The sequence below is a fragment of the Osmia bicornis genome, chromosome 1, assembly GCF_907164935.1.
Source record: "Osmia bicornis bicornis chromosome 1, iOsmBic2.1, whole genome shotgun sequence".
NCBI classification, from domain to species: Eukaryota; Metazoa; Arthropoda; class Insecta; order Hymenoptera; family Megachilidae; genus Osmia; species Osmia bicornis.
The window spans coordinates 769,204-841,292 of NC_060216.1; the positions used below are offsets into that span (position 1 = coordinate 769,204).

The 72,089-nt window shown below is 43.2% G+C and overlaps 4 protein-coding genes across 4 annotated transcripts; 1 reads left to right on the forward strand and 3 right to left on the reverse strand.

The window, feature by feature from the left end:
* The first annotated feature begins 23,563 nt into the window (after positions 1-23,563).
* On the forward strand, positions 23,564-23,980 carry LOC123988168. The gene has a single exon (XM_046287248.1). The coding sequence runs from the start codon at positions 23,564-23,566 to the stop codon at positions 23,978-23,980; it is 417 nt and encodes a 138-aa protein (XP_046143204.1).
* Positions 23,981-28,874: 4,894 nt separating this feature from the next.
* Positions 28,875-31,046, reverse strand: LOC114881327. Its single transcript, XM_029198073.1, has 4 exons — positions 30,965-31,046; positions 30,453-30,853; positions 29,411-30,386; positions 28,875-29,221 (listed from the first exon to the last, which is right to left on the reverse strand). Exons 1-4 carry the CDS (start codon positions 31,044-31,046, stop codon positions 28,875-28,877), a joined length of 1,806 nt encoding a protein of 601 aa, XP_029053906.1.
* Positions 31,047-31,218: 172 nt separating this feature from the next.
* Positions 31,219-33,041, reverse strand: LOC123988171. Its single transcript, XM_046287257.1, has 2 exons — positions 33,036-33,041; positions 31,219-32,919 (listed from the first exon to the last, which is right to left on the reverse strand). The coding sequence occupies exons 1-2, from the start codon at positions 33,039-33,041 to the stop codon at positions 31,219-31,221; spliced, it is 1,707 nt and encodes a 568-aa protein (XP_046143213.1).
* A 37,256-nt stretch (positions 33,042-70,297) lies between these two features.
* Positions 70,298-71,182, reverse strand: LOC114882438. The gene has a single exon (XM_029199328.2). The coding sequence runs from the start codon at positions 71,180-71,182 to the stop codon at positions 70,298-70,300; it is 885 nt and encodes a 294-aa protein (XP_029055161.2).
* Between the last annotated feature and the right edge of the window lie 907 nt (positions 71,183-72,089).

Below are 72,089 nucleotides of genomic sequence, written 5' to 3' on the forward strand. Positions count from 1 at the left end.
ACCCCTCCAAATGGAAGGATTACGTACGCAACAGGGTAATCCAAATCCAGGAGATCACGCAGAACTTTCACTGGAGGCATGTACCAGGATCATCGAATCCGGCTGACTGCGCGTCAAGAGGCATGACGACAGATCAGCTGCAGCAGCACTCGCTTTGGTGGACGGGACCACCGTGGCTCACGCAAACGCAGAACGCGTGGCCCAAGCAGACCAGTGTCGATGCAGACGAGTTGGGCGCCCCAGAAGCTCGTGCTGTCGTCGCACTCCACACGGCAAACGCAGTAAAAGAATATTCATGGGAGTTAATCTATAAATATTCTTCCTTTAACAGATTACGCAGAATCACCGCTCTCTGCCTCAAATTCGTGGACAAGCTGTTCAAACGACAAGATGCTTCGCCCACGCTTCTCATCACCGCAGCTGATATGGAAAGGGCCAGAATTTACTGGATTCAGGCCACGCAGTCTACGTTCTTCAAAGACGAACTCGCTGCACTCGCAAAGGGAACAACGCTTCCGTCTACGCATCCTTTCACGAGGCTCACGGCTTACCTCGACCATCAGGGAATCGCCAGGGTAGGCGGGCGCCTCCAACATTCAGAACTTTCGCACGAGGGCAAACACCCGGTAATTTTGCCTCGTGATTCGAGACTGTCAACGCTTCTCATCGACCACGCTCATCATCAGACCATGCACGGAGGTACGCAATCCACTCTCGCCTTTCTCAGACAACTCTACTGGATCATCGGTGGACGAGCTCCAGTAAAAACGCATATCCTGCGGTGTGTGAAGTGTGCTCGGCAGAGGGGGATCCGTGCCCATCAACTGATGGGCCAACTACCTCTTTGTCGAGGCACTCCATCACGCCCGTTCACCCACACAGGGGTGGACTACGCAGGACTGCTCACGCTGAAAACTTGGAAGGGAAGAGGAGCCAAGACGCAGAAGGGGTGGATTTGCGTATTTGTGTGCTTCGCAACATTCGCCGTGCACTTGGAAGTTGTTTCTGACTACTCGACAGACGCCTTCATCGCAGCATACCGCAGATTTACCTCAAGACGAGGCATCGCAGCCGCTCTCTATTCAGACTGCGGCACCACCTTCCAAGAAGCAGACACGCAATTAAAGAAGCAGTTCACGCAGAGCACGCAGGAAAATCAGGACATCGCAGCACTGCTCGCTGAAGACGGAACTCAGTGGCATTTCAACCCTCCTGCCGCCCCTCACATGGGTGGAAAGTGGGAAGCGGTTGTGAAATCTCTCAAGTTTCACCTCAAGAGGACGATTGGGGACGCTCTACTGACGTACGAGGAATCAGTAACATTGCTCACGCAGATAGAAGCGATCCTCAACTCGCGGCCACTGGAACCACTCAGCGACGATCCAGATGACATCGCAGCCCTCTCACCAGGACATTTCCTGATTGGAACGCAGATCAACGCAGTGCCAGAGCCCACGCTTCTAGAAGTTGCAGTCAATCGCTTGTCAAGATGGCAATTTCTGCAACAGCGCCTCCAACAATTTTGGAGACTCTGGTCCACGCAGTACCTTCAACGACTCCAGGCAATCTCGAAGTGGCACCATCCATCAAATGAGATCAAGGTAGGCACTCTTGTTCTTATCACTGATGAACGCTTGCCCCCAGGGAAATGGCCCATGGCACGGGTTCTCAAACTCCTACCAGGCAAGGACGGATTGACCAGAGTCGTCGAACTCAAGACGGCCACCACGACGCTCACGCGGCCCATCGCCAAGCTGGCCATTCTTCATCAGCCCTCGCAGAATAGCTCGGACACGCAGACCACATCATCGACCAGTCGCTGATGGCCGGGGGGAAATGTTGGCGAAATTCCCCACGTCTACGCCGAACGGCGAAGTTGGCAACGAAAATACTTCGTTGGTGCGTCGTTACCGATAGCGGCAGCACCTCTCGGGCCCACTTTGTCCACGCGGTCCCCTCTCCACGCGGAAGCGGCACGATCGACGCCATAATTGATTTCCTTCTTCTTGATCGAACGCTTCGAGTAGACGCACGTGTTACGCCGCACAGTGGGACAAAACGGCTTTTGGCGATCAAAATTCTGTAACTTCGCTTCTATTGGAAATATTTTAATGAAATTTTGGGAAGTTTTTGCCTACATTATGATGCTTAAGTTGTATTAATATAAATAATATTGAACTACAGGGTGTCAAGATATTCACGTATAAACTGAAGCGCGTTCAATATCCTTCACTTGTTAGACATATTTTATGTTATTTAACAAAAATTTGGCTTAAAAATGTTAATAACTGTAAGAGAAATGGATATAATAATTAAAAAATGACAAGACATGTGTTTTTATAATATATTTATTTATATTTCTTATGATCTATACCACAGCGATGTATCAAGTTCCATCCACGTCCAATGTAGGTAGACCAGTGAAAAGTTTGGAGGATTGTTCAGAAGTGACCAGAAGACGGAAATTAAGAGAACATAATCAAAATATGTCTACTGATTTGATTAACCAGGGGCTGTGCCAACGATACAAATCAGATCGACAATACGAAAAGGCATCCATTGTTGAAGCTGTCGACGAAGTTGGTCCCGATCTTCTTAATGAAATGAAGAACACGATTCGGACTGCAAACCACGCACCACGAAAATTTACAGCGGAAGAAGCATTATCTTTGTTTTTGGATCTAGGACTTTCCAAAGATAAGTATACTGTGCTTCGAAACGAGTTGAAGAAGAGGAATCACAACGCATTACCGAGTTATAACGAAATTATTCAAGCCAGAAGCAAATGCTTGCCCGAAATTGACGAAGTTACTAGCGTTTCTGCTAAAGTATCGCTTCAAAAGTTACTCGATTCTACAGTCAATGGAATTATACAATTAAAAACTGAGAGTGAAATTGAAGCCTTAAATGACACCAACCTACTTTTAACGAGCAAATGGGGATGTGATGGTTCATCAGGTCAAAGCGAATATAAGCAAAAGTTAGGTGATAATGTCAATTCAATCGTGACGGACAGTAATATGTTTATGGTATCTATGGTACCCCTTCGATTGCAATGTACCGATACTGATAGTCTGCTGTGGAAAAATCCTCGGCCCTCATCTGCACACTTTTGCAGACCCGTTAAATTTCAGTATTTGAAAGAAACGAAGGAATTGATTAAGACAGAAGTTGAATGTATGAGAAATGAAATTAATTCATTATCGCCTACGAAATGCGTAGTTCACGGAAGAGAAGTGTTAGTGTTTCATAAACTGCATTTGACAATGCTAGACGGAAAAGTTGCGCAATATTTAACAGACACGATATCAAGTTCCACGTGTATTATCTGCCAAAAGAACCCGAAAGATTTTGGTACCGCGAGCGGGGAAGATGTGCAAGAAAACTATGAATATGGCCTTTCACCGTTACATGCAAGAATTCGATTCATGGAATTTGTTTTGCACCTAAGTTACGACTTGAGCTTCAAGGGCGAAGGAATTAGGAATAATCCCGAAAACAAACAGAAGAGGCAAGAGGCAAAATTACAAGTTCAAATGAAATTCAGAAATGAACTGGGATTAATTATCGATACACCCAAGCAAGGATTTGGAAGCAGTAACGATGGAAATACCGCACGGAGATTTTTTGAATATCCATGCATGACGTCAGCAATCACTGGAATATATGTTGGAATTTTAGAAAGATTTAAAACAATATTGAATGTTCTATCGTGTGATGCGTCTGTGGACGCTAACAAATTTGGGGTATATGCTGCAGAAACAGAGCAGCTAATGACTGAGAAGTACCCATGGAGAAGATTAACAGCAACGGTACATAAAGTGTTAAGACACGGGAAAAATATTATATTACACCATATAATGCCAATCGGAGAGCTGTCAGAGGAGGCACAGGAAGCTAAAAATAAGGACTACAAGTATTATAGGTAAAACCAATATTTTCATTTTGTTCGAATATGTATATAATATATTTATTATTTAACTGTAACTGCATATATATATATGAATATGTATATATATTCTTAATATTACAGGTATCACAACACCCGAAAAATTTCCCGGAAAGAACAAAATCAGGATCTGATGACGATGTTACTTGTATCTTCGGACCCGTACATCTCATCGTTCCGAAGGGTTAGAGGGAAAAAAGATGCAGCGAAAATCTACCCCGCAGAAATGATCGATTTACTACATACAGACGACTGTATATAAATTGATCTATTACTTCTCTTCCGTGAACTACGCATTTCGTAGGCGATAATGAATTAATTTCATTTCTCATACATTCAACTTCTGTCTTAATCAATTCCTTCGTTTCGGTACATTGCAATCGAAGGGGTACCATAGATACCATAAACATATTACTGTCCGTCACGATTGAATTGACATTATCACCTAACTTTTGCTTATATTCGCTTTGACCTGATGAACCATCACATCCCCATTTGCTCGTTAAAAGTAGGTTGGTGTCATTTAAGGCTTCAATTTCACTCTCAGTTTTTAATTGTATAATTCCATTGACTGTAGAATCGAGTAACTTTTGAAGCGATACTTTAGCAGAAACGCTAGTAACTTCGTCAATTTCGGGCAAGCATTTGCTTCTGGCTTGAATAATTTCGTTATAACTCGGTAATGCGTTGTGATTCCTCTTCTTCAACTCGTTTCGAAGCACAGTATACTTATCTTTGGAAAGTCCTAGATCCAAAAACAAAGATAATGCTTCTTCCGCTGTAAATTTTCGTGGTGCGTGGTTTGCAGTCCGAATCGTGTTCTTCATTTCATTAAGAAGATCTGGACCAACTTCGTCGACAGCTTCAACAATGGATGCCTTTTCGTATTGTCGTTCTGATTTGTATCGTTGACACAGCCCTTGGTTAATCAAATCAGTAGACATATTTTGATTATGTTCTCTTAATTTCTGTCTTCTGGTCACTTCTGAACAATCCTCCAAACTTTTCACTGGTCTACCTACATTGGACGTGGATGGAACTTGATACATCGCTGTGGTATAGATCATAAGAAATATAAATAAATATATTATAAAAACACATGTCTTGTCATTTTTTAATTATTATATCCATTTCTCTTACAGTTATTAACATTTTTAAGCCAAATTTTTGTTAAATAACATAAAATATGTCTAACAAGTGAAGGATATTGAACGCGCTTCAGTTTATACGTGAATATCTTGACACCCTGTAGTTCAATATTATTTATATTAATACAACTTAAGCATCATAATGTAGGCAAAAACTTCCCAAAATTTCATTAAAATATTTCCAATAGAAGCGAAGTTACAGAATTTTGATCGCCAAAAGCCGTTTTGTCCCACTGTGCGCCGGTCCACGCTTGTATTCGATCAAGTTCGGTACGCGATTGTTAATACAACAATTTCCGACCACGCCGTGTCCACGCTACGATTGTATCGTTGATTATATTCATATTCAGTCCACGCGTGTGATTCATTGTAATTGAAACTAATTTAAATAGCATAAGTGTAAATAGTGTACAGACTCAGACCACGCATTACTTTTGTAAATATCATTTCTTATTTCTGTGTTAAAATACAACTACTTGTGATCGTTACGCAGGCGTGTTATTTTCTGACCTCGCTGACCACGCAACTCGCAAACAGAAATGAAACGATATCAATTGTTAAATTTGACGAAATCATCCTCGTCCTATAGCGATCATATACACACATGAAACTAAAGGAACTGGTAGCCTTCTCGAATTTAATGTCTACGATTTCTTTAATTTTTACATCAATTTTTGTATTAACGAATATTAATTTCCAAGCAATAAATTACTTCCTAATAATACCACCCTGCAATGCATACTAATGTAATTAAGATTACTGTTGTAAATTCTAGATGATCTTGTATCTCTTAAAATAATGTAATAATAAATTTTTTTGTTATAAACAAAGCACTTTTTACAAAATTTGTGACCACTTTTTGTTTTACCTCAAGAAACTATGAAACTTTCCCATAAAAAGTTTTCTTATATCTGTGATAGTTTTCGAGATACCATTTTTCTGCTGAAACTTCAAGGGGTGGTTTTACCCCCTAAACTTGCGATTGGGCCGCTATAAAAAAATACGTATCTCTTACTTTCACCTGCTTAATATATCCACCAAGTTTCATTGAAATCGGAGACGGACAGTTCGGTATGGTTCCTTGTGAGTGTAGCCCCAAATACACTTATGCTCCATTTATATTTCTGCGATTCTGTGGTTCGCCTGCCTGATCAAACTAACTGTCATCACGCATGTTTTCGAACCTTTTGCCACCTCTCTCCTGTCGGACGTGTGTATTGGATGCGGAGGAATTTAATTCAGGATTTTTCACACACATGTGGACCTACACACAGAGTTCTGCATCCACTCTCAGTCTTCCTCCAAGCACTCTCTCTCCACACGCAACCCACCTTCTACCTTCTATTCGGTGCTCCCGCTTATCTAAACACCACTATTACTATTTACTTTTCCCACCGCTCTTAAACTTTAATCATAGCGCCTAAATTAGCACCTCATTCTCCCTAATCAATCCGATTTCTCTGGCCTTGCATAACCACTCCTGTGTATCTTCGTTTCTTTATTTTACCACGTCTCTGCTTGAATGGTATGCCGGACGAGACCATTCGGGCGCAGTGCGCTCCCTTGGGCGCATGTGCGTTTGCGCACGGGTCGCCCTCTCCTCCCTGTGCCTTGGATTATGCCGACGCGGACGTAAGGGGCAGGAAGGAGGTATAATCTCTGCAACATTTGCATTACACTCCACCACTGTGCTTACTTACTTGCCACGTGGCCATCCATTAAAGTTCGTGACTCCGCAGGGAGCTCTTTAACCCTTTAAACGCACCTGCTCATCGACACATATTCTGCTTGCTCTCTCATGCACCCGCCTGGGCCGTGGCTCGCCCGTTCGCATTGTTGCTCTGTTCTACTGTTCTCCTTTTCTCTCCCCCCTACCCTTCCCCATTTCGTTTGTCGGCTCCCGGCCACGTCTCCACGCTCTCCCCTTTACTTCGCTATACTTTTGCCTTCTGTTCCCCCTATCGCCCCCTTCGTTCCGTCACTCACGCTTTTGTCTTTGTTTCTGCTCTTGCACTTGCGACTCTCGCGATTCACAGCATCCCGCTCGCTTCTCTCCCCATGTTTTTTGCCCTCTTGCACTCTCACCCACCCCTTTCAGTTTACTGTCTCTGCAAGCATCTTTGTATCTGTCAGCGAACTCACTCCTTTTCTTTCCCCTCTTTTCCTTTCTTTTCCTCTCCTCTCTCTCCTCGCTGCTACTGTCCTCGCATGCGCCCCTTCCTTTTTCTTGCCTTTCCTTCACATTTGCATGCACGCCCCCCTACAACCCACGTTTCTCCTTCCATTCATTCCCCTACAACGCCTTTCTGCCTTCCTCCCCTACACTCACTCCCCACCTTCTCTCCTATCTCTCTCGCCCTCTTACTCCACCTCTGTCCTGGCCGCGCCTGGGTCGGCGGCCGGCCTTGATCGGCGCACTGCTCGCAGTCTTCGACACTATGCAGTCGATCGTCGTGCTCGGCCATTCACTCGCTCCACCTGCTCTCACCTTCACTGATCGCTGTATTTCGCGGGCTGTGCGGGCTCCTCTGCCTATTCTCCATACCCCTCTTTTGTCTTTGCGCTTCCTAATCATCGCGGCATTAAGCTAAACTGACCGGAATCAGGGATAATCGCGGATAAACGTCAGCTGTATGCAACGACGGACAACTTTTCGTGAGCACTAGAACCAGTGGTGCCCCGGACAAACCTGAATTGTGATAAGCTGTGTTTAGTGAAACCTGCCTTCTTATCAAGTGAATCAAGTGAATAAATTCGCATTACATACTAATAAAGTGCAATGGCGCAGCATAAGCGTACCTCCCTCATACCGAACGGGCGATTCAGTCAACTCTCCGCGAACAGGGCAAACAACATCGTCGAACGTGGAAGAACTCGACGAAGCAAACCGCAGAATATTAAGGCTGTCACCGACTCGCGTACCCACAAGCACATTCTGGGCAGGCTGTGGAGAATCTGCGACACGGACTCGGACCCTGAACATGTGACGGATAACTGCGTCAATAACAGCAACTCAGATGACGATGTCATTATACTAAGTCTGGAAACCTGCCGGAACTTTGAAGCGAGCTTCAAAACTCAGTCCAGCAAGGCAAGCAGGGCTCGTTCAAGTGTCGCGCATCGGCAAAAAACGCTAACGTCCAGCCGCACGAGCCAACCCGTCGCCTATAACACTACACTCAGCAAGCACCAAACCACTCCACGTAGGAATTCCGGTCGTGAGTGGGAAGGCAGCAGGGCAACGGCGCGATCTCCAACAAGGCGGTCCACTTTCCTCGCAGTCGCGCAGGTGCACGCGTCTAATGACCGGCCCCCGAACACAGCAGCAAATAACTGTGTTTTTCCACCTCACCAGACGCCTCAGCACAAAGGACCCAACAACATACGAGTTAACGAGTCCTTGAGCAAACAAGCAAACAACGACAACGACTGTTCTCCCGCCCCTCCTCGCAGCTCTCGTAGCTTTTCAACGACAGGAAGCGCCACGACTTTCCAGAAACGGCAGAACAGTACGAGCCTACAATGGGAACGCTTCGATGCTGAGCAGGTCTGCCTGGACCTAGGCAAGCTGCTTGGCGACGAGGTTTCGCTCACACCCGTCGCAAGCTCCCCGCCGGCACCTGTTGCCGCACCCGCAACCCCGGCAAGCGGACGCAACGACTTGCGACACGCCGCGCTCCCGCTTTCGCCTCGGATGGTGCTTACCAGGCTTGATTGCAAACTCTGGAGCGTCGTCTTCCCCTGCTTGCGTCAGGAAATCAGCTCAGCTGGTAAGCACTGCACGTACACCCTCGCGTCTCCCTCCTCTTCATTCATTGACTTCTGACTGTGCCTCGCCGCCCGTGTCACCATCGCTACTTTCACCCTATTCGCTGGCTGCCCTGCATCGGCGCTTGGGCACGCAATCCGCGGATTCATCTGCTGCAGCGGCCTCGCCTTCACCATCTCCCTCCTCATCATACGCATCGTCGCCGATATCAGCAGGGCTGTTCCTCAGTAATGCTGGCAGCACCCTATCGAGCCTCTCGTACAGCTCGGATGATGGTAAACGGAGCAGAAGACCCTCAGGCACGGACAGTAGCAACAACAACGGCGATGTCGTCCCCGGCAGCTCCAATCGATCCGGTAGCATGCCCTGTCGAGAAGGTGTCCAGGGCACAATTCCCACCTTCAAGCTACTTGACTTTCCGCCTCTCTCCTCCTCCTTCTTGTCTTGCATTTTTGCCTCGTCGGTAAATTCGGCTGCTGCATCCTCCCCTGCACGACCCGAACTGCTGAAACCAGATGCAAGTCCAGTAGAAATAGGCATCTCCGACGCACGCGTTTGCAATAAAACCCTCTCAACCCCCCAAACCTCGGAAACTCCCAGCTTAACGAATCCAGCTAAGCAGGACAGCATAGCTAGGAAGCAAAAGTGCCGTCTGGGACCCGGCAAACCTGGAAAAAACGCTCATGCACCTGCATCCACCTCTACCTCCTCGACGTCCCCTACAGCCTCTGTACAGCAGATCTGGCTGTCTCCGCAGCCGTCAAAGAAGACCACCAACGCAGCAACCGCATCTCTTTCTCCCATTTTTGTAACATATTTAATTCACTTCACATAACTAACAATAAATGTCAAAAGTTGATCTCATTGTATTTTGAAAGTCCCATGTCGAGTTACTGTTTATTCAAATAATTTTTCGAGTTTTCGTCCACCATATTGGATCCGCCATATTGAATTTTGAAAATCTGATTTCAGATTCGAATTCAGTTAAAAAATATAGTTTCACAAGGTGTTTCATGCGCAATGCCATACGAGTGCGGCAATTTAGGAGTTGTTTACCCCCCAAATATTTATATAAAAAAAAAAGAAATATGTGTTCCATAATTAGCTTTCCTCCTGAAGTTTTAACAGATTTTACTTCGATAAGATCAAAACTGATTTTTTGCAGCAAGAAATTGGTCAGTTTAGGGGTAGTTCACCCCCTAATTTTCACTCCTCTTCTAACATACCTAGGCCGATTTTCGTCTTCTATCGAAAGATACTTTCATACCAAAAATCATCAAAATCGCTTCACTGGTCTCAAAGATATCGCAATTTTTCCATTTTACCCCCCATTTTCGAAGGGTCGTTTCACCCCATAAATGTGTTTTTCCGCCGATAAAAAAAATACGTGTCTCTTAGTTTTTCATGTATTATAACATATCCAAATTTCAGAAAAATCGGAGTCTGACACTTCCGTAGGTTTACTTGTTAGCCATAGACAGCCTATAGATCGGTTGGTGCCCAGCAATAGTTAAGAAGCAAGGCAATGGATACTAGCTCATGCATAGATCTAGATCTAGGGCTCGCACGGTCTCACACGGCCACGCGCATGTATGCAACCACACATATAATATCTCTGATCTGTGCTCTGTGATTTGTGCTCTGTGTATCTTATATATATTTTATGTCTTATATTCTATAGTCCATAATTTCCATATATTATATTGTATATTATATTACATTATATTTTATACATCTATTTTTCATTATGCTTATCTACTCGTATATCTCTTATTCCACCGCATACCACCTTTAACATTCTGCACTATACTACTCTGTGTGCTTGTTTTTATTTATACCATGTCTATTGTCTATTTTTTATATTGTATATTGTATATGCTGTACGTTCTGAAGTATATATATCTTATATTTATATTTTACATTCTGCTATTGCTAGAAGAACACGCACATGCTCCTCCTACATGCACGGCCTGCCTATGAATGCGAGCGCCCAAATATATTGACATGAAATCTCAAGCAAATGCTCTTGACTTGCCTGTTTTACTTGTGGATACGCGGTTTCATCTGACCTATCCTTTTACATCCTTTTATCCTTTATGTGTCTAGGTTTTATTCCTGCTGCTCCCATTCTTCTCTTTTCTCTCTTTTTGGTCTTTCGCGCGGCATAACCAATCCGGAGCCTGCGTTTGCACTACACTCATCTGCACTCTGCACTCCCTTCTTCCTCCCCCTCTCCATCTCTGCCTGCTGCTAATCGCATAGCACGCGCCGCACGGCGCATTCCGGCATCCATCACGCACCATCATGCCCCGCGCCCCGCGTACGTCTCCAATCTTCAGCCTCCTTGGTTTGTCGTAAAAGGCGACTAAAAGGAATCGCGCGCGAAACCCCCTCAGATCGGCAACATCTAACCCGTCGTACACGGACGCGGTTCGTCCGCACCCCTTCAGACGCCGACCGACGGCTGACTCATTGACCCAGTTCCAGCCGCTACCTGCGAGCGGGTGACGTAATCAGTTCACCGCCCGTTTGTACGCACCTCTCACCCGCCCGATGAGGCGCTTAAAACCTCTAGCTCTCACCCCTAATCTAAAATCCAAATTCTGAAAACCCGATTTTAATACATGCTTCATCTTCTGAATACCTACTTTAGCTTCCTGATAACTCTAAAATCTTGAAAATTATTAGCACTAATTTACTTTCGTTAAAATTATATTTAATTACCTCTAATCTTAATCTTCATGATAAGCTGAATTTCAAATTTTGAGCTCTTCTTAATCCTTAATTTTAATATCAATCCAATTCCTCAGCTTCGAACCACCAATTCTCGTTCCCTGTTAATTTTAAAATTTTGATAAATTTTGAACTTTAATACATTTTCTCGTAAAATTACATTTCATCAATTTAATTAAACTACATTTTCGCGCCGCACTATTTCCAATCGGAGATCTTGAATCTCAGGCGCATTATGCTCGCATCTCGGCTCCCTTCCGGATTCTGATTCGCGGCTTCTTCTTCTGATCCCCTCCCCTGCGCTCGCTCTCCGCAGCATCCCGAGCTCGATCTGTCCCTCTCGCTGTACCTGCCGCGCAGTGGATCGAGACCGGTCGGCCTGATCCTTCCTCTCGCCGGCCGACTCTCGGCGAACCATGACCCTACCTACCCTACCTCTTAGGTTCTCCGATTGCGTACGCACTATACGTAGCGTTCCGCTTACGGTGCCCTTACACACGTGTAGTATAGAATTGAACTTCCACTGGAGGCGGGGGTTACAGAATACGTCTCCAGCCTCCCTGGCTTGTCGTAACAGGCGACTAAAAAGGGACCGCGCGCGAAGACTCTTTAGATACGCAACATCAAGCCCATCGTACAGGGTGTAAAAAAATTAAATATCACGACCTATATGGGGTGATTCTAGACCTCCGGATCGGTGGAGATCTGTCAAAGGAAGCGACCGCAAAATTGACCTTGACCCCTAAATTCAAGGTCAAACTTTTTTATTGGCTTGTCGTATAGTGCTCATCGAGGGGATAAAAAGTCTGAAAGGAACCATGTGCCGGAAATCAACCCTTCTCCTAGAAAAAAGCCGTCAAAGTTTCCATATACCATAATGCATTAAACGTTGAGTCGCCCGGTACCCCTCTCCAGTGATCTTGGCGCGGCAGTCTCGCGTATCGCTCGAATTTCATGCTATAGGACAATTCTTGAATTTCAGTCACAATGCCAGCATATAGGAAAGATAAATTCTAAGAGAGCATATGTAAAAAGACAAAATAACTACTGCGTGTAAAAGAAAATAAAAATGAATTTAATTCACTGAAGTTTTGCACTTCGAATATAAACGCAAGATGAATGTTTAGTTTTATCATTTCACAGTTCGTTAACACATCGCAGTTACGCAGTTAATGCATCAGTTACTTATTACGCAAAGGACTGCATTTAACATTCGAATCTCGTGAAATATATCATTATATTGATTATGGTTGCAATTTGCAAAAGACAATATAAATGAGTTTTATTCGCAGAAGTTTTGCATTTAAAATATAGATGCAAAGGTTGTTGATCGAGGAACAAAAAATCGTATTACTCGCTGCACCATTTGTCTTGTCTCGGAAATGAGGTTTTTAGTGAACCGGATATAACAAATCAGCTCATTCTCTCCGAGAGTGATGATAAAATTCTATTAGTTCTAGAAATCATTTTATTTATAATGTGCGTATATTTTGTAGTCAAATCCAAGGTTGAAAGCATCGGGTCCGCATAGTAACAGGTCGTGATCCCAGCTTCCCGACTAAGCATTTTATTTTCTCGATCTTCCACTTTTTTTTGCTGCTGTTCGTTTCCTCTCTCTTTTCCTTCCGTTCTTGCTTTCTCTGTTTCCTACTTCCTTCTTTCTTAGTTCCGTCTTTCCTTCCTTCGTTCGTTCCTTCAGTCCATCCTTCTTCCTCTCTGCCGCTCTTTGTTTCTGTCCTTTTTTCTTTATGCCTGGAGGTCGAGCGTCATAAAAAGTATCGGATCAGATATCACGTGAATTGGTGTAGGTTCTATGCGAACGGCCACTCGGTTGTTGAACTTATAGATGTGGTGTTGACCCCATCTCTATTTATCTCCCTGTTTTCCTTATTTCCTTTCTTTCCTCTGTAGTTTTTATGATTTTAATAGGAGACGCCTCCATCTCGCACGGTTTCGAACTCCGTAAAGAGGCAGTTTATTTGTAACCACGGCGGAGCGAACGTGCCGAAGTATAAAAATATTCGGGTGATGTTACGTGCTATTGATGAAGCGGGACGAAATTATACTTTAGCTCGTAAGATTTATCATGATTTAGTGCGGAACAATGGGAGACGATTACACCCGAACGAAATTCCTGATAGACGAGATTTTGCGCGACTGGATTATCAATTCGGGGAGCAGGAAATCCTGATGCAGCTTACTACAAGACGTAACGGAGCAGGTCGACCTCGAGTGCATTGGCAGAAAGAAGAAAAAGTTATAGCTCTCGCTAGAGCTTATCCACTGATGGGGTTACGGAGCATCGCGAGAAGAGTAGGAATCTCGCACATGACAGTGCGGCGTATAATACGCGAAGAAGGTCTGTGACCATATAGAATTCGACGTGTCCAAGCCCTACGCCCTAATGATTATGCCACACGGCGAGAATTTTGTAACTGGATGTTACGTAAACTGCGACACGATCTACGCTTTTTAGAACGTGTCCTATTCACGGATGAGAGCAGCTTTTCGAGTAGCAACATCCTCAATCGGCAGAATGCAAGGATTTGGGCGTACCGCAACCCCCATGCGATGATGGAGCAATTTAATGAAGGAAGATTCACCGTTAAAATGTCTCGGCAGGCATCATTGGCAACCATATTATCGGCCCGATCTATTTGCCGACACGGTTAACCAGTGCAACATATCTTCAATTTCTAAGATCGAAACTCTTGAGTGAACTGCGGCACATCATTCCACGAAATCAACGTAATTCAACCTACTTTATGCACGATGGTGCTTCACCGCACTCCAGCCGAATGGTGCAACAGTTTCTAAATCAAATATTTGGATCGCGGTGGATAGCACGAAGACCTGCTCCTCATGTGTGGCCTTCCCGTTCACCGGATTTGACACCACTGGATTTTTTCCTCTGGGGAACCGTGAAAGACATCGTTTATCGCTCTGGTGGGGAAATTACATCGGTCCCACAATTGAAGCGACGGATTGAATATGCATTCAACCAAATTAAATCCACTTGTAACATCGGTGAGAAGATATCAAGAAATATGGAGCAGCGTGTGCGTGCATCTTTGTGCAACCGTGGTGGTCACATCGAAGTGAGCACGCAGGCACGGCTTCTGCGAACGATTCGTTACAACGGTGCAATCCTTTGGGTACGCAGAAGAAATAGAAGGCAACAGCATTAAGTAAGTGTGTTTAAAATAGAATATTATAAGTAAAAAATATTTTTTATGTGTGAGAAAAAGTCTAACCGTCTTAAAACTTTTACAGCGCCTTTTGCAGAACTTTTGCAGAACGAGCCAGCGCAGCTTTCATTCTAACGGTGGCTACACTGAATGATTCATTTCGTAAGTAGAACACAATATAATAGTAAAAAGTTGTTCTTTCCATATTTAATTACTTTTAATTTTAGGTGACGATAACACATCCCCGCTGAGGCTTCTATTTCTTGTGCGCACACAAAGGATTGGCGAATCGCAAGGAGAAGACGTTCCTGCGTGCTGGCTTCGATGTGACCACCACGGTTGCACAAACATGCACGCACACACTGCTCGATATTTCTTCATATCTTGTCCCCGATGTTTTAATTTGGTTGAATGCATATTCAATCCGTCGCTTCAATTGTGGGAGCGATGTAATTTCCCCACCTGAGCGATAAACGATGTCTTTCACGGCTCCCCAGAGGAAAAAATCCAGTGGTGTCAAATCCGGTGAACGGGAAGGCCACACATGAGGAGCAGGTCTTCATGCTATCCACCGCGATCCAAATATTTGATTTAGAAACTGTTGCACCATTCGGCTGGAGTGCGGTGGAGCACCATCGTGCATAAAGTAGGTTGAATTACGTTGATTTCGCGGAATGATGTGCCGCAGTTCACTCAAGAGTTTCGATCTTAGAAATTGAGGATATGTTGCACTGGTTAACCGTGTCGGCAAATAGATCGGGCCGATAATATGGTTGCCAATGGTGCCTGCCGAGACATTTTAACGGTGAATCTTCCTTCATTAAATTGCTCCATCATCGCATGGGGGTTGCGGTACGCCCAAATCCGTGCATTCTGCCGATTCAGGATGTTGCTACTCGAAAAGCTACTCTCATCCGTGAATAGGACACGTTCCAAAAAGCGTGCATCGTGTCGCAGTTTACGTAACATCCAGTTATAAACTTCTCGCCGTGTGGCATAATCATTAGGGCGTAGGGCTTGGACACGTCGAATTTTATATGGTCGCAGACCTTCTTCGCGGATTATACGCCGCACTGTCATGTGCGAGATTCCTACTCTTCTCGCGATGCTCCGTAACTCCATCAGTGGATAAGCTCTTGCGAGAGCTATAACTTTTTCTTCTTTCTGCCAATGCACTCGAGGTCGACCTGCTCCGTTACGTCTTGTAGTAAGCTGCATCACGATTTCCTGCTCCCCGAATTAATAATCTAGTCCCTCAATATCTCGTCTATCAGGAATTTCGTTGGTGTGTAATCGTCTTCCATTGTTCCGCACTAAGTCATCTTACGAGCTAAAGTAATTTCGTCCCGCTTCGTCAATAGCACACCCGTCCGTCAACAGATAATCAAATTATTTTAATTAAATTATTGTATCACATATTATTATTTTTTATATTATTTTATTATATATATTATTATTTTTTATATTATTTTATCTTATATATTAATATTTTTTATATTATATTATATTATATATTATTATTTTCTATATTATATTTTTATTATCTATTACATTATTTTTATTATTACCTGTATCATTCTATATTATATTACGAATGTTTCGATTAAATTCATTTTTATTTTCTTTTACACGCAGTAGTTATTTTGTCTTTTTAAATATGCTCTCTTAGAATTTATCCTTCCTATACGCTGGCATTGTGATTGAAACTCAAGAATTGTCCTATAGCATGAAATTCGAGCGATACGCAAGACTGCCGCGCCAAGATCACTGGAGAGGGGTACCGGGCGACTCAACGTTTAATGTATTATGGTATATGGAAACTTTGACGACTTTTTTCTAGGAGAAGGGTTGATTTCCGGCACATGGTTCCTTTCAGACTTTTTATCCCCTCGATGAGCACTATACGATAAGTCGATAAAAAAATTTGACCTTGAATTTAGGGGTCAAGGTCAACTTTGCGGTCGCTTTCTTTGACAGATCTCCACCGATCCAGAGGTGTAGAATCACCCCATATAGGTCGTGACATTTAATTTTTTTACACCCTGTACACGGACGCGGTTCGTCCGCATCCTTTCAGACGCCGACCGACGGCTGACTCATTGACCCAGTTCCAGCCGCTACCTGCGAGCGGGTGATGTAATCCGTTCAACGCCCGCTTGTACGCACCTCTCACCCGCCCGATGAGGCGCTTAAAACCTCTAGCTCTCACCCCTAATCTAAAATCCAAATTCTGAAAACGCGATTTTAATACATGCTTCATCTTCTGAATACCTACTTTAGCTTCCTGATGATTTTAAAATTTTGAAAATTATTAGCACTAATTTACTTTCGTTAAAATTATATTTAATTACCTCTAATCTTAATCTTCATGATAAGCTGAATTTCAAATTTTGAGCTGTTCTTAATCCTTAATTTTAATATCAATCCAATTCCTCAGCTTCGAACCACCAATTCTCGTTCCCGGTTAATTTTAAAATTTTGATAAATTTTGAACTTTAATACATTTTCTGGTAAAATTACATTTCATCAATTTAATTAAACTACATTTTCGCGCCGCACTATTTCCAATCGGAGATCTTGAATCTCAGGCGCATTATGCTCGCATCTCGGCTCCCTTCCGTATTCTGATTCGCGGCTTCTTCTTCTGATCCCCTCCCCTGCGCTCGCTCTCCGCAGCATCCCGAGCTCGATCCGTCCCTCTCGCTGTACCTGCCGGGCAGTGGATCGAGACCGGTCGTCCTGATCCTTCCTCTCGCTGGCCGACCCTCGGCGAACCATGGCCCTACCTACCCTACCTCTTAGGTTCTCCGATTGCGTACGCACTATACGTGGCGTTCCGCTTACGGTGCCCTTACACACGTGTAGTATAGAATTGAATAGGTGACGTATTGTGGAAGTTAAACGTATAGAATTGAATGAACTGAATGGATGGATGAATACATGGGACAAACGGTATAAGCGAACCGAGCGCTACCGCGTGCGCTCGCACGAGCATTCCTTCGTTCGAAAATTGTCTCGCGTCCTCTCCCACGCCCGGAATTCGCTCATCGAGAGATTTAGCTCACCCAAATGTGTGTTGCGGTCGATGGTGTCCAGGCGACCCGGGCATACCACATTCGCGGGCTCGCACGAGCACTCCCTCGTCTACGCGTTATGCTTCACACGCTCTCCTTAATCTGGAACTCGCTCGCCGGGAGGTCCAGCTCACTCTTACGAGTGTTGCTGCCACTGGTGTCCAGGCGATCCGGGCCAACCCTCGCGCACCGGCACTCCCTCGACCACGCGATATCTTACGCTTCCATTCCTAAAACCGGATTTCGCCCATCGAGAGGATAGCCCACTCAACCCGGTTCTGCTGCCTCTGATGTCCAGGCGATCCGGCCTTACCTGACGCGAGCTCATACGAGCTTCCTCCGGATACGGGTTTCCCTACGCGGACTATCCCTAACCTGGAATTTCCTCATCGACCCAAACTGTGTTGCGGCTGCAGATGACCAGGCGATCCAGGTCGGTTCGGTACGCGTTTTTATGAGTGTTGCTATGCGCTGGCAATGCTCTTCCGCGTCCTCTCCTATGCCTGGTATTTGCCCATCAAGAGGCTTAGCTCACCCAAATGTGTGAAGTGGTCTCTGGTGTCCAGGCGGCTCGGGCTCTCCCCTCCCTCGCAATCAAGCGAGCACTCCTCCGTTCTCGCGACCTCTCCTAGGCTGAAATCCGCCCACCGAGAGGCCTAGCTCGCCCAAATGTGTGTTGCGGCCTCTGGTGACCAAGCGGCTCAGCTCATTACACTCATCTCCTGCGAAACATACGGGTAGGGAAAAAATGATTCTTCAAGGATAATGCACAGTTCCGGCGGTGTGTACGCACAACGGCTGTTGAGTGTTCACCAACGCACTCTATACCTTTTGTGGCAAAATGAAATCACCGTCGATCATAGAATAGCCTGCGTCATAAGCGGAGGTACGCTGGGGTTTACCCGCGACGTTCTTGAATGACTGAACGCCTTTAGGTCGTCCGAGTCGGTTGATGTGTAATCAACATCGTGGCTACACAGATGCACTCCATTAAAGCCCTGTGGGGTTGCCGGAAGTATCTGTGGCCGATGCGGAGCGAGTTTTTACTGGGTATTAGGGTGCTGTAACGATCCAACTCAGGGAAACTTGGGTTAGTATGTACCTTCGAGTCCCACACTGCCCGAGACCCCCTCCTATCCCGACGGGTCCCTCGCGTACGTAAATGTATTTTCTCGCTGTCTAACCAAAAAAAAAATGTATATTACACTAGATCCAATGTAGATATAGTAATAATGATACTGTAATTAAATGTATATTCCATATCTAATGTAGATATAGTAATGACTATACTGTTATTATATGTACATTGATCTGCGGGAAGGGATTAGTATATTACATTATATCCAATGTAGATATAGTGTCAACGATGTTGTTTTTAACTGTACATTGATCTGTGGGAAGGCATTAGTATATTACATTATATCCAATGTAGATATAGGTTCAACGATGTTGTTATTAAATGTACATTGATCTGTGGGATGGGATCAGTATATTACATTATGCGGCTGCCCTGTGGCTGGGGGGTTTAGAATACAGCCTCGGTAATCCCTGCCTGTCGTAAGGGGTGATTAAAAGGGGGATTAGGTTTAAGTTAGCGTTAAACTAGGTGTTCTACCTTTAAGCTTGGTAGTCGGTAAATAAACCAAGCTGCAAAATCTGAGAGAAAGTTCAGAATAGTTAACAGATTGGGGTTTATGTATAAATGTTCGTGAATGTGAGAAAAGTACAGAACGGCTTAAAATTAAAGATGACAATGGCAAACCTACGGACTATTCTAAACAAATAAACTGTGGATAATACAAAGAAGCAGAACAAAGGTTACGGTGCAGGAGCACTCGGAGTCTCAAGTGCCGGCGCGGTTGTGGGTGCGTGTACAGGCCCCACTAGCGACTGTACATCACAGGCGGCAGACCGCTCGTCCTCTGTGATAGCAAATGTTACTGGCGATGACATGGACACGTGGATGAATGCGATTGGAAAGGACGACGTGTGCTCCAGGAAACCGAGGGGATCAAGATCCCCGCCAGGAATCAGCGTGTTGAGGGACAGTGCGCGTTTGGATTCGGTGGACCTCACTGGAGATGAAGATGAAGAGAATGCCCAGATAGCGGAAACGCCAAAAATTCACATAAACAAGGATAAAAGAAGGAAAAGGAAGGGGCTGACCTTAGAGCAAAAAATGGATCTTAGCATAAAGACGATATCCAAGACGCTAGAGGCCATTATGGGTCATAATATGGTGTTAAAGGACCATATCCTGAAGAGTGGTAATGTGGAACCGGAAATAATAGGTGCCTTTACTTCCATGGGGTGCTGCCTGGAGGAGGTAATGGACGCTACGGGGACAGCTACGGCGGCGAGGGATATCGAAGAACCCGTAAGGGAGAAAAGAAAAAATTACATGAGTGTAGCCACGCAAACGGTGGAGGAAAAGGATGAGGATTTCCCACCGCTTCCGGCGAGTAGACATAAGCGGGAAGAGATCCCCCCCCCCCCCCCGCAGAAAACGCGGGGAAGAAAACTAGGTTCCTCCTCTCAAGTGTAGAGGGGACCCCAGAGGAAAGCATAAGGGGAAAGAAAGGGGGCTCAGGGACCGGAAGACCGCAAAGGAGTACCATGACCACCGAACAAGAATGGGAAACGGTGCAGTTGAGGAAGAGAAAGAACGACGCGGAGAAGAGGAAAAGCAAGGCAGAAGAAGCCAGGAAGGGGGAAGAAGCAAAGACGAAGGAGCACAGGGGGGGGGGGGGGGGGGTGAAAAACACGCCCAATAAAAGACCTACCAAGCCGCAAGCAATAGCGGTACGGTTCGGTAAAAAGTCGTCATTTGCGGATATTTTAAAGAGGGTTAAAGGTGCAGCTGGCCCCACCTCTAAGGGGGTAAAGACAGTTAAACAAACCAGAGCGGGGAACTTGCTGATCGAGTTCACTCCAGGGGCGGACCTGGAGGGATTCAGGAAAAGCTTGGACGGGAAACTCGGCCCAAATGTGGAGGTTGCGAGACTGCAACAGAGGTTAGATGTAGAATTAAGGGGAATAGACCCCTCGGTGGAAAAAGAAGAGATAGTAGAGGCTTTGAGAAAGGAATTAGGACACAACGCACTGGACAGCAGGATCAAAGTTCTCCGCGCTGACCCCAGGCAAAATAAGATCGCGATAATAGAAGGCCCGGCGAACGACATGGTGAAATTGATCAGAAAGGGAAAAATTAAAATAGGGTGGACAATCGTCCCAACGAGGGAGATTCCACATCTCCTACGCTGCTACCGCTGCCATGACCTTGGGCACATGGCAAGTAATTGTAAAAACAACTAAGAAGGAGGGGGGTACTGCAGAAAATGCGGGAACCAGGGCCATCAAATGCGCGAATGCACAAAGGAACCTAGGTGCAGGCTGTGTGCGGTGGATAATCTGCCCGATGAAATGGTCAAGCACGTAGCGGCGTCAGTTAGGTGTCCGAAATACAAAGAGGCACTCAGAAACAAAAGGCAAAATTAACATCTTGCAGATCAATTTAAACCACTGCAGAACTGCCCACGATTTGCTAATGATGACAACGAACAAATATGATGTCGACGTAGTTGCAGTGTCAGAGCCGTACCGAGTGCCTGAAAATTGGTTTAGCGACAGTACAGGGAGGGCCGCGATATACATCACGGGAAAAGGCTTAGCAAAGGCCAGAGAAGTAGCCCTCATAGATAGTGGGAATAGTTATGTCATAATCAGGTTCAACGACATGTTTATTGTAAGCGTTTATGCATCATCCAATATACACACGAGTGAGTTTGAAGGGATGCTAGCCATGTTGGCAAGCGCGATTGAGACATTAAAGGACAAATATGGAATTACAGTTATGGGGGATTTTAACTCCAGGTCCCCACTCTGGGGTTCGGATAAATGGTGCAGTAGGGGCAGGATATTATTCCAATTTTGCAACTCTGTAGACCTTTTCCCCACTATCACGAAAGGAGGTGCCACATGTGATCGTGGCAGTGGCTCGAAAATCGATGTCATGATTTGCAATAAAAGGGCACTGCAGGATCTACAGGAATCGATGGTTATAGGGGCTTTCTCGGCTTCGGACCACAGGTATCTCCTCCACGAATTCCACATGAAACAAGCGGTAGCGGGTGGTACCTCCCCTGTTAAGTTAAACAAAGGGGTATTGGACGAGGATATTTTCGTAAAGACATTTCTAAACAAATATGGCGACGAAAACTACGACAATATAGCGCGAACGAAAACCACATTGGAGGTGGACAGGTTCGTGGAAGACGTAGACAAAATGGTCAACAAATACACGCGATATAAAGGGCAAAATAAAGGTAACCACATACCAGTACCGTGGTGGAGTGAAGAATAGCGGAAAAAAGGTCGATAGCAAATAGAGCCAGGAGAAAATATACTAGAGACAAGGCCAGAACCGACCACGAAGCCACGGAAAAATGGTGGAGGGATTTTAAAAGAGCCAAACTGGAACTAAACTTGGCCATAAGAAAAGCTAAAAGAGATAGCTGGGCCAAACTGCTAAGAGAAGTCGACGCAGATATATGGGGTAGGCCATATAAGCTGGTTACTAGGACCATCAAAAACAAAGCTACGAGACCGGATGTCTTAAATGAAAAGGATGTGGACGAAGTGGTCAGGAAATTATTCATTTTAAAACCAGAGAATATAGATGACTTAGGAAAAGAAAACGAAAATGAAAACACCTGTAGAGAAGAAGAAAATGAACATATACCAAGAAAGATAGTTATTACACAGGAAGAGGTCCTGGTCGTGTTGGACGTGAAAAACGCGTTCAACACCATCAGGTGGAGCAGCATATTAAGAAATATGAGGCAGAGAGGTTTCCCTGAAATGTTAATAAACATCATATGTAGTTATCTGCCGGACAGGTGGATCGTTCATAAGTGCAAGAACACGGACTGTAGATACCAGGTATTCGGGGGCGTTCCCCAGGGGTCGGTCATCGGCCCCCTCTTATGGAATCTGGTTTATGACGACCTCCTGAGGACTAAGACAAAAAGAGATGTGCACCTAGTAGGATACGCTGATGACATAGGCGTTATCATAATAGATAAAGATCTGGCTAGGATGACATCAGTGGCCGAGCATACAATAAGGGAAATGGGGGCGTGGTATGAGAAGGAGGGGCTCAGCCTCGCCCACCATAAAACGGAAGCCATCCTGCTGACAGGAAGAAAGGTGGCAGGGGGCCTAAAAATAAAGTGCGGAGAGCAAGTGATAAGGACGGCAAGACAAGCCAAATACCTGGGGGTCATATTAGAAATGAACAGGACATATAAGACACATATTATAACTACCTGTAACAAGGCCCTAAAGTATGCTAACGTACTGGCACAGCTCATGCCAAACATGAACGGGACAGGGAATGTGGCCCGCAAATTGTACTAGAAGGTAGTAGAATCAGAGGTCCTCTATGCGGCTCCAATATGGGCCAAAGGACTAGAAAATAAGGGCAATATAGGTATACTCCATAGCACGCAACGTACAGCGTTGCTCAGAGTAGCACACGCGTACAGGACGGTGTCAGCCAATGCGCTGTGTGTTATTACTGGGGAGATACCAATGGAGCTGACTAGACGGAAAGGGAGGAAATATATAATAAAAAAGAAGAGGATCGAGACAAAAACAGCGAAGGGGCAGGAAGAGTCAAAGAAAGGGCTCGTGCCACCACAATGGAAAAATGGCAGCAAAATTGGGAAAAATCGGACAAAGGAAGATGGACAAACAGACTGATTCCAGAAATTAAGGAGTGGTGCGATTGGGGGCCCAGATTGTTAAATTTCCACCTGACCCAGGTGCTGACGGGCCACGGGAGCTTCGGCACCTTTCTGAAAAAGATAGGCCGCCAAAGGAAAGCCCAATGCTGGTTTTGCCCAGAACGAGAGGACAGCCCTGAGCACTTCTTATTTGAGTGTAGCAGATGGAGAAGTGAAAGGGCACAGCTGTCCTCCCTACTACACACGGAGTTCAATAAAGAAAACTTCGTAAAGTTCCTCAGAGAAGAGGCTACTAGAAGCCTGGTAACAGCATACATAACCAGGACACTAAAAGAAAAGGAGGATTTCGAGAGGAAAAGACAGAGGGCATAATAATGAAGAACAAGAAGAAGAGGGATCGGTAGAAGGTAGATTGGAAAAACGTCGGAAACAGGATAAATGGATGATGGATGTGCACTATTATCCAGTAGATATTGAGGTTCCTGTGAAAAACCTGTATGTTATGTACGTATGTTTAATTTATTTATTTATTGAGCGATAGTAGTAATTCACTTCTACTGCCCACCTACTTAAGACACCTGAGAAATAGTGGTTCTTCGTATACCCTCACTGACCTGGACTGGTCTTTTGAGACCCCCGGTAGAGTTAGAAATTGAAGAAATACAAGGGCAAAGGGATTCCTCTGCAATACTGTACACCCCGGAAAGTTAGTCTTTTATCAAGTTTTATATATATATTATTATTATAGACGATTCTCGATAATTGATTTCTATTTTAAAAAGTTGACCACTTCTTATTTTAAAATTTGACCATTCTCGCTTATAAACATAACTCTTGTAGTTTTTAGGGGTTTAAGTTTCAAATTATAAGCCATTTAAGCATATTATTTGAGGACAGAGGGGCACTTCCCTTATCATTTCATTTTATTTTGTATTTTTACGGCCCTAGGTATAACCCATTTTCGTCTTTCGCCATTCCAATGAGGTCTTGCTCTGGAATCCGCAAAACATCAGCGTTTTCTCGCTTAACGACGGCCGCGACACGAAATCAGGGAACTCGCGGAATGCGATGGCGAAAACCCTTTGCTTGCAGGCTTTCGCAAGCAAAGAGCGTGACCTACTCCCCTTTTGGGAGTATAAGTTATCGGTGCAACGCAAGTACGTCAGTTCCGTGATAGCGTAAACCAGAGACGAAGTTCTGCTCGTCCGTGATCCGCGTATTGGCTACCTCGAAACCAGGAGGATCATCAACAACGTGCTCGGCCTGCGGTTCAACACGAGTGTATCCCCGAGGTCTGAGGATCCAGGCCCATAATAGGACAAGCTCCAGGAGTGCACCCGTGTGCCGGCAGGACCACCACCAACCGCTTGCATCTTCCAAGGTCGAGGTGTAGCCCACGCGTCGCGAGTTTAGCGTTTTGTCGAATCCGCGAGTTAAGCGTAAAGTGAGACCTCGAGTGTGAGTGACCGACGCGTGCAAGGAAAGCGTTTGTTGACGACACCCGAAGACAACGAAGGGTATGTAATAGATAGAATAAATATATATACAAGTTCAAACAACCACAATCGCGTATCAAGATCATTCGATTCCCATCCTATCTCCCTTAACCCCTGAAAGGTAGGTCAAGGTGCGCCTTAGCGCTTTAAGCGGCAGAATCCGTAGATCATATTTAGCGTATTATAAACGCCCCGTAAAACGGGACGTAACAGTATGATTATGTAATCGGTGACGAAATAGGGTGAACATGCGAATCCCGATAGGCGGAACATGGCCAATGGTAGGCATTGGCGCACGTAAAATACGTTCCCCCTTAGTAAGGATCAGGCTATGATAGCCATTCCGCTTTGCTTTTTTGCCGAAATGTCGCCCCGCCCCCGAAGTAATGCTTAACAGCGGTTCCGGGAGCGTGGTCTCGTCGCGGCCGGCACCATGAAGGTGAAACCGAGGTGGGTTTTTTAGTGGGTAGGCTACTGCTGTAGCAGTCCCACACTTCCGAGCGACCATCAGCTCGACGTGCATCAGGCATTATTCCCCCCCGTATAAGAAAAAAAAAAAAAGTACATTATATTATATCTAATCTAGATATAGTAATAATGATATTGTTATCAAATGAACATTGGTCCGTGGGAATAAATCAGTATATTACATTATATCTAATGCAGATATAGTAATAATGATATTGTTATTAAATGTATATTACATATCTAATGTAGATATAGTAATAACGATACTGTTATTAAATGTACATTGATCTGTGGGAAGGGATCAGTATATTACATTATATCTAATGTAGATATAGTAATAATGATATTGTTACCAAATGTACATTGATCTGTGGGAAGGAATCAGTATATTACACGATATCTAATGGATATATAGTAATAATGATATTGTTATTAAATGTTTATTAGATATCTAATGTACATATAGTAATGACGATACTGTTATTATATGTACATTGATCTGTGCGAAGGGATCACTATATTACATTACATCTAATGTAGATATAGTAATATCGATACTGTTATAAAATGTACATTGGTCCGTGGGAAGGGATTAGTATATTACATTATATCTAATGAAGATATAGTAATAATGATATTGTTATTAAATGTACATTGGTCTGTGGGATTAAATCAGTATATTAAGTTAGATCTGATGTAGATATAGTAATAATGATATTGATATTAATTGTATATTACATATCCAATGTAGATATAGTAATAACGATACTGTTATTATATGTACATTGATCTGTGGGAAGGGATTAGTATATTACATTATATCCAATGTAGATATAGTATCAACGATGTTGTTATTAAATGTACATTGATCTGTGGGAAGGGATCAATATATTACATTATATCTGATGTAGATATAGTAATAATGATATTCTTATCAAATGTACTCGATATATCTCGAAAACTACGCTTCTGATCAAAAAATGTCATAGAACATAAATAGTAGGAAATTTAATGTTCTACAAAAAAGCTCTCTCAAGATTTTGCCATACCTCGCACAGTTTCCGAGATATTTGCAGATTTACCTCAATGAAAGGGGCGTCACGCACATATTCCGAGATATTTCTTCTTCTTCTTCTTGTTCTTCTTCTGCACAGCTGCGCTGGAAGTGGCATTTACGGCTCGCAATAGTCAATACAGCTTAGAATATTGCAGAGTTACCTCAAAGAAAGGGGCCACAGTGTTTCTTCTTCCTTATAATGTTGGTGCAGCTCCGGAACTTTTAAATACCTCGATATATCTCGAAAACTACGCATCTGATCAAAAAATGTCATAGAATATTGTTCGGGATTGGTGTTGATCCCGAAAGGATTGCGCTGGGAAATGATTTAACACTTGCTGGGTCGGTTTCACAAATTGGTTTATTTGAGTCAACTTATAAATGAGATGTGAACACACTGAACTGACAATTGATTGCTGAACACAGAAATACAAAAGTTCGATTGTAGATCTGTTACCGTAATCCTTGAATTAACAATTGATCTGCTCCGCAGTCATGAACAATAAGCCCCGTTAATTTTATTAATTCGGCCCGCTATGGTGATGATGCCTGTGAGCGTGTGCGAGGTTGACACGTGGTTGGCGGTTCACGTGCACGGTAAATTATTTGTAAATGAGCAATACCTGGTGATCCTGGTCGCTTGCACTGCACAGTGGTCCAGAAACCGGTTTTTCGTGGCCAAAATTCAATTTTTCAAGTTTAATGTTTTGAAAAAATTGTTTTTCCTACTAACTAAGAACACTTTAAAACTAGGAAATCCAAAATCATTTTCATTTTGGACGATTGTGTAACCGTGTACAACATGCTGAAGTAAAAATTCCGAAATTCGAAGTGAAACTAATTTTTGTAAGTATTCATTATAGATCATCAAATAATAGTTTTTGAGAACAACTTTATGCATATTAGTAGTTCTATTTTGATTATTCAATTGCGTCGGAAGTGTTCTTTAACTTATGTATAAATAGTGCAATGTTTTCAACAATTGAAACTTTGCGGATGGTTTTAAAAAAATGCTTAAAAGTGCTAGCTACCGGATTTGTTTTATAAGAAAACTTAAACATATCTTTAAAGAATTATATAAATTTTAGGTTCAACCTTCCTCAACTTTTAAAGTTATACGAATTTCAATAAATGACGTTGCGGCCACCGCTATAGCATACGTACCGCTCGGGCCGAAGTGACTTCTGTCTAGAGTAATACGAAACGTATTTTTTGCGAGACTCTTATTTCTTGTTAGTATTAATTCTTATAAACACAAGATAATAATCATTTGGAGACGTGTTTCAGCTTCATCGCCGTAGTCTTTTAGTCAACGAGCTAGGCGAAACATCGGTGATAAAAAGTGTAAATTTAGTATAACTTTATTATAGTTATGCATATTAAACGGATTTTTTAGGTTTAATTTTAATTTGTTATAAGTAATTGTAAGACTATATGCAGTAGTGTCCGAAATGTCCTTAAGTATGTTTTATTTCTTTCTCGCACTTAACAGTTTCGTTCAGAAAAAGTTAAATGTTCTTATTTTTGTAGACGAATATTCGTTCAAATATGAAGAGTTTTTTAATGTTTGGAGAAGTGAACTTAATAAAAAAAAAGAGTAGGTGCTGTTTCTGCATATATTTTTAATAAAATGGAGGAAACTAATTTTCCTGAAGACTACAGAAAGTCTGTTCAGGAAACAGTGCGTAAATTTAGTTACAATTTATGTACAAAGTGGGTAAATTCGTATAGTATACTACAAAAGTTTAAAGAAAAGAATCATGAACGGTTGGGAAAATATCTCATTATTAAAAAATATTCGAATATCGTTATGAGTCCCGAATTACAATAAAAAAATTTTTTTTTAATTATATTTTTGCATTTGTTTAGTTGTATTTTAGTTCTATTAATTATATTTAGTATATTTATATTGATTATATTTGGTCAAAAGTCGATTTAGAGACGTTTTTAATTTTGGCCACGGAAAGCGGGTTCCTGGACCACTGTGCACTGTTGCGAGGGATCGTGCGCGAACGATTTGTCGGGTTGAGCTGCTGTGAGTTGCACTTGAACACTTTGATCACAAGAAAGAAGGTGAACACGTGATTTTCCCTTGAATCAATGATTGATAATGGCGTCGTTGAGCGCGAGCCGGCGAGAAGACCCCTACTCACGCGTTACCTAGATGGGCGACTCCCGATCAATAAATCGATCGACCGTGAGCGCCATCATGGCTGAGCGGATTCTCAAACATTTCCGCCCCCCATCAGCAACTCGTTGATGATGTTTTTGCAGGGGTGAGCTCAGCTTGATGGTGAACAGGCAGGATGACAAGCTTGGTGATCGGTCGGATGAGAGTTGTGGTTGCAGTCTTCACAGTTGCAACCCTGGTGAGGGCATCCTTGCCGGGGTGAACTTCGGTCACTCGTGCGAGTGGCCACTTGCTTGGTGGAAGATGCTCGTTCGTGAGCAGCACCAACGAGCCTGTCTTGATGTCGTGAAACGGATGATGCCACTTTGAGATTGACTGAAGTCTCTGCAGGTAGTGTCGAGACCACTGAGACCAGAAGTGTTGAACCCTCTGTTGGATCAGCTGCCATTTCGACAATCTACCTGGTGAAACGTCGAGCAGTGATGGTTCTGGTATCGTGTTGAGTGCTGAGCCGATGAGAAAGTGTCACAGGGTGAGCGCCGAGATGTCGTCGGGATCGTCACTGAGCGGTTCCAATGGCCTTGAGTTGAGCACCGCTTCGATCTGTGTTAGGAGAGTGGAAAACTCTTCGAAAGTTAGTAAGAGCTCACCAATCGTTCTCCTGAGATGATACTTGATCGATTTCACCACAGCTTCCCATTTTCCTCCCATGTGAGGAGCAGCTGGTGGGTTGAACATCCATTGAGTGTTGTCTGCTGACAGAATCGATGCAATTTGTTGGTGCTCCCTTGAACTTGATGTGAACAGGCGTTTGAGCTCTGCCTGTGCTTCAATAAAATTTGTACCACAGTCAGAGTACAACTTGTGAGCGATCCCTCTTCGTGACGAAAATCTTCTGTAGGCTGCCAGAAATCCCTCGGTTGAGTAATCGCTGACAACCTCGAGGTGAACAGCTGATGAGGAGAAACATACGAACACGCAGATCCATCCTTTGATTGTTTTCGAGCCTCTTCCCTTTGAATTCTTCATCATGATCGGTCCTGCATAGTCGACGCCGGTGTGAGCGAATGGTCGTGATGGTGTGACTCGAGAGAGAGGTAGTTGACCCATCATCTGACGAGCACGAATCCCCCTCTGACGAGCACACACGACACATCTCAAGATGTGAGATTTTACAGGAGCTCTGCCACCGATGATCCAGTGCCGTTGTCGAATGTATGCGAGCGTGAGCTGCGGTCCTCCGTGAAATGTTCGCTTGTGAGCATCTTCAATGATGATCTTCGACAGGTGAGCGTCCCGTGGGAGGATCGCTGGATGTTTTCCATCCCTGTTGAGCGCTGTGTTGGTGAGTCTTCCTCCTACTCGTACCGTTCCCTGCGAGTCGATGAAGGCGGTGAGGCGACTGAAAGGGTTAGCTGCAGGCAGGGTTGAGCCTGAGTTGAACATGTTGATTTCGTTGGCGAAGTACAAATGCTGAGTCGCGTGAATCCAAAAGAACTGTGCCTTATCTATGTCGCAGGATGGTATGATGATCACAGGAGGAGTTTCGAGCTTTCTCTTAAGCCGTGAGGCAAACCTGAAACAAAGTGCAGTCAGTCTATACAGCTTAATAAGAGATGAATATTTCTAAATGAGATCCCAATGATAACTTAGCTTTTGAGCTGAAGCAAAGAGTGAGACATTGGGTCTCACTTCGAGCTCGCTGGTTAAAGTTGAAAATTCCTTTTGCTCTGGCCAATGATCTTGATTTCGAGCCATCCATGGAGGACCTTTCCACCAAAGCTCTAATCGTTGAAGTTGATCTGTCGAAATGCCTCGGGAAGCACAGTCGGCTGGATTAGAAGTACCTGGAACCAATGCGCATTTGGAGTGAGTTCTTGGATCTGAATGACTCTGTTCCGAACATAATCCTTCCAACGTGATGCTTGCGATATGATCCATATGAGCGAAACTTGAGAATCCGTCCACAGGTGCGTTGCATTGATCTTCAACTTGAGCTTTGATTGAACATATTTTGTGAGTTTTGCCAATAGGAGTGCTGCAGACAACACCAATCTTGGTATTGTGAGCCTCTTCAGTGGTGCAACTTTTGTCTTAGAACAGACAAGTGACGTCATTGAGCTGTTGGACGGAGAGCTAACAGTGATATAAATCACTGCTGCCATGGCAAGTTGAGAAGTATCAGAGAATCCATGAATTTCTACTGTTGAATTGTTCCATGTGTTGAACCATCTTGGAATTGTCAGTTTGGCCAAACCTTTGAGATCTTCTCTGATGATAAACCATCGTGATACAATTTGAGACGGTAATTGGTCGTCCCAATTGATTTTGTGTAGCCAGAGTTCTTGTAATAGCATTTTTGCTCGTACTATTACAGGTGAGACGAAACCTAATGGATCAAATATCCGAGCCACTTCGGACAATACGAGGCGTTTTGAACACTTACTTGGTTGATCAGTCAAGGTTGATGAGAACCCGAATGCGTCAGTTTGAGGCATCCATTGAATTCCGAGTAATTTGGTAGTGCAGTCGTCAAATGATATGGGAGCTGACGATTGTGTGGATGAGCCAGGAGAAGATCTGGATGAGTCGCATGCCATTTTGTGAGTGGAAATCCGCCCGCGTTGCACAATGTAATCAGCTGTTGAGCGACCTCCACAAGTTCCGAGATTGAGTCTGCTCCTCCAAAGATATCGTCCACATATCTGCCATGTGTGAGCGAAGGCGTTGCCAGAGGGAATCGATGACCCTCGTCGTGAACAAGCTGCATGAGTGCTCGTGTCGAAAGGAAGGGAGCCGCCTTTGTACCATACGTGACAGTGGTGAGCTGATAAGGGATGACATTGTGGTCTTCATCGATCCAAAGAATTCGTTGGAGATCCCAATCATCCTTGTGAACTGCTACCTGGCGATACATTTTTGTGATGTCTGTGGCAAAATTGTGGTCATAATGGCGAAGCCAAATTAGAACATCTGTAACATTCAAGAGCAAATTAGCACCAGTATGCATTAAATCGTTGACTGATTTGCCTGATGTCGTAGCTTTTGATCCGTTGAATACAACCCTGAGCTTCGTTGTGGAACTGTCGAGACGTAGAACTCCATGGTGAGGCAAATTATATGGTTGGAGATGAGCAGAGGTCTGAGGTGTTGAACCGTCAGAAGAGACCCTCAACCCTCCTGATGCCGAAGCATCATGTGCCAAGGTCATCTTCCCATCAGGCCCAACGTTCTCAGCCTCTCTTGATGAAATCTGTAGTTGATTTGGAGCCTTTACCATGTGTCCTAATTCTTCGTACTCTTTCATGAACTCGACGTAGAGCTGGTTGTATGTTGAATCCTTGGAGAGTCGTCGCAAAGGGCTTTGTAGACATCTTTGAGCAATCTTGTGTGAATTGCATAAGAGCGATGCTGGTGCCTTGAGTGGAATGTGAACGATGTACCTTCCTGTGTGATCACGAGAGTGAGTCGCACAGAAATGTGATTCGCATTCTTCTTCCTCCGGTGTGAGCGTGCTTGTAACGTCCATTGGTGACTCCTCTAGAACCAAGAATTTGGTGAGCAGCTCTTGCAGATTGCTCTGGTCATCTTGAGCAACTGCAAAGTGTGAATAATTAGTATTTGAGTGTGATTCGTTGACTGGGCCAATGACGAGCCATCCAAAAATGGAAAGTTGAGCAATTGGTGTTGTTGGTGAGCCCTTGATGATGTTTGGCTTGATGATCCTTCCGTAGAAATCCGCTCCAATGATTAAGTCGACTGGTCGTGGTGTCAAGAAATCATTGTCCGCCAACCTCAATTTTCTGATGTAAGGCCAATCCGGAGTTCTCATTGAGAACGATGGCAGGATTGTCGATACGGCTGTGAGCACGTGAGTCTGGATGCAGACAGTCTGCTGTGAATGCATCGACTGGAGTGTGACGGTGACCAAACCCTTAGTTTCAGTTGATTTTGTTCCACCAACACCAATGATTGTGATGGATGATCGGTGTCTCCGAAGGTCGAGCAGACGGGTGAGTTCTTCGGAGATGAACGAGATTTCGGAACCGGGATCTATTAAGATGCCGATTTGATGAACTGTCGTTGAGGTGGTGAGCAGAGCTTGAGCGGTTGCGAGGAGCGTTCGATGATCTGGCGGTTTGACGGCTGCACCGAGTTCCTACTCGGTGGTTGGAGCAGATGAGGAGGCTGTGTTAGGCGAACTGGCTTCAGCTGGAGCAGTGATCGGCCACGATTTCGGCTTTGTTGCGGATGGAGGCGTATGGGATGACTCACCATCATGTTTGAGCCGACTTGCATGAGAGAACGTTGTGCCTGCCCAGGCAATTGAAGCACAGGCGCTGAGTCTCTATACACTGGATCCGCAGCTTTGGTGTTAGGCTTAGGAATAGAGCACATTCGACGATGTAGTGCTGCCCTCCACAGCAATCACATCGTTCGAACGGGGATGGTCGTTCGAGGTATGCCTTGTCCAGTGTAGTTGGTCGTTGAACTGGCTGGCGAGCTGGAGCTGGTCTTGCTGCGACAGCTGCGTGTGCTTGTCTGCTTGGAGCTGTTTGCTGCGCTCTTTGTTGAGCGGGCTTGACTGGAGCGGTCTTACTGGCCGACGCTCTCGCCTTGTCGTCGGCCAACTGCTCCAGTGTCCTGATTCTGGACGTGATGAATTCCATTGCCTCCTGGAAGGGTAGATACTCGGTGGTGACTCCGAGCATGGACTCCCATCGCTCCTTTGTTGAGTGGTCCATCTTCCGGCACACCTGATGGACGAGCAGGCAATCACAGAGCTTACCTGGCTCGATCAGGTTTTGCACAGCGTGCCGGGTTTCCATTGCGGTCGACATGAGTTGACTGAGCGCCTTGGCGTCATCTTGGTCCATGGGCAGCGAGACCAGCTGATCAAGGTGCGCCTGCATGAGGCGCCGTTTATTCTCGTAGCGCTGTTTGAGCATCTCAAGCGCAGCGGATAAAGATGAGCCTACGAGCGGTAAGCTGGCCACGATCTGAGCCGGTTCTCCTCGCAGGCAACCCTTCAAGTAATAGAATTTCTCTACTTGATCGAGCTCTGGTTTTCCGCACACTACGGAAGTGAACAACTCCAGGAAGGACGGCCACTCCGTGTAGTTGCCCGTGAACCTTGGCAACGCGATGTCGGGCAGCTTCGACTTAGAATAGGTCACCTTCCCTGGTTGAGCGGTCGGTTGAGCGGGCAGCTCCGCTGATCTCTTGGCAATGATCTTCTTTGCCTGGGTGCCGATCTGCTGCATCTGATAGTGGCAGTCATCTGTGAAATACGGGTGATCCGCCTGGGACTTTGGCCACACCACCTCAAAGTGTGCGTGCTCTTTATTGAACACCTTGATGGCCTCGTCGAGCTGAGCTTTGGCGTCGTCCAACTCCTCTTTGGAGAGACGCTCTGATTCTTCCTTGAGCGAATTGAGGATGTATTGAGCGTTGCGGAGTCGTCCTCGCTGAGTCCGCACTTTGAGCTGAAGCTCGATCGGCAGTTGATCCGACCGCGTTGCATGCTCATGAGGAGAAGGTGATCGCCTCACTGGTTCGGTCACGCTGGGTACAGGTGAGGAACGAGCAGACTTTGTTTTCCCAGGCACCTCCAGTGACTCTTGAGAGCTATCTTGCATTTCACTCCATTTGTCGGATGATTTGGCTGGGTGAGCCATGGCTGATTAGCGTGATCCGGTAAATCTGCCATGTTGAACCGGTGAGCGGATCTTCTTTATCGACCGTCGGGTCGGTGTTCTGAGCGCCACCTGGTGAGTGGCGAGAGTGTCACTGAAATTGAATGGAGGAAAAATGCTATGATGGCCAACCACCGTAACCGTCACGAACACAAGACAAAGACTGATACGCACAATGATCGATGAACAATTTTGTAAAACCGAGTCCAGTAAGGGCGCAATCCGGCTCGAAGGACCAAATGTGAGGGATTGGTGTTGATTCCGAAAGGATTGCGCTGGGAAAATGGTTTAACACTTGCTGGGTCGGTTTCACAAATTGGTTTATTTGAGTCAATGATAAAATTGAGTGAACACGATGAATTAACAATTAATTGCTGAACAGAGAAATACAAAACTTTGATCGTTGATCTGTTACCGTGATCCGTTGAATTAAAAATTGATTTGATCCGCAGTCATGAACAATAAGCCCCGTTAATTCTATTAATTCGGCCCGCTCTGGTGATGGTGCCCGTGAGCGTGTGCGAGGTTGACACGTGGTTAGCGACTCGCGTGCACGGTAAATTATTTGCAAAAGAACAATACGTGGTAATCCTTGTCGCATGCACTGTTGCGAGGGATCGTGAGCGAACGATTTGTCGTGTTGAGCTGCGGTAAATTGCACTTGAGCACTTTTTGTGAGACGCACGTGGTGATCAGTGAGATTCAATGATCGATAATGGCGTCGTTTTTCGCGAACCGGCGAGAAGACAGCTGCTTACGCGTTACCTAGATGGACGACTCCCGATCGATAAATCGATCGACCGTGAGCTCCATCATGGCTGAGCGGATTCTCAAACAGTAATATACAAATCCCTTCCCACAGACCAATGTACATTTGATAACAATATCATTATTACTATATCTACATTAGATATAAGGTAATATACTGATCCCTTCCCACAGATCAATGTACATGTAATAACAGTAGTGTTATTACTATATCTACATTCGATATGTAATATACGTTTAATAGCAATATCATTATTACTATATCTACATCAGATGTAATATAATATACTGATTTAATCCCACAGACCAATGTACATTTTATAACAACATCGTCGATACTACATCTACATTGGATATAATGTAATATACTAATCCCTCCCCACAGGTCATTATACATATAATAACAGTAACCTTATTACTATATCTACTTTGGATATAATGTAATATACTGATCCGTCCACACAGATCAATGTACATTTAATAACTACATCGTTGATACCACATCTACATTGGATATAATGTTATATGCTAATCCCTCCCCACAGATCAATATACATATAATAACAGTATCGTTGTTACTATATCTACATTAGATATAATATAATATACTGAGTTGTTCCCACAGATCAGTGTACATTTGATAATAACGTCGTTGATACTATATCTACATTGGATAAAATGTAATATACTAATCCCTTCCTACAGATCTATGTACATGTAATAACAGTATTCTTATTACTATATCTACATTAGATATGTAATATACGTTCAATAACTATATCATTATTACTACATCAACATCAGATGTAATCTAATACTCTGACTTAATCCCACAGAACAATGTACATTTAATAACAATATCATTGTTATTATATCTACCTCAGATGTAATTTAATATACTGATTTAATCCCACAGACCAATGTACATTTGATAACAGTATCATTATTACTATATCTACATTAGATATGTCATATATTTTGTGACCCTTTCGGGGGTTCACTCTGTACAGAAACGGGGAATTCGCAACATACAACTGAACACAATAAATAGTAATAATGGTAATGTTATTAAATGAACATTGGTCTGCGGGGGCCAAATCAGTATATTTTATTATATATAATGTAGATATAGTAATAACGATACTGTTATTATATGTACATCGATCTTTGGGAAGGGATTAGTATATTATATTGTATCCAATGTAGATATAGTATCAACGATGTTGTTATCAAATGTTCATTGATCTGTGGGCAGGGATCAGTATATTACATTATATCTAATGTAGATATAGTAATAATGATATTGTTATTAAATGAACATTGGTCTGAGGGAACAAATCAGTATATTACATTATATCTGGTGTAGATATAGTAATAACGATACTGTTATTATGAATACTTTGATCTGTGGGAAGGGATTAGTATATTACATTATATCCAATGTAGATATAGTATCAACGATGTTGTTATCAAATGTACATTGATCTGTGGGATGGGATCAGTGTATCACATTATATCTAATGTAGATATGGTAATAATGATATTGTTATTAAATGAACATTGGTCTGTGGGAACAAATCAGTAGTTTACATTATATCTAGTGTAGATATAGTTTTAACGATACTGTTATTATGTCTACATTGATCTGTGGGAAGGGATTAGTATATTACATTATATCCAATGTAGATATAGTACCAAGATGTTGTTATCAAATGTACATTGATCTGTGGGACGGGATCAGTATATCACATTATATCTGATGTAGATATAGTAATGATGTTATTGTCATTCAATGAACATTGGTCTGTTGGAACAAGTCAGTATATTACATTATATCTAATGTAGAAATAGTAATAACGATACTGTTATTATATGTACATTCATCTGTGGGAAGGGATTGATATATTACATTATATCTAATAATGATATTGTTATTAAATAAACATTGGTCTGTGGAAACAAATCCGTATATTACATTTTATCTAATGTAGATATAGTAATAACGATACTGTTATTATGTGTACATTGATCTGTGGGAATTGATGAGTATATTACATTATATCCAATGTAGATATAGTATCAGCGATGTTCTTATCAAGTGTACAGTGATCTTTGGGAAGGGATCAGTATATTATACTACATCTAATGTAGATATAGTAATAATGATATTGTTAACAAATGTACATTAATCCGTGGGAAGGAATCAGTATATTACGATAGATCCAATGTAGATATAGTATCAACGATGTTGTTATCAAATGTTCATTGATCTGTGGGAAGGGATCAGCATATTACATTATATCTAATGTAGATATAGTAATAATGATATTACTGGCACTAATGATATACTGTTATTATATGTAAAATGGTCTGTGGGAAGGGATTAGTATATTACATTATATCCAATGTAGATATTGTATCAGCTATGTTGTTATCAAGTGTACATTGATCTGTGGGAAGGGGTCAGTATATTACATTATATCTAATGTAGATTTAGTAATAATGATATTGTCATTAAATGAACATTGGTCTGTGGGGCCAAATCAGTATATTACGTTAGATCCAATGTAGATATAGTATCAACGATGTTGTTATCAAATGTTCATTGATCTGTGGGAAGGGATCAGCATATTACATTATATCTAATGTAGATATAGTAATTATGATATATGTAATTAGATCTATATTACATATCTAATATAGATATAGTAATAACAATACTGTTGTTATATGTACATTGATCTGTGGGGAGGTGTCAGTATATTACATTATATCTGATGTAGATATAGTAATAATGATATTGTCTTTAAATGAACATTGGTCTATGTGAACAAATCAGTATATTACATTTTATCCAATGTAGATATAGTAACAACGATACTGTTATTATATGTAAAATGATCTGTGGGAAGGGATTAGTATATTACATTATATCCAATGTAGATATAGTATCAGCGATGTTGTTATCAAATGTACATTGATCTGTGGGAAGGGATCAGTATGTTGCATTATATCTAATGTAGATATAGTAATAATGACATTGTTATCAAATGTACAGTGATCTATGGGAGGGTACCAGTATATTACATTAGATCCATTGTAGATATAGTAATAATGATATTGTTATCAAATGTACATGGATCTGTGAGAAGGGATTAGGATATTACATCATATCCAATGTAGATATAGTATCAACGATATTGTTATCAAATGTACATTGATCTGTGGGAAGGAATCAGTATATTACATTATATCTAATGTAGATATCGTAATAATGGTATTGTTATTAAGTGTTGATTACATATCTAATGTAGATATAGTAATAACGACACTGTTATTCTATGTAGAATGATCTGTGGGAAGGGATTAGTATATTACATTATATCCAATGTAGACATAGTGTCAACGATGTTGTTATCAAATGTACATTGATCTGTGGGAAAGGATCAGTATATTACATTATACCTAATGTAGACATGGTAATAATGATATTGTTATTAAATGAACATTGGTCTGTGGGAACAAATCAGTATATTAGATTATATCTAATGTATATATAGTAATAATGATATTGTTATCAAATGCACATTGACTTGTGGGATGGAATCAGTATATTACAATGGATCTAATGTAGATACAGTAATAACGATAATGTGATTATATGTACATTGATCTGTGGGAAGGGATCAGTATATTACATTATACCTAATGTAGACATGGTAATAATGATATTGATATTAAATGTACATTGGTCTGTGGGATTAAATCATTGTATTAAATTATATCTGATGAAGATATAGTAATTATGATATTGTTATTAAATGTATATTACATATCTAATGTAGATATAGTAATAGCGATACTGTTGTTATATGTACATTGATCTGTGGGAAAGGATCAGTATATTACATTATATCTAATGTAGATATAGTAATAACGATACTGTCAGCGAATTGCGTGGTCAGAGCGTACAGAGAAAATGACACGCCTTAACGTAACACAAACAGTATATTTGCGACACAGAATATTTACAGAGGCACAGAGTCACAAACACTTGATGTGCTTGGTCAGCGTGTTTAACAAATGAAAATTATATACAATGAAGAAATTATACAAGTATGAATCTTGCACACTAAATGGCATATACTTATGCAGCGCGGACGTTACAAAGAATTAGACAGCGTGGTCTGAAATCCTTCGCGTCGCGTGAACAGAAATACAATCTTGAATCGAACAGAGAGGACTGCGAGGCACGTGCATACGCGTCGAACGATCGATCAAGAAGAAGGAAATCAATCATTGCGTCGATCGTGCCGGTTCCGCATGGAGAGGGGACCGCGTGGACAAAGTGGGCCCGAGAGGTGCTACCGTTATCGGTAACGACGCACTGACGAAATACTTCCGTTGCCAACTTCATGTTCTGCCACTGGTCGATGATGTGGTCTTCGTGTCCGCGTTGTCCTGAGAGGGCTGATGAAGAGGAGCCAACTTGGCAATCGGCCGCGTGAGCGTTGTGGTGGCCGTCTTGAGGGTGACGACCCTGATCAGTCCATCCTTTTCTGGCATCAGACTGAGAACCCTGGCCATGGGCCATTTCCCTGGGGGCAAGCGTTCATCAGCAATGAGAACAAGAGAGCCTACCTTGATCTCGTTGGACGGATGATGCCATTTTGAGATGGTCTGGAGTCGCTGCAAGTACTGCGTTGACGAGAGTCTCCAAAATTGTTGGAGGCGCTGCTGTAAAAAATTGCCACCTTGACAATCTGTTGACTGAGATGTCGAGAAGCGTGGGCTCTAGCACTGCGTTGAGCGGCGATCCGATCAGGAAGTGTCCTGGTGAGAGGGCTGAGACGTCGTCTGGATCATCGCTGAGTGGTTCTAACGGTTTTGAATTGAGGATGGCTTCAATCTGCGCAAGCAATGTTATTGATTCCTCGAACGTCAATAAAGCATCTCCAATCGTCCTCTTCAGATGGAATTTGAGAGACTTGACCACTGCCTCCCACTTTGCACCCATGTGTGGAGCGGCAGGAGGGTTGGAGTGCCACTGCGTACCATCCTTGGCGAGTAGAGCTGCGATGTCTTGGTTTTCGCGTGTGCTGTCCTTGAACTGCTTTTTTAACTGCGCGTCCGCTCCTTGGAAGTTGGTGCCGCAATCTGAGTGGAGAGGCTGCAGTTCCTCTCCTTGCTGCGAATCTGCGATAGGCTGCGATGAACGCGTCGGCTGAGTAGTCCGTGACAACTTCCAAGTGTACAGCTGATGTTGCGAAGCAGACGAATACACAAATCCACCCTTTCTGCGTCTTGGCTCCTCTGCGTTTCCAGGTCTTCAGCGTGAGCGGTCCTGCGTAGTCCACACCAGTGTGTGTCAACGGGGGCGATGGAGTGACCCGACAAAGAGGTAGTTGGCCCATCTGTTGATGAGCACGGATCCCCCTCTGCCGAGCGCACTTCACGCACCGCAGGATATATGTTTTCACTACAGCTCGTTCACCGAGAATCCAGTAGCCTTGTCTGAGAAAAGCGAGGGTGGATTGCGTACCTCCATGCATGGTCTGACGATGTGCGTGGTCGATGACAAGCGCTGAGAAACTTGAATCACGAGGCAAGATGATAGGGTGTTTGCCGTCGTGTGAAAGCTCCGAGTGTTGAAGGCGCCCGCCTACTCTGGCGATCCCTTGATGATCAAGGTAAGCGGTGAGCCTCTTAAATGGATGCGTCGAAGGAAGCGTTGTTCCCTTGGTGAGTGCAGCGAGTTCATCTTTAAAGAATGTGGCCTGCGTGGCCTGAATCCAATAGATTCTGGCCCTTTCCATATCAGCTGCTGAGATGAAATGCGTGGGCGAAGCGACCTGTCGTTTGGACAGCTTGTCCACCAATTTGAGGCAAAGAGCGGTGATTCTGAGTAATCTGTTGACACAAGAATATTTATAGATTAATTCCCATGAATATTCCTTTACTGCGTTTGCCGTGTGGAGTGAGACGACAGCACGAGCTTCAGGGGCGCCCAACTGGTCTGCGTCGACACTGGTCTGCTTGGGCTACGTGTTCTGAGGTTGCGTAAGCCACGGTGGTCCCGTCCACCAAAGAGAGTGCTGTTGAAGCTGTTCTGTCGTCATGCCTCTTGACGCGCAGTCAGCTGGAATCGATGATCCTGGTACATGCCTCCAGTGAAAGTTCTGCGTGATCTCCTGGATTTGGATTACCCTGTTGCGTACGTAGTCCTTCCATTTGGAGGGGTGCGTTTTGATCCATGCCAGCGTAACTTCTGAGTCCGTCCACATAAATGTTTGAGAAACGCGCATGTTCAAAGTAGCGTGGACATGCCGCATCTGTTTTGAAAGTAGCAGCGCTGCTGGGAGTTCCAACCTCGGGATGGTCAGACGTTTGAGTGGTGTCACTCGCGTTTTCGAGCAGATCAGAGATGTGTGGGTACCCGTGAACGGTGAGTGGACAACGAGGTAGACGATGGCTGCCATTACGAGGACTGAGGCATCAGTGAAGCCATGAAGTTCAACTGTCGACGTGGTCGTGGTGTTGAACCATCGTGGGATGGAAAGCTTAGCCAAGCTGGTTAGATCTTCCCTGATGCGTAACCATCGTTGAGTAATATGAAGCGGCATAATGTCGTCCCAACTGAGTTCCTGTAACCAAAGCTCTTGAATAAGAATTTTCGCTCTGATAATTACAGGTGCAACAAAACCGAGTGGATCAAAGAGTTGTGCTACTTCTGAGAGGACGAGGCGTTTCGTAATCTGCGTGCGTTGCGTAGCTGATATGGTCGCGAAGCTAAGTGTGTCCTGATGTGGAATCCATTTAATTCCGAGAATTTTGGTTGCGCAGTCTTCGAATGAAATTGCTGCGTTGTTCTGATCTAGTGCGAGGTCTTCTAGCAACGATTTGCTCGTGGAATGCCATTTTGCCAATGGAAATCCACCAGCTTTACAGAGTTGCGTCAGCTGATTTGCAACGTCCTGTAGATGCTCTGCTGTATCTGGACCACCAAAAATGTCATCGACATACCTGCCGTTTTTGATGGGTTCAACAGCAAAGCGATATTTCGACCCTTCATCCTCAGCGAGTTGCAAGAGTGTTCGGACAGCCAAGTACGGTGCAGCTTTCGTCCCGTACGTGACCGTGGTCAACTGGTGCTGCGTTTCCATCTGCGTGTCATCAAGCCAGAGTATCTGCTGCAAGCTCCAGTCGTCTGGGTGCACCTTGATTTGTCAGTACATCTTCGTGACGTCAGTTGCAAACAGATGTTTGTATCTGCGTATCCAAATGAGCAGATCTGCGATATTCAGCATCAGATTTGGACCAGTATGTAGAAGATCGTTCAGCGAGTATCCTGATGAAGTTGGACTGGAGCCGTTGAACACCACACGCAATGCGGTGGTCGTGCTGCCCAACTTCAGAACGCCATGATGCGGAAGAAAGTACTGAAACGGACTGATTATTGAGTCATTGTTCAGTCTTACTGTGTGACCAAGCTGCTCATATTCGAGCATCAACTTGGTGTACAGATGTTTGTACTGAGCGTCCTTGCTGAGTCGTCTGAGAATCCGCTGAAGACAGTTATGCGCCGTCTGATACGAATTGCCGAGTGCTCTTGGATGAAGTTTGAGCGGCAATCGCACGATGTATCTTCCTGCGGCGTCTCTTGAATGCGTGGTCTTGAAATGATCTCCGCACTCCTGCTCGTCTGGCGTGAGCAAGGGTGCCGTGTTCTGCGATGGCTCTTCCTGCGTCCAGAAGCGACTGAGTAACTCACTCAATTGGCGATCAGTATTATTGACTGTCACTTGATGAGAAGTCCTGCGAATTGTCTGAGTGCCCTCGAGGGGCCCGATTATGAGCCAACCGAAGATCGAAAGTTGAGCGATCAACGGTGATGACGTGTTCCGAATAATATTTGACTTGATGACTTGCCCGTATGCGTCTGGTCCGAGAATGATGTCCACCGGTCTGGAGACGAGAAATTGAGGATCTGGTACCCACAGATGAATGTACATATAATAACAGTATGGTTATTACTATATCTACATTAGATATGTAATATACATTTAATAACAATATCATTATTACTATATCTACATTGGATCTAATGTAATATACTGATGCGTTCCCACAGATCAATGTACATATAATAACAGTATCGTTATTACTATATCTACATTAGATATAATGTAATATACTGATCCGTTCCCACAGATCAATGTACATATAGTAACAGTATCGTTATTACTATATCTACATTAGATATGTAATATAGATTTAATAACAATATCATTATTACTATATCTACATTAGATATTATGTGATATACTGATCCCTTCTCACAGATCAATGCACAGATTGTAACATTATCGTCATTACTATATCTACATTCGATATGTAATAAACATGTATTAACAATATCATTATTAATACATCTACAGTAGATCTATTGTAATATACTAATCCCTTCCATCAGTACATATCCCTATTCAGTACATATAATAACAGTATCGTTATTACTATAACTACAGTAAGTATGTAATATACATTTAATAACCACATCATTATTACTATATCTACATTAGATACAATGTAATATACTGATCCCTTCCCACAGAACAATGAACAGATTGTAACACTATCGTCATTACTATAGCTACATTAGATATGTGATAAACATTTAATAACAATATCATTATTACTATATCTGTATTAGATCTATTGTAATATACTGATTACTTCCCGCAGACCAATGTACAATTGATAACAATATCATTATTACTATATCTACATTAGATATAATGTAACATACGGATTTGTTCCCACAGACCTATGATCATTTAGTAACAATATCATTATTACTATATCTACATTAGATGTAATGTTATATACTGATCCCTTCCCACAGATCAATGTACACATACTAACAGTATCGTTACTACTACATCTACATTAGGTATATAATATACATTTAATAACAATATCATTATTAATATATCTACATCAGATGTAATGTAATATACTGATTTAATACCACAGACCAATGTACAGTTTATAACAATATCATTATTACTATATCTACATTGGGTGTAATGTAATATACTGATTCCTTCCCACAGATCAATGCACATTTGATAACAATATCATTTTTACAATATCTACATTAGATATAATGTAATATACTGATCCCTTCCCACAGATCAATGTACATTTGATAACAACATAATATATAAATTTATAGTAATAGATAAATTTGATAATATAATAATAGATTCAATTTCTCCAGATGCAATGGCAACGTTGGACGAGCTGGTGGTCCCGATGGCAAGCAAGTGGTAACCTTCGTCAGCACGTGTGCTTGAATGGTGACTGAGAGCGGTCTGTAGTTGGAATGGAGGGTAATATTGACCACTCCATTCGTCTGCGAGGTCCTTGCTCCACCAACTCAGTGGACATCCAATGAGGAACGTTGTCTTCTGAGTCTGAGCTGCGATGCCAATGACTCTGAAATCAACGAGACTTCAGAGCCTGAATCAATGAGTATTCTTACTTGTTGCACTGCGAGGTCAGTGTGCACTCTTGCGAGTGCCGTTGCTAGAAGTGTGGTCCGTGGTCTGCGTGGTCTGAGTGCGTGGGCTGCGTGGTCCATTAAGGCGTGGGCTGAGCGGGCTGCGTGGGCGGCGACGACTGCACCGACTCTTCAGCGAGGTGCCAAAGCTGGAGTGGTCCGAGTGGTTCGTGCATGTGGCGGAGCCTGAGAAGGCAGAGATGCGGCCGGCTTCCCGACCGGGAAGCTAGAAATCAGCACTCTCGCCAGGTCACCACCGTGGAGAGCAGTGTGGTGTTGCTCGTTGCACAATTTGCAACGCTGTGTGGTGTTACAGCTCCTCATGTTGTGGTGCCCCAAGCAGTTGACACAGAGTGCCTGGCTTTCACCACGTTGATGCGGTCGTCCACCCGGAGCTGCATGAACGCCGGACAAGCAGACAAGAAATGAATCTTGCTGCAGTGCGCACACGGATGTGGTCCCGAAGTTCTGGCTCGCTGCGTGGTCGATGCCCCAGCAGAAGCATTTGACACGGTCGGCGTGGGCGTGGTTGAGACGGCGTGGACTGGGGCTCGCTGTGGCGCCAGCCCGATGTCACGTCTGGCTGGTCGTCCTGACGCGGTCTGCGTGGGCTGAGAGGCCTTCTGTTCCGCCATCCGCTCCAACTGCTCAGTGCCAGTAGGAACCGTGTGAATTCTTCCATGGTGGAGTACTCAGTCTGCGTTGACAGCGAGGAATCTCGCCGCTCTCGAGTGTCTGTGTCGAGCAGTCGCACCAGGAAACCGAGCAGAAAGCAGTTGTGCGGGTCGTCGAGCTGGAAACTCCGCAACGACTGCTGCGTTTCACCAATGATGTTGGTCATCTTGATGAGCGATGCCGATCTCCGCTGTTTCATCGGCTTCAGATTGTAAATGCGGTCCAACTGTGACTGGACGTTGATCCGCTTATTTTCGTATCGCTCATCCAGCAGCTGCCATGCGCGGGCGAACGCGTCCTCTGTTGGAGGCAGGTGCTGGATGAGGTTTGCGGCTGCTCCGGTGACTGCCCCCTTTAGATAGTGAAGCCGATCAACGTCTGTCAGTTAATCGCGGTCCTTTATGACGGACGTAAAGGCGGACTTGAAGTCCTGCCACTTCTTATACTCCTCTTCAAACTTCGGGAGCGGAATTTCCGGCAAGCGTGATCGGCGTGGTGCTGGTTGCGAGGTCTGAGTGGTCGTCATGGGCTGTGAGGGCTGAGAGGTCGGAGTCAGTCTGGGTTCTAATTGCGCAAGAATCTTGCGCGCAGAAAGAGCAACCTTTTCCTCGGAGGAGGCCAATTTTTGCTTAAAGTACCCGTGCTCGAGCTGAGACACGGGTCACAAGCGACTCAGGGCCTGATGCTCCCGTTGGAAGTTCATGTTAAGCTCCAGGAGAGTGTTCCGCGTTTCGGTTACCTCCTCCATAATCATCTCCAGCGAATCCTTTGCCGCGCTGGCTTGGAGGTCTTCCACGATGGAGATGATCGTGTCCAATCTCTCTTCTTGCACGCTGGCTCGAACTTGCAGCTCTGTCGTGAGCCTGGTTAGAGAGCGGGTGCTCGTGGTCTGCGTGGTCTGCGATGCGTCCTCAGGTGCGATGACAGACGCACCCGATGCCGAGCGCGCGAGGGCAGATGGCCGCATCGGGTCTTCCGGCACTTGTAGAAGCTGCGGCGCTGCTGGCGCTTCTTCTTCCACACTGCCGGCCGACACTTCCGCCTTCTGCAACGCGGCGAAGTATCGCGTGATTTCGGCATTTTGTTGTCCGAAAGTTACTGCGTGGACAGTACACGCACTGAAAACGTCACTCAGAATTGAAGGAGTCACTGTCACACTATTCCGCGCACTCTTCACAAAGTGTCACTTAGTTCTCGAAGCGTGGCGGACACAACGCGTAATGGCGGTGTTCGAAACCGTTGCGCGTCACTGCGAACCGTTACGATACCGGGCATGTCTATCCGGCTCGAAGGATCAAAATGTCAGCGAATTGCGTGGTCAGAACGGACAGAGAAAATGACACGCCTTAACGTAACACAAACAGTATATTTACGACACAGAATATTTACAGAGTCACAGAGTCACAAACACTTGATGCGCGTGGTCAGCGTGTTCAATAAATGAAAATTATATACAATGAAGAAATTATACAAGTATGAATCTTACACACTAAATGGCATATACTTATGCAGCGCGGACGATACAAAGAATTAGACAGCGTGGTCTGAAATCCTGTGCGTCGCGTGAACAGAAACACAATTTTGAATCGGAGAGAGAGGACTGCGAGGCACGTGCGTACGCGTCGAACGATCGATCAAGAAGAAGCAAATTAATCATGGCGTCGATCGAGCCGGTTCCGCGTGGAGAGGGGACCGCGTGGACAAAGAGGGCCCGAGAGGTGTTGCCGCTGTCGGTAACGACGGACCGACGAAATAATTTCGTTGCCAACTTCATGTTCTGCGACAATTTGGGGAATTTCGCCAACAGATACTGTTAATATATGTACATTGATCTGTGGGAAGGGATCAGTATATTACATTATATCTACTGTAGCTATAGTAATAATAATATTGTTATCAAATGTACATTCATCTGTGGGAAGGAATCAGTATATCACATTATATCTAATGTAGATATAGTATCAATGATATTGCTATTAAATGTGTATTACGTATCTGATGCAGATATAGTAATAATGATATTGTTATTAAATGTACGCTGATCTGTAGGAAGGTATCTGTATATTACATTATATCTAATGCAGATATACTAATAATGATATTGTTATTAAATGTATATTACATATCTATTGCAGATATAGTAATAATGATATTGTTATTAAATGTATATTACATATCTAATGCAGATATAGTAATAATGATATTGTTATTTAATGTATATTACATATCTAATGCGTGTATAGTAATAATGATAATGTTATTGAATGTACATTGATCTGGACGAAGGAATAAGTATATTACATTATTTGTAACATAGATATAGTAATAAAATAATTTTTAACAAAAAAAATGTCCGACTTCGAAATGCACTAAAAATTATAAAATAATTTCTATTTCATTTATATCTGTATTCCATAGCTATTAATACAATCTACTTAATCGTTAAATAGGATATTAGATATATTTCAAAGTTTTCGGAGGTGGCGCAAAATTAAAAACTTTTCCTCTACTAGGAAGATCCTAGTTCAGGTGTCGGCAACCAGTGACAAATGACCCATTTGATAATTTCAAGTAAATAATATTCAATGGGAATCAATATACCCATTGCGAATTAACTATATTGCAGTTCACGAGTGACCGCACTTAACTCGCGCAGCTAGTGACCTACTGAGGTCTAGGGAGATTTTTAATAGTGAGTGTGATTCCCCTTTACAGCTTGCTTCTTACTTTGCGTTCACATCATTTTTTTCCGGAGAATAATAGAATTTTCATTGCATCGTGAAACTTTACAATATCATCACCGGTTTTAAGATATCGTACGTCATATATTTCTGCCCACCATTTATATGATCGCAAAGTATAATAAGAAGCAAACTGGAGAAGGGAATAACACACGTTATTAAAAATCTCTCTAGACCTGGTGAGCGGCGCGAGTTAAGTATGGTCTCTCGTGACCTGCAGTATAGTGCATGTACATCAGGAGTGCTGCCAATTTCTGATACAATCGTTACAATTATAAATGTTTTCAGCCGGACCTATAATTTTTCTCTTACCACTTATTAATTACCAGGTTTGCCATACCACAATCAAATCGTTATTGGCAGCACCGTTTGTTCGGGTATTTTTAATTTTGCGCCGGCTCCGAAAACTTTGAAATATATCTAATATCCTATTTAACGATTAAGTAGATTGTATTAATAGCTACGGAATACAAATATAAATGAGATAGAAATTATTTTATACTTTTTAGTGCATTTCGAAGTCGGATGTTTTTTTTGTTAAAAATTATTTTATTTCACACTTTTTAGTGGAATTAGAGAAACGAACAATATTTGTAGGATGCCGTAAGGTGATATTTCGTTCTCAATGGTTAAGTAAGGATCAAATACAGGTGATTAATTATTAATAATAAAAAGGAAGTACAACGAATACCATTTTTTCTTATAATTGACTTTAATTTTATTTTTATTTCATATACAAAAAAAATTTGTAAAAACTAAAATGTACAATATTACCCCTACCCCCCTTCCCCTTCCACCTCGGTAGCCCCTCAGACGCCGCGACCTACCAGCCGCGACTCCTCTTTATGTAATGTAAAAATGAAATTATTAGATACGTATTTTTTTTTATTAAAATATTATTATTATAAATATTTGCCCTTATATTGACCAACAAAGATGTTCTGATAAGGGCAATATTGTATTCCTCTCTACGAGGCAAGAATTCATAGTATAGTAAAGAGTAATCTGTAATACATACTTCGCGGAGGCCTCGCCGCCCCCTTCTCCGCCCCCTCCGCCCCCTTCTTCTCCTGCTCCAGAGGGAGGGGCTCCTCCCTCGGCAGATCGCCCTGTCCACGCTGAGGGAGGAGCTCCTCCCTCAGTTGTAGCAGTTGCTGTTCTTGCTGCTGTTGCAGCTGTTGCTGCATCAACTGCATGTGGCGCTGGTGCTGCTGATTCTGCTGCTGCAGCAACAGCTGCACATCACGCACCAATTTATGATCTAAAAGAGAAATAAAAATAAAAATAGAAAGAAATGTATATATATATATTACAGGCATGTTTCTGAATCATGCAATATATGCATTTTCCAGAGTCTTACAATTTTTCTTGAACTCTTTTGCCATTATTAAAGTTAAAATATGTGACCCTTTCGGGGGTTCACTCTATACGATTCTACAATTCTATATTACAAACGTTGGGCGCCAAATTTGTGACCCTTTCGGGGGTTCACTCTATACGATTCTACAATTCTATATTACAAACGTTGGGCGCCAGCCACTCGCGGTGGCAATCGATAATTGGAAAAAGGGACAGAATGGGGGTCGTTACAGAGGATGGGACTCGTGGCACTTACGTCCTTACAATTTCGCGGGGGAGTACTCGAGGAGGATAAGCGTGGGAGGGGAGATCTCAGGTCTGGACGGTTCGCTGGAAGTTCGTATACGTTACGCGTAGGAGGATTTTGTGGACGGGAGTAACAGGGGCTGGACAAAAGGGTTCGCAAAATAATATAACGACGGATAACCGGCGCGATACGCGGACACACAAGCTCGCAATCGAAGATCGCCGTTGCCGAAACTCACAAGCTTCTACAATAATATCGGAAGGGCTTACTTGAAACTCCACACACACTCGTACTCTCCAAAAATCTCTCTCTATAATCGCTATTCTATCTCTCTACTAAAAATCGCACAATCGCCGTATACTAAGATAGCCTAGGGCTCAATGACGGCTCGTCGTCGCTGCCGCGACGACGGGTCCGTCGCGGGATGATTTTTGGGGAGGGGATGGGGAATAGGAAGGGGGCCTTTTCTGGCAACAGAATAGATTGCTTATCGATTATCGATCTGCCGGTGTTCGGGTTCGATGGGGCTGGCGGATCTCCGGCCGTGGCGGGTGGACTGAGGTCTTCGGGCTCGGCGACAGATGGCTCCAGGTGGACGTTTGTATCAGCTGCTGGGCCGCTTCGTCTCTTTTTTCCGCCGTCCCGCGTTGCTTTTCCTCTCCTGGAGGGTGGGAGGTCTGTCGCCGGCCTCGTAGCTCCTTTTTGCGGGTGATCTCTGTTGTCTCTTTTCCGTCGCCTCCATCGGCCCGACACCGGCGGGCGGGGAAAAGGGGTGAGGTGTTAGAAGGGTTAAGGGTCATTTATAGGTGGGATTTGAGGTGGGAGAAGCGCAGCGATTGTAACGGGGGGGCACAGGTGTCACCACGTTACAAATAATACTTACAATCGTTTTCAGATTCCTCCATTTTTGTTTTTTTATTATTTCCTCTATTTGTTACGTTTATGTTCTGAAGCAAAAATATTTGTTTAGTTATATTTGTGAAAAAGATATAAGTAATAACAGTTATATTAATATTAATTAATGACTAGCGGTGGAATGTTATTGATTACAGTGACATAGTGGTTATGTTGTATAGAACGAAAGTCACACGAACGGCGACAAGACCGTGTACATCGAAACACATCTATACTTTTTAACGCGTATCAGGATAACTAACATTCAATATGTACTTCTTGTATACTTTTATTATATTCACTGAATACGAATCCGGAAACTATTTTTCACCAGTAACTAAAATTTTTGATTATTTTTACTGCGAAATATATAAAATATTATCAACTACATATGTTTAAACATCGATAAAAGTGATAAAAATGACATTCAAAATGTAGCAGTACTCAAATATTTTTTTTTTAAATTCAAGTTGTAGAAGAAATTCTAATTATATGCATATGCAGTTTCATACCAAGTTTGCTGTCGACTAGTATAAATTAATAAAATTATTCGTTTGTTCCCCCATTTAATTTCGTTCGTTGTTTAACACCCGAATAAATAGAAATAAAAGGTTTTATTGATAACAAAAAAAAGAAATTATTATAATAATTGTAATAAAAATTTGTTAACAATTCCAAATCTAAAGTTAAATAATGATAAAAATAATAAGTTATACTTTGATGTAATAAAAATAGTTTTGTTCAAAGTGATTATAATAATACACCAACTAAATGAACCGTACCACCAGCCATTAAGAAATATTAATATACATTATTATTAATACAATTATTATATACAACGTAGACAGAAATGAAATATTGCACGTTTCGTACTTACCACTTGGTCAAATCGCTGTTCGTATGAAACTGAGCAGGAATCTCTGACTTCCAAAGGGAGAGAGTTGGTGGGGCACATTCCAGGATCGCACCGGATCCAGATTCTCTATGTTTACATTCCTGTTGGTATGTGCGTAGTAGTTTATATTGAACGTAAATATTCGTAAATATTCTATTCGCCACAAATGCGCAAAAACCAAACGGCGTATAGTCAATGATAGAAATATTCATACCCTCTTAATATAGCCATGAAATGTAGAAAGTACAAGTACAGTCAGTGTAATAAAAAGTGTCTAGTCAACGTTTAAAACAGAATACATACCTCATTTAAAATTGGACCAAATAACTGGAGGTTTTTTTTAATGAGAAGGTACAAATTTATTTATTCTGATACGTGCTTTAGTCGTTTAAAAAAATTACAATTTGTTGAAATCGTGAAAAAATTGATTTCTACTATTTTCTTTCACGATTTCAACAAATTACAATTTTTTAAAAAGACAAAAGCACATATCTTAGTAAATGAATGTGTATAACTTCTCAAAAAACCTCAAGTCATTTGGTCGAATTTTAAATGAGGTAATCTGTTTCAAACGGTAACCGAACACTGTTTTATTACACTCAGTATGCAACCTGTCGAAATACGTTTTTTTCGATCCAACGCAATCTGTCGCAATGTACTTTTACAATCTGACTGTGGTAAAAAAGTTGAATATTAATCAGTTCGAAGAATAATGTAATAATTATAAAATTATACACTGGGCATTAAACAATCTTCATTTGAACCCAATGAAGAATTTATTGGCAATATTGAAAAATGTAATGTACATAAAAACAAAAACCTGTAAACAAAAAAATGAGCTTCGTGAAGCAAATAAGAGAACGTGAGATATAAAATCATAACGATATGAAAATACGAATCAGTGCCAAGATGCATAAAAAGACGCGTGGAAATGTAATTGAATATTAAGTAACGCAAATTTTAATTAAATTGCAAGTATTTGTAAATTTATGTTATATTAGATCCATTTAACATTGCCGTGAGTTTTGTACGAATATCGCATTGCTTTATTTTCCACTTATCGCACAATGTAACGGAATTCTACTGTAAGTTTGCCTATTATTGCGATCGTCCTCACAATACAAACAAACATAGCTACAGCCCATAGACAGATCGCGTAGTCAGTTGAAACGAAAACCTGGCAACGTTAGGTGTTCAATTGATTGATACCTGTTGTAATAATTAATTTAATATTTTGAAAAGTGCTGCAAAGGTAGTCGTTTTAATTTCTATTATTTTATTATATTTTTTATAAAATCCAAAACCAACCAAATAACTGTTTGTAATAATAATAAAAAACAAACCAACCGCGTCTGCGTGGAGCGACCAATAATTGTTTTCAAAACAAACCAACCGCGTCTGCTTGGAGCGACCAATAATTGTTTGTAAAAATAAAACAACCGCGTCTGCTTGGAGCGACCAATAATTGTTTGTAAAAATAAAACAACCGCGTCTGCTTGGAGCGACCAATAATTGTTTGTTATAATATAATAAAAAACAAACCAACCGCGTCTGCTTGGAGCGACCAATTGTTTCCAAAAAAAAAAACCAACCACGTTTGCTTGAAGCGATGGGTAGACCTACAAAACATGCATCCCGTATGAGGAAGTATCGTGCGAATGAATCAAACGACGCCACGCAATTACGTCTGTACAAAAATTGCAAAAGAAATACAGAGAAACGATGTCATGAAACTATTAACGAACGCCATTTGAGATTATCTGCAATGCGAAAATATATGCGTTCAAAATTATTGCGTGAAACGATAAAGGAGAAGACACGTCGCCTAACCATAATTTATAATCGTTTAAAGAACGAATCTGTCGAAGAACGATCACATAGGCTTAGATTAATCAGTAGGCGCCTAGCAAACGAAACTGCTGAGGAACGGTCACGTAGATTGAGATTAATCCATAAGCGTTTAGCGCACGAATCTGCTGAGGGACGATCACGTAGATTGAGATTAATCCATAGACGCTTAGCGAACGAATCTGCTGAGAAACGATCACGTAGGCTGAGATTAATCCACAGACGCTTAGCGAACGAAACTGCTGAGGAACGATCACATAGATTGAAATTAATCCATAGACGTTTAGCGAACGAATCTGCTAAAGAACGATCACGTAGATTGAGATTAATCCATAGACGCTTAGCGAACGAATCTGCTGAGGAACGATCACGTAGATTGAGATTAATCCACAGGCGTTTAGCAAACGAATCTGCTGAAAAACGATCACGTAGGCTGAGATTAATCCACAGGCGTTTATGCAATCAATGTACTGAAGAACGTTCACATCGTCTAATGCTCATTAAAAATCGTAATCGTGAAGTATTGTTAAGGGAAAATACCGAAACAAAAAATACACTACTAAAAACCGACGGAAAGAACGTTTCCTCCAGGAAGACTACTTTGAATCGGCTATTAATATTTTTGCTGATGTACTGTGTGCAGTGTGTTGCAAGACTTTATATCCGCAGCAACGTTACACTTTACACACGCAGCCTTTGTCTGGTCTAATTCCTGCAAATCTAATGGAATCAGAGAAGATAACATGTTCTCGTTGTCTAAATCATCTTAAAAAACACAAAGTTCCATCACAGGCATTTTGGAATAGAATGGAACTAATGTCTGTACCTCAGGAAATAGCAGATTTATCGCAAATCGAGAAACAAATGTTGTGCAGAATAGTGCCGTTTCTTAAAATCATGAAAATTCATAATCGCTTCAGTCAGGATTGGAGCAAAGGTCAGGTAGTCCTATTTGCTCGCGATGTGTTGGAAGTAGCCGAGCAACTTCCAGTCCAATTAAACCAAACCGGTATAATGATTGTAGTTGAAAGTTACGAAAATTTGGAGCGACAGCGACAATTAAAAATTGATGTCGGAAAGCTTCGGGTAGCCTTACAATGGCTATTACAAAATAATGGTTTGTACAAAGACGTACAACCATGTTTTTCAAACATTACCAGTAATATTTTCGAAATAGCTCATGTCATTGAACAGCCGGCTATTGTAACAGAGGAAATTGAAGTTGCACAAAGAAATACTGAACTAAACAGTAGATTTGTAGACGTTGGTCGAAATGTAGTTATTTTACGAGGCACGTTTCATCAAGCTAGCGATCGCTTCGGTATCGAATCTCGTGGTAAGCAATGTACTGGCATAGCTGCAGTTGCATGTGTTGCGTTTCATTCCCCAGATCCTGGTACGTGGTGTACTAGTGATGTCGATTATGTGGTTATAATAGGAGATAAATATTATCGTGATTGCATTGAAGCGCGAAGTATTCCTAACTCCAACGAAATCAATGTAGACTATTTAGCCGCAACTGAATTATTGCCACACGTAACATATAATAATAGGCGAGTCAATATCAACGTTGACTTTGAAATGCCGGTAAATGGTCACATTGATATTGATAACGGTGTTGATGGATTTCCAAATTTAAAAAATGGTTTGATTACATTTTTTCAACGGTATATGTACGGAATTCTTACCGCGAATCTTACATCAATAGCTGTATCATGTAGCAACCAATCGGAGACCACCTGCTATTGGTTGTTTGATTCCCATGCAAGGGGTCCAAAAGGATATGAAGCACCGTTACGGGGCGCCTTATGCTGTATGAAATTTACTACTATTGATGCTTTACACGCCACCTTGCGTCGTAATTTGTATGCGAAAGATGGCAACAGTAATGTATTAAATATCTACTCATTAACACCTGTAACAATTGCATCCGAGAGAAATAGATCTTCACTGGTAGAAAGAATGCAACATCTATCGGTTGCGACCCCACGAAATGAATCCAACGGAACACGAATTATTTTGGAAACAAGCATGCTACGTTCGATTGACGAAGGTGTTCCCAACATCGATAATATCGTCTGTATCAACAACAATAATAATAATAATAATAATAATAACGCCGAAAATGACCCGATACAAGTGGCTAATATACATAGAAAAACAGCGCCTCCTTTGAACCTAGAGAGGGAGAGAAGAATTGAAGAACTGTGTTGGTACTTCCTGTTTCCAGATGGAAAAAATGGATTCAGAGAACATCGTGACATCCCAATAACACCATTAGATTACTTGCAAGCACGTATTCTGAGCAATGAGAAACGGTTCCAACGAACAGATTATCTGTTCTTCGCATTATCTGTGGTTGAATATTACCGCGCAAAAGCTAGCATTTCAGTGTCATGTAGAATGCGCCAAGGTGAATATACTCCAGAGGGATTAGTAGACAACATACATCTCACAATGAGAAACATAAGAGGATCGGCATCATACTGGAAACGATGCTGTTCGGAATTAATCGCCATGGTCCGAAGTCTTGGACCGCCCACATGGTTTGCTACGTTCTCTTGTAATGATCTAAATTGGCCAGATATGTTGAAGGCATTACTACTATCCGAAGGTCAATCAACGACCGAACTTGAAAACCTAACGTTTGCAGATCGACTACAATTGGTTCAGAGACACCCGGTAGTTATCGCAAGACAATTTACGTTACGCGTAAACGCGTTAATGCAGTATATAAAAAACTCGCAATGCTTTGGCGGCGTTGTTACCGATTTTTGGTATAGAATTGAATCTCAAAATAGGGGAAGTCCACATTTGCACATGCTTATTTGGTGCGCAAACGTACCTGATTTCCTTACCAACGAAGGCCAAAATGTTATTGAGAAAACTGTATCTTGTTCATTATTGGACGTCGAAAATCACGATATGAACGATATAGTTCAAAAAGTCCAAATTCATAAACATTCTTATACATGTTACAAAGATCGTAATAATCGTTCTTGTCGATTTGGATTCCCCAGACCGATAAGTGAAAGAACGATGTGCTTAGGCCCAGATTACACACTTGCCAACAACGGGCGTTTCTGCGTACTTAAAAGAACCGCAAATGAAGTTATGGTGAATAATTACAACCCAACTCTTTTAAAGCTTTGGAAAGCAAACATGGATATTCAACCATGCGGAAATGTTACAGCCGTCGCATATCATATTGCTAAATACGCAAGTAAATGCGAGCCGCAGGACACAGGAAATATTATTAAAGAAGCCGTGTTACGAGCGAAACGCCGAAACGATACCATCCGAAATCAATTATTTTCGGTATCTATGGGAATTCTATCTCAACGTATGGTCAATGCTATAGAATGTGCTTATCGATTATGCCATCTGCCTCTTAAAATGAGCTCGCGAAAAGCTGTATTTATAAACAGCTGTCGGCCTGAGCAGAAATATAGAATTCTGCGATTTGAAGAAAATGGAACATCATTTTTCAATAACATATTCGATCGTTACGTAAAGAGGCCAGACAAGCTAGAGAACTTGAGTTTAGCCGAATTTGCTGTCTGATATGAAACAGTTTCAAGTGATATATGGACTGAAGAGGATGGCGACGCAGAACTTAGAACTGACGATGAAGAAATTTCGAGATCGAAGTTTATAAAATTGAAGGACAATACCCGAATGCGAATAAGAAATAAACCAGCTGTACTCCGCCACCGATATTATACTCTGAACAGTGATAGAGAAGGATACTTCTACAACTTAATAGTGTGTCACATTCCATTTCGTGATGAAAGTACACTTATGTCCGAAAACGAATCTTCGGAACAATGTTTTCTTCGACGGCAACACGAGTTGAAACCTATGTTCGGTAACGCAACCGTCAAACAATTTACTCACGCAGAGCAAATTATTGAAGCGGCGCTCGCCCAAGCTGTTGCTTTGAATGTTGTACATGAAGAAGAAACTAATGAACATTTAAGAGATCCAGTCGGAATTCATGCCGACGAAACAATATATTATGATCAAGGTGATTTATATGAAGATCAACAGCAAGAAACAATTGCAATGCCAGAAGACGTGTTCCTTAATAGTATTCGAAGTCTTAATATTCAACAGAAAGACTTATTAAAATCAGTTTCCGCAGTAATTGAGAAAGATATTAAAAAAAATGATGATGAAAATCCGGAACAAATGTTGCTTTTTATTACCGGAGGTGCTGGTAGTGGCAAATCGTTTATTTTAAAATTCCTTGTTGAACACGTTAAACGCTGCTATAATCCTACAGTTGATATGATGATAAAACCATCTTTCATCGAAGTAGCTTCTTTGACTAGCGTCGCTGCCCGTCAAATATTCGGAAAAACTCTGCATTCCTTGTTCTCGTTGCCTATTGAAAAAGGTACTGCCATGACCTATCGACGACTGACAGGACAGAGGCTCGAACAGGAGAGACGAAAGTGACGTCATACAAGGTGGTTGATTATCGACGAGATATCAATGGTATCTTATGAGAATTTGCGAATAATTCATTTAAGATTGCAAGAATTTAAAACAAATGATAAACTATTTGGTGGCATAAATGTACTTCTCTTTGGCGATATCATGCAGTTGCCCCCAGTAAAAGGACACTGGTGTTTTGTACAGCCACATTGGTGTACTGCAGAAATTAATTTATGGCATCAATTTTCATTCTGCGAACTCACCATTAATATGCGACAAAGAGATGACGTTGAGTTTATCGATTTATTGAATAACCTTCGGTTTGGGGAAGTGACAACTTCTCAACTGGAAATATTATGCGAACGAAGAAGGGTTCCTCTAACCGGAGAGTTCGAGGATGGTGCAGCAGTAAGAATATTCCCAACGATAAAATTAGTGGATGAATTGGATTACTGATGAATTAGCAAAATCACATCGAATGTACGTCATTGATGCAATAGACGAATCCCGTGGGGCAGCTACATATGAAAAAAGGCCATCAGAAAATGTCATATCTGCAAATGTAAATAATTGTGGCGGACTGTTACATACAATAGCGTTAACTGAAGGATCGCGAATCATGCTGCGACGAAATATATCAATTTCTGATGGTTTGATAAACGGCGCAATGGGAATAGTGAAGAAATTTACATGGCCGGCACTTCGAAGAGATCAACTAGAACAAGGAGAGTTGCCGGACGCGGTACTTATAAAATTTGACGACGAGTCCATTGGAAATAGATTTAAGGATATCGACGGTTACATCCCAATATCTCCAGTTGTAGCAACGTTTCAGGCGACGAAAGGTTATGGGGACGTCGAGCGTAGAATGTTACCACTTATTCTAAGTTGGGCAGTAACGGTGCATAAATTACAAGGGACTACATTAAACAAAGCTGTAATTGAAAGCCAAATTTACGTCGCTCTTAGTCGTGTCAAAAGTTTAGATGGTTTTGCTCTATCTGATTTAGCACCAAACAAAGTCCTCGTTAAACCGCATGACGAAAGAGCACTCGCAGAAATGCAAAGATTACGATGGTTACTTTTGCAAAGAAACAGTCCAAATCAGCTTCCAGCGGCTGATACGTGAAGAAGGAAGCTAACCCTTCTTTTAGCGACCAACTGATAGAGAAAATGACGAAGTCTATTTTTTTTTTTCTTTCACGGAAAATGTTGAAAAGTCACAATCGGTATATTCCCTGTAGAATAAACGCCGAAAAAAATATAAATGAAGCAGTACAATTTTTTTGCAATAAGAATTGACACAAATGAAAAAATGAAAAATGCTTTCTTAACAAGACCAATCGGGAGACATACTTTAGAAGATACAAAAGGTTTCGTTCCAATTGGTCCATCCGTCAGGGAGTAATCGGCGAACAAACATTTAGAAAAAAAAAATTATTAGGAATGAAAAAATGCAAAATTTTTTTTTATGGGACCAATAGGGGGTTATACTCTATAAGACGGAAAAAGTTTCGTTCCAATTGGTCCATCCGTCTCGCAGTAATCGGCGACCGTACGCCGCACGTACATGAAATAGTACGTTTTTTTGCAATAAAAAGCGTTCAGAGTGAAAAAATGCAAAATGTTTTTATAACGGGACCAATCGGGAGACATACTCTACTAGATGCAAAAGGATTCGTTCTGATTGGTCCATCCGTATCGGCGTAATCGGTGAACATACATAAAAAAAAAAAATAAAAAAAAATATATATATATACACATCGAATTGAGTATCCTCCTCCTTTTCGACGTCGGATAATAATGATATTGTTACTAAAAGTACATTGATCTGTATGAAGGAATCAGTATATTACATTATTTCTAACGTAGATATAGTAATAATGATATTGTTATTAAATGTATATTACATATCTAACGCAGATATAGCAATAACGATATTGTTATTAAATGTATATTACATACCTAATGCAGATACAGTAATAATGATATTGTTATTCAATGTATATTACATGTCTAATGCACATGTTACTTTGCGCGGTGCGAGGCGAGCGCGCAACGTAAAAGATATAAAGAAAGAGAATATCAGTTGTTAATTTTTCTGAATTGAATGATTAGTGCGATGAGAGAGGTCTCGCTGCCACCAGCCCTGACCGCGTATGACGCGGTAACGTCCTCTACTATCAGAACAATTTTATAAGACGGAAATTTACGTGTTTATTCCCGTTGGGTTCGTCAGTGTTCTAGGTCCCGTACGGGTCCCTCCTTGAAACGTTGTGTTGGTGTGCGTGGATTTGATGTAAGAAAAGGTGTTATAATTCAAAGAAATAAATAAACTGGTTAGTGTGCAAAAATGAGATGTAATTCAAAGAAACTATTGCAGCTAACAAAGAAAACTGATTACTGAAATAATACTGATAATTATGATTTGATAAATAGCTGAATTTGAATATAAACAGTTATAATTTACAAGGGTAAAGATGCTTATCCTATTGTATAATAATGACTATAGTTTGACTGGAAAATCGTGTAAAATATATATAAACAGCCTTTGATCCGAATTGAGATCGATTATTATAAATTGTAAACGCTAGTATATTTTATTACCCAATGACTATCTCGACAAATCAGAAATTGGAAAAATAGCGGATTCAATCCGCGAGGGTACGACTTGAATGAAGAGACTCTTATAACCCGAAGGCTTTGCAAGTCGTCCCTCGACTATACCTCGTAGTCGAGACAATCGTTTCAGGAAAACCGCGATTTGGAAAATACGGAAAATATATATATTAATCGATACCTGAATATGAGAGACGAGACGATCTAAAATGAAGAGACTCTTATAACCCGTAGGCTTAATAGATCGCTCGTTTTGCCTTGTTGAAATATCAATTATAATGCCGTGCTCGACAATTTAGTAATAAACAGGCTTACCGTGAAAATGTAGTATAAGATATACGATAAAATCGTTGTGAAATCGCTATTGGTTCGTTGAAAGATCGCTGTTGAATCTGGAACACCAAGAGAGAAGATAGAATCCTTGTAGCACACGAACTTGTCGCGCACCCGATTGCCCTTGATTGCGAATGAAAAATTAACTAGACAATAGACAAGACACAAGACGGTTACGATTTTCGAAGAGATATAATTATTAAACGCGAATGAATCTAATACGGAAAAATACGCGATCAAACGGATTAAAAGAAAAGAGAAAAGATAGAGGTTTAATAGTATGAAGAGGCTTTACGTGCGCGTCACTGAGTCTTTGCCGCGTATTCGCGAAATTCACCCTCGTGACACTCTGCCTAACGGGTAGGACTTGCCGCGCAGCTAATTTACACAAAGTACTTCGACATCTATATCTCTAGACGCACGGGCTCCCGTCACGACTTACTCGATTGTTCGACGAAGAGTAATCAGAATCGATCGCGATCCTGGCCGGAAGGGCCCGTCGCGAGGACGATGTCTTGCGTGGGAACATTCCAACAAATCATAGCGTGTGACGGTAGCGTCACGTGCGTCGCTATTGGTTAAGGGCGCGTGCCAGACGAAATCCTCTAGATCATGCTCTCTCTCTCTCCTGGTGTTCCATCCTTGTTTAACGGCTTTTCGGTGTTTCTACGCCGTAGAATTTCTGGAATATTCTATTCTCATCAATAATTCCAATATTAGATATAAAATGGTGCGATTATCAACTAATAGTATAAATCAGAGTTATTGAACAATAAATATGCGGATAATTATAACATGAATTATATCTGTTGTACTATTACATGTGAATAATGGACCAGCTGTCACGAGGATCTCTAATTAACAATTGGCTTGTCCATAATCATTTTGTTCGCAAAGAACTTGATCAACAATACGAATTGCGGTGGTAGCGCGAGTTGTTCGTTAAAAATCCTAATAGCATACGATGATTTAACTGATAATTTCAGCAGTATTCAATTGTTTGATATTCGAATATTCATTCCTGTATTCGCAGCGAATTTTGTTCGAGAACGTTCTTTCTGTTCAAAATCGTACCGTTGGGTCTTAGTTTCAGATAAATTCTTAGAATTCAATACAATGACCTTTATTACTCTGTGTGACCCTTCGTCTCTAAACAGTTCTCGAATGTTGCTAACGTTCGCGGGTGAGGGTTCTCATTCCTCGCCCTTTGCACTCATTCGAATATTTGAATTTCATGCTATTTCATGCTTTCATTCCAACACTCAATTCGTACACACGATCAGGTTTGGGACCGTCTGGCGCCTACGCGTGAAAAAGAGGAGAGTATCGGTTGAAAATCTAAAAGATAAATTGATCTTTACGCTTTTGCGCAGTTAACCTGCGGGGACCCCTATAATGCGAAGCACTGGCTAACTGCGCAGCGAACGCTGTTTATGATACCTCTCCTCGGTCGAACCCGAGTTTTTGTGTATTTCGAAATCTGCTACTACGCAGTTGAGCACGACGATAGTTTCAAGGACGGGTAATAACTAAAGAAAAGAATTAAGAAATGTAAAGAGCGTAAAGGATAGAAAAGACAAAATAGTATAATTATAAGCTCAAACTCTTCCCTGTGCATTTCCCACATGAAGAAGTCTCTCACAACCCGAAGGCTTGATGGGAAAGCACAGAGTCGAGGAGAAAATTAAAATGATATAGAAGTGATTTGGTTCCCTCACGCCCCTTACATGAGGAGACTCCTATAACCCGAAGGCGTGATAAGGGCACGTGAGGCGGACAAATTTGTAAAATTTTCCCGGACATGACACACATATAGTAATAATGGTATTGCTACTAAATGTACATTGATCTGTACGAAGGAATCAGTATATTACGTTATTTCTAATGCAGATATAGTATTAATGATATTGTTATTAAATGTACATTGCTCTGTATTAGGGAATCAGTATATTACATTATATCTAATGAAGTTACAGTAATTTTTTTTTTTTTTTTTTTTTTTTAAGGAGTAGGGGAAATGCATTTCCGCACACCCGGGGGGCTCCCAAATGGTACGACCACACCCGGGTAGTGTGGGGCTCCCCCGGAAGCAGGTACTCGCTTCCGGGTATACCCACTAAAACCTCTCCTCCATACCCACAGTTAACCCCCGGAGCCGGAACCGCGTTAGCATTACTTCGGCTCCGGGACTGTGCTACTCGCGCCTTAGCGGCGCGCCTCGGGTCACGAGGGGAGTGCCCCTAGGCACCCCTTTTCACGCTTGCGGCGCAGTAGGTACTCGACATACTGCGCCACAACGTCCCACCGTTTCTGGGTGTGGAGCATCACCCCTACGATGTTCTCCGGGGTGATGCTGTCGGCGATGGCGAGCTCCACACCTCTTCGCTTGTCCGCAAAATAATCGCAGACAAAGAAGGTGTGGAGCGCATCGTCCTCCGCTTCGCCGCAAAGCAAGCAGCGAGATCACCCTACCTTCCGCATCCTGAACAGGTACTTGCGGAAGTAGCCGTGTCCTGTCAGAAATTGCGTCAGGTAAAAGGTCACCTCGCCGTGGCGACGCGACGACCACTGGCCCAGGTCCTGGATCAGGAGCCGGGTCCACCGTCCTTTGGGACTAGCGTCCCAACGCTGTTACCAGCGCCCGATCGTTCGCTCGCGGGCTTGCTCCGCGGCGTCTGGTTGCCCGATCTCAGAACTCTGGAGATATATCTCCTTTCGCTCTTGGGCGAGCAGATCTATCGTGATCGTGCCTGCAACAACTAGCGCTGCGTCCTCGGACACTGTGCGGTACGCACACGCAACGCGTAGTGCCCCGCGGCGCTGGACGGCGGCCATCCGAGTCCGATACTTCTTTACCCTAAGAGCGTCCGCCCAGATTTCTGCCCCGTAAAGCAGGGCTGCCTGGACGGACGTCAACAGGAGTCTTCTCTTGCACGGCTTCGGGCCTCCCACGTTCGCCATGAGACGGCTTAGCGCCGCCGTACTCTGCACGGCCTTGTCGCAGACCCTGCGAATATGCTCCCAGAAGGTGAGCCGGTTGTCCAGCATCACCGCCAGGTACTTCGCGGAACTGCAGGTCTGTACAGGCTGAGTCCCGACCATCATCGTGATGGAGGTGGGGATTCTTCTCTTCGTGAGAATCACGATCTCCGTCTTGGCAGCAGCCAACTGGAGACCGTGATCTCCCATCCACCCGCTGACCCTGCGCATAACTTGATTAAGCGTAAGTTGGGCCAACTCGGGACTCCGTGCCGTAATGACGGCGGCGACGTCGTCGGCGAATGCGACGAGAAACGCGTTATCGGGCATGTCCAGGCGGAGCAGGCTGTCGTATATGACATTCCAGAGGTCAGGTCCCAGCACTGACCCCTGTGCCGCTCCGGCAGTGACGTCCTTCATCCTGATGCCCTGTATTGTCATATACGACAACCTGCGGTCCCTCAGGTAATCTCTCATCATCGTTGCGAGGTACGGAGGTACCCTGAAGGACCGCTCGAGCGCGTGGAGCATGTCGCTCTACCTAGCCGAGTTAAACGCGTTCCTCACGTCGAGGGTCACGAGGAGTACTATCGGCCTAGCCTTACGACTGGCGGTTTCGGCCTGGCGTACTGCCCCGGTCACCTCGGCGATCGCATCTATCGTGGAGTGCCCTTTTCTGAAGCCGTGCTGCCGGTGGGAGAGGCCCCCGACATGCTCAATAGCGGCCGCCAATCGCGGCTTGAGCAAGCGCTCCATCATCTTCCCCGCTGTGTCTAACATACACAGGGGGCGATAAAATGATGGAGAATCGGGGTCGCCTTTGCCCTTGGGAATCAAGGCAACGCGTGCCAGCTTCCACCGGGCTGGGAAGACTCCTGCTCTCAGGCACCCGTTGTACATACCGAGCAAGAGGCCAGGACAGTTGCGCGCAGCTGCCTTAATCGCCTCTGCCGGTATGCCGTCGGGGCCCGGGGCCTTACCGGACTTCATGCTGCGTTCCGCAAGCATGAGCTCCTCGGCGCGGAACGGCGGGATGTCCTTCTCCTCATCCGTCAGTCGGGGCTCGACAATGACCGGATGTGTCGAAAAAAGGGCATCCACGACGTTTCGCGCCTTCCTCTCGTCCATGACCTGGGTGGGTGAGCGGAGATTGCCCATCACGAGCTTGTAGCCCCTCCCCCAAGGATCCTGGTCCACTTCGTCGCAGAGCTGCTTCCAGCTGCGTTCCTTGCTCGTCCGGATGGTTTTGCCTAAGGCCTTCTTGGCGGCTTTGTAAGCCGTGGCCTTTTCCGCCGCCTCGGGTCGACCAGCGGCGCGTTGCGCCAACCTGCGCAGTCGATGGCAAAGCCTCCGGAGCTCGGCGATCTGGTCATTCCACTAATACGCCTGCGTCCTGCCTTTCCAAGGCCTCTTGCGAGGCATGGATGCGTTGCATGCACGGCGGATGAGCCCCATGGTGGCGTCCACTAGAGCGTCCACCGCGCCGATATCATTGGCGTCCTCGGGCACTGGTGGGATGTGCCGCGCGCCGTCGAGCAAGGGTGCGACGAATTTTTCACCGTCCATCTTGGCCGCGTTCCTGCCAGATGGTCGACGCGCGCTAGCAGCTGACTGCTTTCGCGTCGCGTCGATGAGCTGGAAGGTGATGTACTGATGATCACTACCGGTGAAGTCATCCATCACCTTCCAACCAACGGCTTTGCGGATCAGGTCCTCCGACACCAGCGTGATATCAGGGATCGAATACCCAAAGCCCGGTCGCCGGTACGTTGGTGTTGTACCGACGTTGACGACGACAAGGGCAACCATCTCCAACACCAGTTTGCCTCTGGTGTTAGGTTGCGGCATGCCCCACTCTTTGGCCCGCGCGTTAAAGTCCACGGCGACAACAAATCTGCCGGGAAAATCTGTGGGAAGGGATTAGTATATTACATTAGATCCAATGTATATATAGTAATAATGATATTGTTATTAAATGTATATTAGTCCGTGGGATTAAATCAGTATATTAAATTACATGTGATGTAGAAATATTAATAATGATACAGTTATTAAATGTATATTACATATCTAATATAGATATAGTAATAACGATACTGTTATTTTATGTACATTGATCTGTGAGAAGGGAACAGTATATTACGTTATATCTAATGTAGATATAGTAATAATGATATTGTTATTAAATGAACATTGGTCTGTGGTAACAAATGAATATATTACATATTATCTAATGTAGATATAGTAATAACGATACTGTTATTATATGTAAATTAATCTGTGGGAAGGGATTAGTATATTACATTATATCCAATGTAGATATAGTATCAGCGATGTTGTTATCAAATGTACATTGATCTGTGGGAAGGGATCAGTATATTACATTATATAGAATGTAGATATCGTAATAATGATATTGTTATTAAATCTATATTACATATCTAATGCAGATATAGTAATAACGATACTGTTATTATATGTACATTGATCTGTGGGAAGGGATTAGTATATTACATTAGATCCAATGTAGATATAGTAATAATGATATTGTTATTAAAAGTACATTAGTCTCTGGGATTAAATCAGTATATTAAATTACATCTGATGTAGATATATTAATAATGATATAGTTATTAAATGTATATTACATATCTAGTGTAGATATAGTAATAACGCGTTCATCGCAGCCTATCGCAGATTCGTAGCAAGGAGAGGAACTGCAGCCTCTCTCTACTCAGATTGCGGCACCAACTTCCAAGGAGCGGACGCGCAGTTAGAAAAGCAGTTCAAGGACAGCACACGCGAAAATCAAGACATCGCAGCTCTACTCGCCAAGGATGGTACGCAGTAGCACTTCAACCCTCCTGCCGCTCCACACATGGGTGGAAAATGGGAGGCAGTGGTCAAGTCTCTCAATGAGATGCCTTATTGACGTTCGTGGAATCAATAACATTGCTCGCGCAGATTGAAGCCATCCTCAATTGAAGACCTTTGGAACCACTCAGTGATGATCCAGACGATGTCTCCGCCCTCTCACCAGGACAATTCCTGATCGGATCGCCGCTCAACGCAGTTCCAGTGCCAACGCTGCTCGACGTCGCAGTCAACAGATTGTCAAGGTGGCAATTTCTGCAACAGCGCCTCCAACAATTTTGGAGACTCTGGTCAACGCAGTACTTGCAACGACTCCAGGCCATCTCCAAATGGCATCATCCGTCCATCGAGATCAAGGTAGGCTCTCTTGTTCTCATTACTGATGAACGCTTGCCCCAAGGCAAATGGCCCATGGCCAGGGTTCTCGGTCTGATGCCAGGAAAGGATGGACTGACTAGAGTCGTCACCCTCCAGACGGCCATCACGACGCTCACGAGGCCCGTCGCGAAGCTGCCCCTTCTTCATCAGCCCCCTCAGGACAACGTGGACACGCAGACCACATCATCGACCAGTCGCTGATAGCCGGGGGGAAATGTTGGCGAAATTCCCCAATGCTGCGCCGAACAGCGAAGCTGGCAACGAAAATAATTCGTTGGTGCGTCGTTACCGATAGCGGCAGCACCTCTCGGGCCTACTTTGTCCACGCAGGCCCCTCTCCACGCGGAACCGGCACGATCGACGCCATGATTGATTTCCTTCTTCTTGATCGATCTCTCGTGGAGTATACACGTGTTTTTCGCTGTTCTCGATTATCGATTCAGACCGTCTCAGTACACGCGATTATATGTTAAAAACGCCGTTTGACCACGCGACTCAAACATAGTTCCGACCACGCTGTTTAAACATACTTTCTGTCCTCGCATAAACTGTAAATAGAAGTGTACATATTCGTTCGCCGACCACGCTTGTTCATCTTGTACATTGCAGTGTGAATATCATTCTGTGTTCTGTGTAATAAACTGTCTTTCTGTCTTCGCAACAAAGAGCGTGCTTCCTTTCTGACCTCTCCGAACTCGCAGTTTTTAAAACACGATATATCTCGAAAACTACGCATCTGAGCAAAAAATGTCATAGAAGATAAATCGTAGGAAATTTAATATCCTACAAAAAAGGTTTCTGAACACTTTGCCATAGCTCGCATCATTTCCGAGATATTTGCAGATTTACCTCAAGGAAAGGGGCGTCACGCACATATTTCGAGATATTTCTTGTTCTTCTTGTTCTTTGTCTGCACAGCTGCGCTGGAAATGGCATTTACAGCTCGGAATAGTGAATACAGCTTAGAATAGTGCAGAGTTACCTCAAAGACAGGGGCCACAGTGTTTCTTCTTCCTTATAATGTTGGTACGGGTTCGGAACTTTTAAATATCTCGATATATCTCGAAAACTACGCATCTGAGCAAAAAATGTCATAGAAGATAAATCGTAGGAAATTTAATATCCTACAAAAAAGGTTTCTGAACACTTTGCCATAGCTCGCATCATTTCCGAGATATTTGCAGATTTACCTCAAGGAAAGGGGCGTCACGCACATATTCCGAGATATTTCTTGTTCTTCTTGTTCTTCGTCTGCACAGCTGCACTGGAAATGGCATTTACAGCTCGGAATAGTGAATACAGCTTAGAATAGTGCAGAGTTACCTCAAAGACAGGGGCCACAGTGTTTCTTCTTCCTTATAATGTTGGTACGGGTTCGGAACTTTTAAATATCTCGATATATCTCGAAAACTACGCATCTGATCAAAAAATCTCATAGAACATAAATGGTAGGTAATTTAATTTCCTACAAAAAAGGTCTGTTAACATTTTGCCGTAGCTCGCACTGTTTCCGTGAAATTTGTCTTTATAATGTTGGTGCGGCTTCGGAACTTTTAAATATCTCGATATATCTCGAAAACTACGCATCTGATCAAAAAATCTCATAGAACATAAATGGTAGGTAATTTAATTTCCTACAAAAAAGGTCTGTTAACATTTTGCCATTGCTCGCACTGTTTTCGAGATATTTGCAGATTTACCTCAAGGAAATGGGCGTCACGCACATATTCCGAGATATTTGTTCGAGCGAAAACCGAACGTTTCAAATTTAAAATCGTTTACTTAGTTTAAAACGGTTGAGGTTAACGGTACCTCTTTAAAGACTGCTGATCGCTTATGGATTCTGGTAATAGACTACCATAAATCACTCTGGTTATCTAATAATAGTCTCTATTTAGAATCCAAATCGTTCCACAACAACGCAATAGGCTTCTCCTTTGTCCCAGGTGTTTACATGTCACCTCGCTACCGTTTCTCCGACTCGGCGGGCCGACGGAGCGTGACGAGTTCGGCGTAGAGGTGGCCGGAGGCCCCTGGAACAATGGGGACTCTCCAATATTTAAGCCGGTCGATTTTAACCGCTTAATCTTGATTCTTAGCCAGTCTTCGGTCGCCAAAACATCGCGCCACGCCTTCCTTCCGAAATTCCGAACTCTCGGCTTCGGGAACACGCGGACAGAAGCAAAATCGCGCTTAAAGTATTTCATTTTTATTAAACTTAGACTTAAGCATTTGTCAATCTTTGTACAACCGTCGACAGCAACGAGCTCAAATACATTTGGTTCATTTAAAAACATCTCTGGCTCATTCGTAAAAACCGCATCGTCCTAACGTCCGGCACCTCTTTACAATCACGGAGTCTTGCAATCGTCTCCTTTCTCACGGCGACGAAACGTATGTACAATATTTCGTCGTCTTCTTGTTCTTGTTCTGCACAGCTGCGCTGGACGTGGCATTTAAGGGCTTAGAATAGTGCAGAGTTACCTCAAAGAAAGGGGCCACAGTGTTTCTTCATCTTTATAATGCTGGTGCGGCGTCGAAACTTTGAAATATCTCGATATATCTCGAAAACTGCGCGTCTGATCAAAAAATGTCATACAACATAAATAGTAGGAAACCTAATTTCCTATAAAAAAAGGTCTCTTAACATTTTGCCATGGCTCGCACCGTTTCCGAGATATTTGCCTTTATAATGTTGGTGCGGCTTCGGAACTTTCAAATATCTCGATATGTTTGCGTTGAGCTGACTGAGAAAACGAGGCACAGGTAACAATAAGCACAGTTCGTTTATTGTACGTCAAATATATACAACGGCTAATTACAAACACAAGAAACACGTGAAAAGATTACACTGCGTGGGCACGAACACTTACAATGATAATGCGTGGGCGAAGCGCCGTCAATTATATAAAATAGTCACAAATAGTTGCGTGGACAAGGCGCGGTCAAATACTTGTCGTATTAACAATCGAAACTGAAACCTGATCTATGCGTAAGCGTGGACAAGCGAAGCACGTGCGTATGCTCTAAACGTTCGATCAAGAAGGCGGAAATCAATGATGGCGTCGATTTTGCCGGTTCCGGCGTGGAGAGGGGACCGCGTAGACAAAGTGGGCCCGAGAGGTACTACCGCTATCGGTAACGACGCACAGACGAAATACTTTCATTGCAAACTTCGTCATTCTGCATAGACTTGGGGAATTTCGCCAACATTTCCCCCCGGCCATCAGCAACTGGTCGATGATGTGGTCTGCGTGTCCGAGTTGTCCTGAGAGGGCTGATGAAGAAGGGGCAGCTTCGCGATGGGCCTTGTCAGCGTCGTGGTGGCCGTCTTGAGCTCAACGACTCTTGTCAATCCGTCCTTGCCTGGCAGGAGTTTGAGAACCCGTGCCATGGGCCATTTCCCTGGGGGCAAGCATTCATCAGTAATAAGAACAAGAGTGCCTACCTTGATCTCATTTGACGGGTGATGCCACTTCACAATTGCTTGGAGTCGTTGAAGATACTGCGTGGACCAGAGTCTCCAAAATAGTTGGAGGCGTTGCTGAAGAAATTGCCATCTTGATAACCGGTTGACTGCGAATTCTAGAAGTGTAGACTCTGGCACTGCGTTAATCTGCGATCCGATCAGGAAATGTCCTGGTGAGAGGGCTGCGATGTCGTCTGGATCATCGCTGACTGGTTCCACCGGTCTTGAATTGCAGATGGCTTCGATCTGCACGAGCAATGTTATTGATTCCTCGAACGTCAATAAAGCATCTCCAATCGTCCTCTTCAGATGGAATTTGAGAGACTTGACCACTGCCTCCCATTTTCCACCCATGTGTGGAGCGGCACGAGGGTTGAAGTGCCACTGCGTACCATCCTTGGCGAGTAGAGCTGCGATATCTTGATTTTCGCGTGTGCTGTCCTTGAACTGCTTTTTTAACTGCGCGTCCGCTCCTTGGAAGTTGGTGCCGCAATCTGAGTAGAGAGAGGCTGCAGTTCCTCTCCTTGCTACGAATCTGCGATAGGCTGCGATGAACGCGTCGGCTGAGTAGTCGGTGACAACTTCCAAGTGTACAGCTGATGTTGCGAAGCAGACGAATACACAAATCCACCCTTTCTGCATCTTGGCTCCTCTGCCTTTTCAAGTCTTCAGCGTGAGCGGTCCTGCGTAGTCCACACCAGTATGTGTAAACGGGCGCGATGGAGTGACCCGACAAAGAGGTAGTTGGCCCATCAGTTGATGAGCACGGATCCCCCTCTGTCGAGCGCACTTCACGCACCGCAGGATATGTGTTTTCACTGGAGCTCGTCCACCGAGAATCCAGTAGCGTTGTCTGAGAAAAGCGAGGGTGGATTGCGTACCTCCATGCATGGTCTGAAGATGTGCGTGTTCGATGAGAAGTGCAGAGAGTCGTGAATCACGAGGCAAAATGACAGGGTGTTTGCCATCGTGCGAGAGTTCTGAATGTTGGAGGCATCCGCCTACCCTGGCGATTCCTTGATGGTCGAGGTAAGCGGTGAGCCTCGTGAACGGATGCGTCGATGGAAGCGTTGTTCCTTTGGCGAGTGTAGCGAGTTCGTTTTGAAAGAATGTGGACTGCGTGGCCTGAATCCAGTAGATTCTGGCCCTTTCCATATCAGCTGCTGAGATAGCGTGTGTGGGCTAAGCGTCTTGTCTTTTTAGCAGCTTGTCCACAAATTTGAGGCAGAGAGATGTAATTCTGAGTAATCTGTGAAAAGAAGAATATTTATAGATCAAATCCCATGAATATTACTTTACGTTTGCGTTAGACGTGTGCAGTGAAACCACAGCACGAGCTTCTGGAGCTCCTTGCTCGTCTGCGTCGACACTGGTTTGAGTGGGCCATGCGTTCTGCGTTTGCGTGATCCCTGGTGGTCCCGTTCACCAAAGCGAGTGCTGTTGAAGCTGTTCTGTCGTCATGCCTCTTGACGCGCAGTCAGCTGGATTCGATGATCTTGGTACATGCCTCCAGTGAAAGTTCTGCGTAATCTCCTGGATCAGGATTACC

Coding starts and splice junctions, on each gene's coding strand:
- LOC123988168 (XM_046287248.1), top strand. CDS start 23,564: ATGGAAAAATGGCAGCAAAATTGGGAAAAATCGGACAAAGGAAGATGG.
- LOC114882438 (XM_029199328.2), bottom strand. CDS start 71,182: ATGCAGAAAGGGTGGATTTGTGTATTCGTCTGCTTCGCAACATCAGCT.
- LOC114881327 (XM_029198073.1), bottom strand. CDS start 31,046: ATGGTTTATCATCAGAGAAGATCTCAAAGGTTTGGCCAAACTGACAAT. Junction 30,387..30,452: donor CTTTAACCAGCGAGCTCGAA/GTGAGACCCAAT, acceptor GATCTCATTTAG/AAATATTCATCTCTTATTAA. Junction 29,222..29,410: donor TCATCTCAGGAGAACGATTG/GTGAGCTCTTAC, acceptor ACGTTTCACCAG/GTAGATTGTCGAAATGGCAG.